Source organism: Triturus cristatus, chromosome 1_2, assembly GCF_964204655.1.
Source record: "Triturus cristatus chromosome 1_2, aTriCri1.1, whole genome shotgun sequence".
NCBI lineage: Eukaryota > Metazoa > Chordata > Amphibia > Caudata > Salamandridae > Triturus > Triturus cristatus.
In genome coordinates, this window is record NC_140580.1 from 891,113,254 (window position 1) to 891,185,342 (window position 72,089).

Consider the following 72,089-nt stretch of genomic DNA (forward strand, 5'->3'; position numbering starts at 1 on the left):
GACTCTGTGGTTTTGAATTAGGCTTACAAAGCCTCTGTGGCTCTTTTCCCTGTGGGAAATGCAGGGCATGTGCCACTAGTAAAAGGGTTACCACGTACAAGATAAGCTATACTGGGAAGGAGAGACAAATAACGAAATTCATGACGTGTAGTACCACGTATTTGGTATATTGTTTGATCTGCCCATGCGATTGACGCTACGTGGGCAGCACCATAAATCCCACTAAGATGAGGATTTTGGAACATCAGAGAGCCATATCAAGTGTAGATACTAATTATCCAGTTGCACGCCACTTTGCGAGTCACTTTTACAGTACTGTTGTCTAGACCATTTTCCAAAGAACATAAGAGGGGGCAATAGAGAAAGGTGCTTGAGGAGACTTGAATCGCATTTTATTATTGACCTGCAAACAATGTCCCCAGGAGGTCTTAATAGTGAGGAAGATTTAGCAGTCCATTTATGATACCGTGTTGAAACAACTTTATCGCAATAAAATCCGAAGGAGGATTTAACCTAACGTGAATGCTGGTCCTAATTTACCGTGTGTCACACAAGTAAGGAGCTGTATATATATATATATATATATATGTCAATCATACTTGTATCCCATGCTTTCCCTTCACAGTCACCTCCACCATATGGAAGGGCACAGGAAGGCAGCACCACACCGTAAGAAAGCAATCCAGGGTTTGTCGATTCTTTTTGTGATTTTTATTAGTTTTTCATCGCATTTCCTGAATCAGTAAAATACACAAGCATTTGGGAAAATAGACCTATGCATTTGGGCCAGAGGCCTTCCTCCGGGTCATAGAGTACAACGTTCAGAGTGTTACTTAAAAAGGGAGCTAGACCAGTCAATATATATATATGGGCCTCACCTTGTTTGTTTTGCCAGGAAGGTGATGGTGGGCTAACCTGTGCCCATGTTTGTGAGGCCACCCTGAAGAGCCAGAAGCTCCGGTAACAGGGGAACGCATCTGATGCTTCTTTTTGGAATATATATATATATATATATATATATATATATATATATATATATATATATATATATATATATATATATATATATATATATATATATATATATATATATATATATATATATATATATATATATATCTCAATGCTCCAAGGTTCCCACCTGTGAAGTCGCACTCTGACATCCACTGCAGCAACCTTCTTGAGGTAAAAGCCGGATCGGTGGGCGGATCCAGTTTACAGCATGCCTGTCGATTCACGCCTGATGCGTTTCGTGCTCATTGCACTCTTCAGAGGCGCGACAGTCATTTTGGCATAGAGGCCACACCTCCCACTTAAAAATATGAGCCCTCCAATGGGCAACTCGAATGAGTCTGCGTTGGTTTGTGGGTCTAGTGCTGTGTGCCTCAGTTATGTGCCGCTGTCAGTGACATTTCAATCCCACCAATGGGCCTCCACTCGCACATCCGGCTTGTCAATCCTCTATGGATGACTCCACATTGAGACTCCGTGATTCGGAGCTCCGTGGCCCCAAATTTCCGGGTGGTGCATCTCTCGCGGCTGGAAGGCCGCGTAAAAATCAAAGCTCCAAGGTTCCCACCTGTGGATACGCACTCTGACATCCACTGCAGCAACCTTCATGAGGTAAAAGCCGGATCGGCTGGCGGATCCAGTTTACAGCGTGCCTGTCGATTCACGCCTGAAGCGTTTATATATATATATAACTGGTGGACATCAGTTCTTATTCAATGTTTGGAGTTCCGTTTAAATATGCTAACGAACCCATCCAAAGAAATTGTGCATATGATTAAGCCTCGAGGGAGGTGAAACACGTTATGCTGCTTCTGTCTCCAATAAAGATCTGAAGAAATGCAACAGCACGTTGGAGTGGCCTGTCTCATGTTGCGAAGAGTAGCATGTGTTTTGCAAAGGACTTCCACCTGTGAGCAAGGCGTCTGAGTGCCGAAACGCGTAAGGGAGAAGGAAGCAAGCCATGCTGCTGTGTCCTTAATAAAGCCATGTCCCCGGAACTGGGCCTCTGAGTCGTGTTTATGGAGGTAATGTAATGGGCTTCTCCGTGCCCATTGTTTTCAGAGGCCGCCCTGTAGGGTTGGGGGCTCCTGTGCGCGGAGGATTGTTTTGTGGGAATATATATATATTTAATTCCATGGCATCTACTGGGCTTTCTTTCCCCCGTGGGGGGGAGGGGGCAATCGGGAGTAATTACACCCATCTGCCCCCTGGGTGGGCATAAAGACTTTCCCATACTTACTTGTGGTGAGGGCATAGCCATGTCCATGCTGGACAGCACCCACACCTACATTTTAAAAACAAATCCCTGGCTTCTAGTGGGCTGTCTGCCATGGGGGGCAGATTAGGGTATTTGCCACTGTTGCATGTATGGGCTGGGGCATGTCCATGCCCTGGTGTTCAGCCCTCACCCCTATATTTTTAAATATAAAATAAAATCCCTGTTGTCTAGTGGGCTTTGTGTCTCTCTGGGGGAGGCAATTGCCCAATCAGCCCCCCATGCAGAAAGACTGTTCCATGTCTTTAGGGGTGAGGGCATGGCCATGCCCTAATGGGCAGTCCCCACACCTATATTTTTATAAGAGAAACAAATCCCTGGTGCCTAGTGGGCTTTTTGACCCCTGAGTAGCAGATCCGGGGCAATTGCCCCCATCTGCCCCCAGGGGGGAGGAAAGACTGCTATAAACAAATGCACTGGGGGAGCACAAACCCTTGCCTAAGGGGCTGCCTCCCCATCCTTGGCATCTAGTGGGCTGACCCCTGTTTGGGGATCTCTCTCCTGTGGTGATCCCCATGCAGAGATCCACTGGTCAGAGGTACCATTATGAAGGGGTGAATCTCCCCTCCCATAAGAATCAGTGCTCGGGGACTGAGGTAACCACCCAAGCACTGATTCAGTGAAAGTGAAACGGGCCCTTCGGCTTATTTATGTAATGATGTTAGCACGCTCTGTGCGCCGATCTTCTTTACATACAAAAAAAAAAAAGCTCAGGCTGCTTGGGAAGCTCTTTCTAAGCAGCCTGAGCCTCGCTAGAAAAAAAGGAAACCATTGGGTGCAAAGTACCAGAGGGCCCTTTCTAACCCTCCCCGGTGTCAGCCAATGGCTGAGACCCGCACTGGGGAGGGTCTGCGGGTGTCGGCCTTTGGGAGAAGCCTGTACAGAACAGGTTAATGGTCCATGTAGCCTTCTCACAATTTGCAACAGTTTCAATGACATTAATATGTTATTTTGCTCATGCAGGTACTAAGGTATGTGCCCCAATTGAGCCGAGCATATCACCACCACATTTTTTTCCCATTTTAACATGTGGGTCATATTACATTGCAAGATAAATTCAGTTTACCATCAACTTTCTTTGGCATCACCTGCCAGCCGTGGAGCAGTCAATCATGCTCTACTGTAACTTCACAGTTTGGGGTGTTGTACTACCACATTCCTGTGACACATCTCTGAAAAGCATCTGCTTTGAAGAACTTTGTTAGTTCTTTATCGCTCGTATCCCAACAGAACTGTTTTAATTGGCATTCTCATAATCCTTCCAAATACCTTGGACTACATTTAGTTACTATTTCTCCCAAAGCTATGGATTTTGAGATATTGCCAGATGGTAAAGAGATAGGACCCCTTGTGACCACATCCTCTAGGGCTATTTAAGTGGAGACCACACATTGTGAATGAAGGAGCAGTCCAATATGCTAGATTCTATTGAGGGTCTTTAGTTGAGTCAGTATAAAAGCAAGTGGAATACCACCTCCAGGAGGTACATTTGTGCCTCCCCCCAATAAGGATGCCCTAGTGGTCACACATAATTTTCTCATCTTATTCTAAACATAGTCCAAAGAATTGTTCATTAGTGTCCTGTATTTCAATAAAGTCATTCCATTTCAAGTTATCAATAGGTTCCAATAGCTATATTTTCCATTAGGGAGCACTGCAGCACACATGTACTTGCATTGAAGTTCTTCAACGTGGCATAGGGGAGCTGCAATCACCTAATTCAGATGCACCTCTATAATTTTCATTTTGAAAAACGTTGTCTGCTATCATGCTGATTGTCCCCAAATATACTTCTCATAGTCCGATTAGGTCCTCTCGAATTAAGTGTATTGAGCTATTGCCAAACATGAAACAAAAATATAAAAATGTAATATATATGTAAACCCTCAATTAATTTATGTTGAGTATCAGTGAACAGCTATTAGTATAGCACACGAACATTGAAGTTTAGTTGAAAGTGGTGCTAAAATGTTAGATTAGAAATAACATAGAATACATTTTCTTGATAATTAAAAACAATGTCAATTAAGGAAAACAAGATTTGGTTAGTGACAGCAACTTTTCAAGTTAAAATAAAATGTATGTAAAATTGCTTACTTTGTTGAAAACTGTGACCTATTTTCCATAATCAGACTTGAGTGATAGTATGTTAGAATAGGGACTAGAGAAATATCATGCTACAAGAATGTAGTAACAAAAAAGTCATGGTGGTAAGGGTACACTAGTAACTATAGATTTACCATTATTAACATCTTATCTACGTTTCTTGAAGGTATATATTGTCAAGGTACTTATATGTAGAGGTAAATATAACAAATCTATACTTACCTATAAGTACTTACTTTGTTGAAATCTTGGTCTTCAATATGTTTTACTATGATATTCTTGCAGCAGGATATTTAAAGGTCAATGTTCTCTACCATACCTCTGGACAATAAAAATGTAGAACACATTAAAAGAATGAAGAAGAGAAAGAAAGGGCAAAAAACTGAAAAAGTGAGATAAAGAGACAGGAATTGATGGGCGGTAGAAAAAAGAGGTGTGAGTTGGAACTGGGGTCCAGCTGCATTGATATTTTTGGGAACCCTATCATTTAGCTACTATGGCTGTGACTCCAAAGGAAAACTTTCCATTCCGGTAATATTTTTCATTTACCCTATTTATATTTATTTATTTTTTACAAATTAAGCCCTACATTGCTGGTTTTGCAAGAGAAAATTGCCATTTAAACCAAGTCCCTGGATCAGCTCTACAATGTTTGGTTTAACAATCGCAGGTGGCACAGGTGAACTTAGTTCAATGCACCAACGCTTGAATGTGTTAGACAGGTTTTTGTAGCCCACAGAACCCCACCCAATGCATAGTTGAAGTGGCATCAATGCTTTTGGGTTACTAACAGTCCCTAAACAGGGATCCAGGGACACCGTGGTGATCATATACACACCATTTTTGATTCTTGTCAATACCACAAACACAAGATGCACTGAGAAAAAGATACTTTAACTAAAAAGCGAGTTCATTTCAACAGGTGGGCCTGTTTCTCAACACATTTAAAATAACCACACAGAATACAATTAAAACAGCACAAATGCACGTTGTGAACAATAAAAATAAAATGTCATATATAAACATCCTAAAACCTACTTCTGTGCAGGAGAAGAATAACTTGCAGCTAGATTTTCTTAGGGAGAATGAGCGCACTGTAGACCTGTTTACAGCAAAGCTATATCATTGTCAGGAGTTCAAGGAGACTGTGTTCTCTGTGAAAGGCAAACATGGGTAGCAGCAGCAACAGCTCATCCGGCACTCGGTATCAACTGTCAGTAGAAAGGGCAATATGGCAGCATCTCCTGCAGGCAAGATCTTCTGGAAGTATCTTGATCACAATAATCTAGGGCGAAGGACCTCTCCAAACAATACGTCAGGTGGCAGTCCGTGTATATGAGATCTCATCTAAGGATCACCTTAAAAATCTTTGCTATATCCAATGAGCATCAAGATGCTAGTCTCAGGCGCATCCTTAAACAAACGAGGTAAAAATACGGCAATTAAGACAGAAATGTTTTGGATATTGTTCTTGCTTGACCTTGAAATTATGATAACCGGGCACCTTTTCCTGACTGGTGCCGCATCTGGTGTCTTGTATGATGTCTATATCCAAATGACTTGACACTTTCGCAGTTCTTGGGAAGATAAGGACAGACAACATCTGTGCCAAGGTCAACATATTGATGATTCTACAAAAATACAGAAAATGGACCCTTTGCCTACTGAAAATGGAGTTGGACTCTATGTCTTTATATCGCCATCTCTACAACCCTCTCTGTTTTCAAGCGCTGCTTCTGCATAACATAATAAGGCAGTATATTCTCATACTTCTCATTGATGCCCCTGCACATTCTTAATGCCTCCAACATTGCAAACATTTAAAATATGAAAGAAACAATACCCCTTTTGCCATGGGATTCATCTCTCATGTGAAGGGAAGCATGTTTACTTTTTTACTGCCCCTGACTTCCAGGGTTTTTGTGGAGGTGATAGGCAGTAAGAAATGGCTGTATATCCGCCCATAAAAATTAGGTGGGTGTACATATTGCTATTTCTTAGACAGCCCTTACTTACTCCATCAGGGAAGTTTAGCCACTGTGGAAACAGAGTAGTCTCTGCCATCACCAAACTATGGTCTGTTAACTTTTAATTTTGGCAGGTCGACCATTATGATGTCAGGAAGGGTCCTCTGTTGCCATTCCAATGGTACTCTGTTGCAACAGAGTTCCTTTTCTGCCAGCATATAAATTGGCACCTAAATCTCATTGATTAATGATCACATATAACTTGAGACCTACAACACATTCTACATGTTGCCACATGGTAGTAGCTGTTGGTGAATTTCCCTTCAAACACCTTACTAATATATTGAGACTGTAAAATGTAATTTAATGATGTGCTTGGCCATAAACTCTGTGAGGCATTGCACAATCGCAGATTCTGATTGTGTGCTCATTGCGAGTGACACCAGTCAATCAACACCTGCAGGGCTCAATGTGCTATGTGTATTTCATGGAAGTGTCAGTTTCCTATTTTTTCTTACTTGTTATAACACTGAGATTATTGAAGAACAGTAGTGGTATTCAACAATCTCACAGGTGCAGCACCAACAACTGAATAGGTGCAGCGCCACAGTAATACTTTAATTACATGCTGAACCAGCAGCCTGGAGGTGGTTTGTGGTGTGTCTACATACAGGTTGTTTGGAGGCAATCTCTGGCTGTGCTAAGCATCCTAAATGCCTTTCATAACAACAACATCAACAATAACAATATTAGTAGCAATTATGATAATTATCACTAGTGACTCAACCTGTACCCCAGGTATGACTGGATAGCATCACGGCCTCTGCTTTATTTCTGTTTTGAAAGAGGTTTTCATCATTTTTATCAATAGAGTAATTTCACAGAATTCTCAGTCAGGTTTTGCTGCCAGAGAATAAATGTGTTAATTTCCAGAGGAAGCAATGTTGCCGCCAATTATGATCATATTACCAAACTGAGATGCAAATATTGTTGAAATAGCTTCCAAAAATTATATTACTTTCTCAGACTTTTCTTCTGTGTTTATTGACTTCATACCCAATTCCATAGTTAGCTTTGACGGTCCCCAGTAGAATTTAATTCCAAGAAGCGGCTTACACAAATTTACAACAGAATACAGCAACAGAGCATAACTCACAATCACCAGCTGGCCACATACCTAGCAACAGCATGCTCAGACTATGGACATCTTCCAACCAGAACACGTCTATCAATTTACAACATGGGTAAGAATTGGTAAAACATTCTAGCTTCATTTCTGACATGAAATCAAACACCCTCAACTCTGTAAATATGACGATTATCAAACAGAGGTATGAAGAGCACAGTACACATGACACATCATTACAAGCTTAAGCAGTCTATGATCGGTGATGGAGACTTCAGAGCTGTTTGGAACTTCTAAAAGCACTCCCATGCTAATGGCTGACTATAGTAATGCCATTAAGATAACATATTAGGATGTACGCTGCGGTGCAACAGATGCAGCACTTTCTTCAGACCTCTCATGGGATCTTTTTATTTTGGTTGACACCATAAACCCTTCAATGAAAGCTACTAGGTAATGCCCTGGCTACCCACCAGCACCACTGGAACCAAGCTGCACCTCGCTCAGAAGGTCTAACTAGGCTGAAACCAGTCTTGTGTTGCTTGTGTTCTGGTTCAGAGAGGACCTGGCTTGGCAGGTCGGGCTGAAATGTTCCAGACCAAATCTGATGTGCACATTGGTGGGTCTAATCCTAAGTGGTGTCGTGGACAAAAACAAATTGGTTGGAATGCTACCCGAGCGGTTGCCAGTGGTTAGACTATTTGCAAGTATTCCTTCCATGTCTTTTTGTGTGTTTTGTAGCCACCAGTGGCCCCAATTGATTTGGTGCAGCATATATTGCACTTGAGGCAACTGCAGAGCCTTCAGTGTCTCCGGTGTTATTGTTACGTCTTGTGAGATGTCATCAGTAATGTATTCTCCTTCAAGCCCCAAAAAGACCTGATAAGGCATGGAAAGGTGTTTCTCTAGTCATTACAAAATGTTTGGCTGGAATTGCCTTCTGGACACCTTCTGAGTGGAGCTCATGCAGCACTGTCACCCACAAACTGCACATTCTCTCATGACTCAATGTCCAGCCAGGTCTGATGGCTTGGATCACTGATCCACCCTCTGCACGGATCTGTGTTTCACCCAATTTACCCAGATTCAAACACTGGTGACGTTTCATCCTCCCTGAGTCTATAAAATGAGTTCCAGTACATTTGGCAACAATAGTCATCTCCTATACAGCGCCAAGATTCCTGAAAGAATGTGTGTTTTAACAGTACACGTTAGATAATATACGCCTAGGTTAATTTTGACAGGGATCAATATATTTGTCGCTGAAAACGTCAGCAAAAGTGGCATACCATTGCCAAGCAGCAAATTTAGTGCCTGGTGCAACAGACCATAATTCCAGGTTGGGTTGGGGAGGTTTTAAGTCTCCATTACTTCAGATCATTTGAGTGAAAACTCCTTGCCTCTGTGCAACAGAAATACATGTCAAAGTGTGTCAGCACTCTCCTATATTCTGGTCCGTATTGCCACCTCGATGTCACTGTTTCTCCACTGCATCCTGAAAGGTGCTGGTTGGCATACTAGAAGCACACGATTGAATAAACGAGCTGAACCCATCTTTTGTTTTTTTCTCATCGAGATGTGTACGTAAGTCCCATAGCTCACTGTGTCCAGGAGTAAAGCTGCTCACCACTGATGAAGCCCAATAAGGCTGAAACCGGAGTTGAAGGTTGCCACTGTTCCGGCTCAGGGGGAGGCGTGTACTGGGAGTTCAGGCGTCACTGTTCCTAGTACAGTATCAAAGCTGTTTTGCATGTGGATGGTGGTCCTTTTACGCAGTGGCATGATGAGCAAAAAAAATCTATGAACTGCAATGGCGCCCCGCCCCAAGTATTTACCAGAACTGGTATTTATGTGTGACTCGAGCTTCAGAACGGCTGTAAAAGACTTTTAACTCTTGCATCTGGATGGTGGTAATAAGCGTACTCTATGGTCTCCCAGACTCCACATTGGCACCCTTTCGGGGCATCCAGCATGGCTCATCCAGGGCTTAGAGTTAAATGATCACATCATTCCCCACCCTGATGGAACTCCCTTGGCTCCCCTTTTCTGTCCACGCCATCTTCAAAAGTATCTGCATCATTTATAAAGGCAGCACAACAGCCCCCCCCCCCTCCCCTCCCCCACTTATCTTACAGGCAAGCTCATCATCTCTGGTGGCTCTATACACCCACACAGGTCAACAGCAAACTGCTGACTAGGAAGTGTAAAAAGGAAAAACAAGACAACATTCCTTTTCCATCTAGGCACCCTGGGTGTAGAACAACATTCCTCAAATTGAAACAACATCTGGACCTCAGCATTGCTGCTACTACAAAGGAAAGTGATGAAGACTCACCTGTTTAAAGAACACCACATCACAAACCATTAACCATCCACAGACCTCCTTGCTCTCCTTTTACTCGTTGACTTTAAGTTTGCCTTTTACCAATGACGGTGCTAAGCTACCTTTTTTCTAGGTGTGCGCTATAGAAATACCGTGTACATCCATACACCAATGGCTAAAATAATTCCAGCATTCTACACGTTTTTGTTTTTCCGAATGAGCTTTGCAGCACAATGCTGCCGCATTCATTCTCAAGGCTCAGTGGCTGGGCCTGCTGCCAGTGAGATAATCAGTTAATTAAAATGCCATGACATCGTCCGGCCAAGGCCAGCGGGCCTCCAGGGTATGAACGGTGCGTCTCTGCCCTCACTCCTCCTCCATACCCGTCAGTCCTCAGCAGCATTCCCCAGCAGAAGGGCCTATTGTGAGCAAACGGATGACAAACCCCTCCAGCTATGTCTGCTGAATAGGATGCTGTCATCTGAAGGACCATTGTAAACAGGCGAAGCACTCGGTCTGGAGAGAAAGGAGCAGAGCTGCTTCCTGGAAGTTTCAACCCGCACCCACGCTTTCCCCAGGCTATCGCTGTCAAGCACCCCGAGTGTCTCCTCAATACGGTCCTTAAATGTTGGTTCTCAGCTGAATTAACCTTTGGCCTGCGCGTGAAGCCTCACTTGTCATCTGATGTCTGCCAATGAGCTCTTAGTGCGTAACTGCAGCGCGCGCAGAGCGTGAAATGAGGGGAATTGGTACTGGGTGTTCTCGTGCGCCAGCCAGCTCCATGCAGTCCTTCATAAGACAGTGAAAATGTCCGCCCCTACACACAGCAAGAGCGAGCACATAAATGCCTCCTCAAACGGTTATCACAAGCATAGCAGCTTGGACTCCTAAACTCACGCTTTGTCTGATGTATCTGCTGTGCTTCCCAAAAAAAGGCATATTCTGCATGTGCCCGGATTTCGTGGGATGATGTTAAATTTTAGTCCCGCAGAAATCTTTGTTTGTGCGGGGGCTGGAATTCAGTCCCTCTTGGCATTTTCTGTGTGCAGCATCGGATGCATAAATAATAAACCCCCACAATTTTCCCCGTTCACTTTCTGGAGCTCAAACCTACCAACATTTACACCTCTGGGAAATGTGCGGTAAATAACGAGGCATGGAGAATTCACAGCAGTAGGCAAAAAAACTAAATTCCGCAATGCCCCATTTCTGAGCTAAATCTGAGAAAAGGAAGTGTTTGTTAGACCATGCTAAAACCAGACCTATTGGGTTTTTCAAACCTTATGTTCTTTTAATCGTATTCAAAAAAATGTAGTGTGGCAACAAGTTTAAAAAAGCCAAAAAGGCTGAAGATGGCGGCGGTGGAGGATGCCTAACTCGGAGCTCCTACCTGTCTCCCGCCGGAAAAGCATTACCGAGCCTCCTCGGGGGGCAGCATTCTCCCTGGTGACGGCGGCTTCCACTAGCGAGGGGCCGTTGAAGTGGGCCCTGAAACCCCGTGACTGCTGCTGGTGGTGCAGTTCAGATTACTAAATCTCCCCCTGCTTCCACGGACGGAATGATTTCTCAGTCACACGCACATACACACATCACACGCTGGTGGGGCCCATATCACCAACATTCATTCTCTCAAACTATCCGTGCCTACAGAGGGATATCAAATCCCAAACTACAGCTGTTCGCTTTGATAGAGGAAACCACTTCTACTGAATCACCCTAACAATTCCTCCATCAGGAGGTCAATCGGATCATTTAGTTGTTATTTAGTTTAATGATGCTTTTAACTCTCAAATTAATCAATAAACATTTCAAAGAAATAATCACCCGACACAGTAATTCAAATAATGATTTTCTTTATCTAATTCAAATGCAGGTTAAATCCTAATAATGCAATATTATCTTTGTCATATTTACCTATTCTGGCTAAATGTCGTACTCTAAGTCAGAACTGGTCCTCAGTAAATTCATCAGAGTTCTAAAGTCTCCGTCCTCTTCCGTCAGCATAAGGATCTCTGATCATCGATTCTCCGTCAATAGCTCGGCACAAAGTGACGTCTAGCGAAGTGCAGCAGCCCCTTCCCTCTCTAGTCTACTAATATTTATACTAAAATTTACATATAACAGTTACATTTTCTCATTTCCCAAGCCAACGATTGACTGAATTCAAATACATCTCAATACATTAGGAAACATTTTCAAATTTTCCCATGTGGAAGAAGTTTCACAGTAAATGTATGGGAAAGACTAAATCATAATCCCAAATGTATCAGTTCGTTGGTAACCAGTTGAGTTCGATAGTTCATTTTCCCATTAGCAACATTTGCTTCACGTTCAGGGACATTGGCACCTCGCCCAGGGTAGTCTTCATGGGCATGGTCTGACAGGTCACACAGGGGACACGAACGAAGTCAGTGCAGGCGCCTTTCTCCATTGTTCGAATGATGAAGTAATGTACTCTAGTTAGGTTTCAGTCGGCGGCCATCTTTTGGTAGGCCAGAATAGTCAACTTTAAGCAAAGAAACACAAAATCGTAATTAATACATAGAAATGATCAAAATAGTGTTAAACCCTTACTAATACCCTTATGTGTATGCATTTATCTAGCCATATGCAACATCCAAAGCCGTTAATGCTGGTTTATTTAAGCGCAAATCACAATGACACTACTCAAGCAACATTTACCGTTTTAATATGCTTACAACTTAGTTCACTTATTAATTTTAGCCATGCATATGCATTCCCACGTGTATTCTTTCTGTTAATAAGGTTGATTCAGTACCTTCACATCAAGCTATTAATTATTATAATTAATTATTAATCATTTTAATATAAACCTATATAAATGGATTGGGTATATAAAAGAAAACATTTTACCCGCTCCATCAATCCCCCCTTTGGTGATTTTATCACCACAAACAAAACCCACAAAAAATCTATTTATTTCCCCTTTTACGGAAATTGTAAATGTTTTCTTGCTCAATTAAAATTCTGTTTCCTTTTCATCTTCTCTTTTGGTTTTGTCATACATACTCTCCTTCCATTCTTCCACTTCTATTTAATTAAAATCTCTTTCTTGTTTCTTTTCCTTCTTTTTATAAATTTCTCGTTTAACCTTCTTTTTATTTCTTCTATGTCTACAACACATACATCCTAATCTAAGTATTTATACTATGAAAATCACACACGATAATGGAAATAATATTTTCCCTAATATAGTACTACCTAATTTACCCAAGAAGGCTTTAATAGCAGCCATCTTATTACTAATTCTAGTCCAGACACTTTCAACCTCCAGTGGCTTTATTTCATCATGCAATTCTGTAATATTCTTAATATATACTTTTTGATCTTTGCTTTCATTAGGAATGTAAGTGCAACAATGTTGAACTTTCAGCATTCCACAGACTCCACCCTCTTTTGCCAATAAGATATCAAGGGCAAGTCGATTTTGCATAATCATAGCACGCATGGCAACCATTTCAGTATTTACCAAAAGAAATCCTCCAGCGGTGCTTGTTGACAAGCGCTCCACTATGGTTGACAATTTCCGAATATTATTTGCATTCAAAGATATTCCCACTGCTGGTATCAAGGCTCCAAAAATATCACCTACAATTTCTAACCAGGTTTCTCTTCTGCTACGCATTAGTAGGTTATGTGGTCCACTATTCTCTACTCTATCCATGTGAAAAATCTTTGGAAAGACCAGGCCAACATAACATGTGCCATACCAATGGTCGGGCAACCTGTAATAAGCCTTGTTCCCACAAATATAATACAGTCCAGGAAAAACTGGATCTTCTCCGCCTCTGAATCCCCATCCAGATGCAATAAAATATGTATCATGACACTCACTTGTCCCTATATAATAATAATCATATTGGGATCTTTCTCTCATAATGCATAATTTGCCTTTCTGTGGTGAATCTATAGCTATTGTCGGTCTAGCATCACCCTTTGTCTCCTTTTCCCCATCCTTTTCCCAAATGTTTTCCCCTTCCTTATGTCCTTCTGCATTCTTGTGTATTTTCAATCTCCTCTCTTCGACCATATCCAAAAATGTTTTCTCTTCTGTCTTCAAACTGCAAGTTAAATTGTTCTTAAAAATATATTCTAAAGTTAGTTCTTTAGTTTCTATAAAAATCTCACCTAATACGTTAGCAGCTTTAGCTGGATTCAATTCATTATTCATGGGCAATTGTCCAAGAATATTATCTATATTAGACAAATTATATTCTAATTTCCCTACTTGGGTGCCAATTCCGATCCTGGTAAAAAATTCCCCGTCCGACTCGTATCCGGTTTTTTTTCCGTCCGAATCGTCAAAGTAGCGTACAAACTGCCAAGTACGATTCGAACGGAAAAAAGTCCATACGAATCGCATTGGGAAGATTTCCCCACACGTCCTCGGGTCAGGAAAAGTCACCGACACGTCCCCGGTCGAAAAACCCACCGTGCGTAAAAATAAAGTCCGACTGTGCAAGTACGATCCCTCCCGTCCTCCCCATTTCACAACCGTACGCAAAAAACACCGTCCGAACCGAACTCCCATAGCAACCATGGAGACATGTGCCCGCATACGCGCCGAACACCCCACCACCCCCCGCCCGCGTATGTACGCACCGAACCCCCACCCCAGCAGTGCATGTACGCCCGAACCCCCACCCGTGTATGTACGCCCCGAACCCCCACCCGTGTATGTACGCACCGAACCACCACCCGGCTATGTACAGACCGTACCCACACCCGTGGAAGTACGGCCCGTACCCCCACCCCAGCAGTGTATGTACGCCCCGAACCCCCACCCATGTATGTACGCCCGAACCCCCACCCGTGTATGTACGCACCCAACCCCCACCCCAGCAGTGTATGTATGCCCCGAACCCCCACCCATGTATGTACGCCCTGAACCCCCACCCGTGTATGTACGCACCAAACCACCACCCATGTATGTACGGACCGTACCCACACCCGTGGAAGTACGTCCCGTACCCCCACCCCAGCAGTGTAGGTACGCCCCGAACCCCCATCCGTGTATGTATGCACCGAACCACCACCCGTGTATGTACGGACCGTACCCACACCCGTGGAAGTACGGCCCGTACCCCCACCCCAGTAGTGTATGTACGCCCCGAACCCCCACCCGTGTATGTACGCCCCGAACCCCCACCCGTGTATGTACGCACCCAACCCCCACCCCAGCAGTGTATGTATGCCCCGAACCCCCACCCGTGTATGTACGCCCCGAACCCCCACCCGTGTATGTACGCACCGAACCACCACCCGTGTATGTACGGACCGTACCCACACCCGTGGAAGTACGGCCCGTACCCCCACCCCAGCAGTGTAGGTACGCCCCGAACCCCCACCCGTGTATGTACGCACCGAACCACCACCCGTGTATGTACGGACCGTACCCACACCCGTGGAAGTACGGCCCGTACCCCCACCCCAGCAGTGTATGTACGCCCCGAACCCCCACCCGTGTATGTACGCCCCGAACCCCCACCCGTGTATGTACGCACTGAACCCCCAACCGTGTATGTACGCACCCAACCCCCACCCCAGCAGTGTATGTACGCCCCGAACCCCCACCCGTGTATGTACGCCCCGAACCCCCACCCGTGTATGTACGCACCGAACCACCACCCGTGTATGTACGGACCGTACCCACACCCGTGGAAGTACGGCCCGTACCCCCACCCCAGCAGTGTAGGTACGCCCCGAACCCCCACCCGTGTATGTACGCCCCGAACCCCCACCCGTGTATGTACGCACCGAACCCCCACCCGTGTATGTACGCACCCAACACCCACCCCAGCAGTGTATGTACGCCCCGAACCCCCACCCGTGTATGTACGCCCCGAACCCCCACCTGTGTATGTATGCACCGAACCCCCACCCCAGCATTGTATGTACGCCCCGAACCCCCACCCGTGTATGTACGCACCCAACCACCACCCGTGTATGTACGCCCTGAACCCCCACCCGTGTATGTACGCACCAAACCCCCACCCCAGCAATGTATGTACGCCCCGAACCCCCACCCGTGTATGTACGCACCGAACCCCCACCCCAGCATTGTATGTACGCCCCGAACCCCCAACCGTGTATGTACGCCCCGAACCCCCACCCGTGTATGTACGAACCGAACCCCCACCCCAGCATTGTATGTACGCCCCGAACCCCCACCCGTGTATGTACGCACCCAACCACCACCCGTGTATGTACGCCCCGAACCCCCACCCGTGTATGTACGCACCGAACCCCCACCCCAGCATTGTATGTACGCCCCGAACCCCCACCCGTGTATGTACGCACCGAACCCCCACCCCAGCATTGTATGTACGCCCCGAACCCCCACCCGTGTATGTACGCCCCGAACCCCCACCCGTGTATGTACGCACCCAACCCCCACCCCAGCAGTGTATGTACGCCCCGAACCCCCACCCGTGTATGTACGCCCGAACCCCCACCCGTGTATGTATGCACCGAACCACCACCCGTGTATGTACGGACCGTACCCACACCTGTGGAAATACGGGCCGTACCCACACCCCACCAGGGAATGTACGGACCATACCACCACCAGTGCATGTACGGACCGTACTGACGCCAAAAACACACGTACTGAACACGGACAAACCACATTTACACAAGGAGAGTCAATTAGAGTTTCCCCACACCACCAAACATGCCCAACAACCCCACAAACATCACCTACACTGACCTGCAACTGCCAAACTGCCAAACAGAGGCCCAAAACACGACCACTCCTCATAACACACCCACACAAAATTCAAACACAGCCACAGCCACACCCACAAATGGACCAATAAAAATGGACCACACACACAAACCATGAGCCTTTGCAACAGACCCACTGCTGCCAGAGCCCACAGACGACCCACACCACCATACTTGAACCTCACACTTGCATACCTTCACACAACCACCTACACAAACACCCCCTCATCACATTCACACACACACCTCCACTACCACACTCACACACCCACAACCATCCACACCCACACCCCCACAACCATCCACACCCACACCCCACGCCATGTCCACAATCCAGTCGAGGGCTTGTACGGTCCGTACTACTGAGGCGTACGCATACGCCAGCGCCCATGTTGTGATCCGGACCGTACAAGCGCTTGTCCGGTCCGTACTACTGTGGCGTACGCATACGCCAGCGCCCATGTTGTGATCCGGACCGTACAAGCGCTTGTCCGGTCCGTACTACTGTGGCGTACGCATACGCCAGCGCCCATGTTGTGATCCGGACCGTACAAGCGCTTGTCCGGTCCGTACTACTGTGGCGTACGCATACGCCAGCGCCCATGTTGTGATCCGGACCGTACAAGCGCTTGTCCGGACCATATCACTGCTTTTGGGGTGCCCTAGGGCGTGGAACGCACCGTACCTGTGTGTACATGTATGAAAACACGTAGGGGACACATGAGGGACAAGTATAAGGGCCTAAATGCATGATGGTTGCCATGGAGACCGAGTTTGATTTTTGAATTTGAGCACCAGGTGCCCAGCAGAAGTCAGTTTGCAAGAATCTACATTGTTGCAAAGTGGATGTCGACTTGACATCATCATCAACACTGAAACCATGCAAAGCCACACACTGGGGTAGGTTTGAAGGGATTGGATGAAACGTAGGATGCAAATGTGACTGACCAATCAATCTGTACTCCTGTACATGAACAGGCCAGCCAGGCAGATATGAGCCAGCCAGGTTCCATGAGAGAGCACTTGCCTGCACATCCATTCATCCATGACCACTGCTGCTGATAGTGATTCCTCTGGCACCATGTCCAGGACTGTGGAGAGGTCACAGCCATTCACCCAGGAGGAGAACCTTGCCCTGATAGATGTGATCCTCCCACAGTACCAGAGCCTGTATGGTCGACCAGGGGTTCAGGTGAGTGCAGACTCCACTAGCTTAGACTGTGCCCCTTTTGTGTGACAGTGACTTCTGGCATTGTGTCCATATGTGACAGACATGCACTGGTGTTTAGAGTGGGTCCAAGGGTGTGGAAGGCCTCATGTCACCCATGCAGTGCATGCTGTGTTTCCTGTGTGCACTCCTCACTTGCATAGTGCCTACTGTGACAATGATTGCATGGTGCATGCCACATACTGCCGGGCTACTCCTCCTGGGGATGTTGTTTCCACAGTCCTGATGTGATCCTGTGTTCCCCCCAGTGTGACAGGTGACAGTACCCATGGATGTGTGTTTGTTCAGTGTACCTGTGCTGTGAGTGTCCAAAGGCCGTGTTCGTCCCCTGCACATTGGTGTGTGTGTAAGTCCCCTGTCATGTGGGTGATTGCATTTGGGGAGTGTTGCACACAAGCTGCATGAGGGATGGATATAGGCTGCCCATCCGATGTGAGCAGGGAGCAGTGCTGTGTGCATGCCGTGCTGAGCCAGCCCCACACCTGTGACACCCCCCGTCTACTGGCACATGGGCAGAGTGAGGTGTGTACCCGCAGTTGGCAATGCCATGTGATTGTCCTGTGCCTGTGTGTGTCTGTGTACTCTGCTGAGGTAGCATCAGTGTGCTGGGACAGGTGACTGCTTTGAGGTGCTGTACATAATCCAGGTGTAGCCTGTGAGGCACAGTGTGATCCCTGGTCAGTGAGTGTGTGGTACCCCTCATGCCACCCGTGTACTTTCAATGGCACGTAGTGCATTTGGCCTTCCACAGTGGATTATGTCCCTATGACAAAGGTGCAATGAGTTGCATGCATACCATGGCCTGTTCATGAAGTGGATTGTTCTATATGTGTGTCTCTGTGTCTTTGCTCATGTGGATTAATGTATTCTCACTTTTGCATCCTCACAGGTAGGCACCATTGCCAAGGGGGAGATCTGGAGGACAGCCGTCAGTGCCGTGAGGGCTACAGAGGGTCGGATGCGGGGCCTGTCTCAGGTGAGGAAACGCTGGCAGGACATCCGGTGCTGGACGAGGAGGATTGCACGGGTCCTGCTGGGGGACTCACCTGAGAGCCGTAAGAACGGTGGGCGCCGTCGTCTGACCCACATCCAGAAGCGTGTGCTGGCGGTGGTCTTCCCCGATATGGACAGGCGCCTACAGGAGAAGCAGCAGCAGGAAGGGGGTAGGTACATGTGTGTCAGTTGTGTGTCCCCAGCCAATGTAAGTGCGCAGTTGCATGGATACACTGCCAGGGTTTGATTGCGCAGTGCGTCAACTTCTCCCCAAAGTAGCCCAGTGCTGTTCTCACTCCCTCCCTTCCCCTCCTTGCCATGTGTTCCCTGGTGTGTCTGTAGCCACTCTTGCACAAGGTTATTTAGGCAGACAGTTTATGCAGGTGCCCAATGCTAGCAGCATCATGTGTGGGGGTGATGTGTCACAGGTCTGGGGACCTTGCGTGTGCCCTGGCCAATTTCAGTCATTGTGGTGTCCATGTCACTTGGCACTGATTGTGAATCACGACATAGGGGTGTGTCTCCAAAATGTACAGCCTTCCAGCATGCATGTCCAATTGTGTGCCCTCTGACATGATGTGCCTGAGTGGGAGGCCTGCTAAGTGCAGGGACGGTTGCTTAATTTGCAGTCATGTCCATCCAGGACCATGGAGGAGTGTGGGCACTACTGTTATGTTATGTTATGTTAGGCCTCACTTTTTGAGCGCACGGCTACCCCAGAAGGGTGTCCCGGCGCTTTGGCAAAGAGACCCAGAGAAACAAGAAACCAACGGCACCAACCTACTACAGTCACAGCGGGTTACTTAGTGAACAACAGAGTCTTCAACTCCTTCCTGAAGGCCAGGAGGTTGTTCACTTTCCGAAGGGAGAGTGGGAGCTCGTTCCACAAGCAAGCTGTCACGTATTGGAAGGAACGACCTCCCATCCGAACACGTCTGACCACAGGCACCTCCATTTTAGCCCGGTCCGCCGACCTCAGCGGCCTCCGCGGCACATAGAAAACAATACGCTTCCTCAGATAGTTAGGGCCAATCGCATGAAGGGCTTTAAATGCCAGAGTGAGGAGCTTAAATCTAATTCTCCCCGAAATTGGGAGCCAGTGCAGCCTAGCCAAAAGCGCAGAGGCACTAGCTCTCCTGGGCAGCCCATAGATAGCTCTGGCCGCAGAATTCTGAACAATCTGCAGTCTAGATAACAGATACTTAGGTAGGCCTGCCAAAAGTGCATTCGCATAGTCCAGGCGGGAGTTCACAAGCGCCTGGACTACATTCCTACGGTACTGCAATGAAAGTAGAGGAAGGAATTTCCTGAGCATCTTAAGAATGCTGAAACATTTCCCTGCTAATCCCAGGATGTGTGGACGGAAAGATAGATCATCGTCAAACACCACTCCGAGATTTTTTACCTGAGAAGATGGCTTCTCTGGGGGGGACATGTCCTGGGGCCACCATGTCTTCCAGCCCGGATCAGGGGCACAGCCGAAAAAGAGCAGCTCAGATTTGTCTGAGTTGCATTTCAGGCTGTGCCGCTGAAACCACGCAAAGACTGCACTCAGACAGTCCTTGATTCTGCCGCCGCTAAAGGCCTCTCCCTTCCTGCAGGTGAACAAGAGCTGGGTGTCATCAGCGTATGAGATGACCCGGGCCCCAAACGCCTCCGCTACCTCCGCAAGAGGGGCCATATATATGTTGAAGATGGTGGGGCTCAGGATAGAACCCTGAGGCACCCCCACCTCCAGCGGATGCATTTCGGCCGAAAACGGCGGAGCCCAGATCACCTGTCGGCGGTCGGCAAGAAAGGATTGAAACCAATCCAACACCGTCCCACGCAGACCAATCTCCCTAAATCTTGAGAGAAGACCCGCGTGTGGGACGGTGTCGAATGCCGCCGATAGGTCCAACATAACTAGCATAGCCTTTCCCCCATGGTCGAGCGTCTCCCTGATAGCGTCGGTAACCTCTACCAGAGCCGTCTCCGTGCTATAATTCGCACGAAAGCCGGACTGGGAATCATGCAGCAGTTTGTTGTTCTCAATAAAGGTGGTCAAAGTATGCTGAACATGTTTCTCCAACACCTTCGCCAGAGCGGGGAGGAGGGAGATTGGTCTATAGTTAGCGCATTGCAGGGGGTCGAGCAGAGGCTTCTTAATCAGCGGCAGAATGAGTGCGTGTTTCCATTGACGTGGAACCACCCCTGAACTTAATGAGAGATTAAGCAGGGGGTTCAGCAAACTGTTCAACGCCGAGGCCACCTTGCCCAGGCATTTCGCCGGACAGACATCCAGAGGCGAGCCAGATTGCAGCCTGGATAACAGCTCAAGCGATGTCTCACAGGACAACTGGGGAAAAACAGATAATACGGGCCCAGATTCAGCCTGCAAGGGAGCTAAACAGGTCAGCTTGTCCCCTAACACAGCATCAGCCGTTTGGGAATCCACCGTTGGAAAAGTGTCCTGAATCTTTGAGATTTTAGTCACAAAAAACTCGGCGAGCTGTTTGATCCATTCTTCCGTATGAGAATGAACCGGGGTCCCTACTACAGGGTTGACAAACTCCTTCACAATCCTAAAGAGTTCCCGGCTCGGGGCACCTCTTCCTAGGTATCATGTGCGTCATCGAACAATATGGCCATTCAATGTGTCTTCGCCATGGGTTGGGTAGGGTGGCATTGTACCCTGGGCTCAACTGTTAGGACCTACAGGTTGCTACATGTGTCCACTGTACAGTGGGACCCATTTTGCTTGTGCATACTCACAGTGGGCATTACCTGTGTGTGTTGTTAAGACAATCTGATGATGTTTGCCTGTCAATGATGTGTGGACAGGCGCACCAGGGGCAGTGTGTGTACAGTCATGAATTAGTGGAGGCCATGTGTTTTCATCCCAGAGTAAGAGGTGTACATACTTTCTCCTTCTCAATGAGATTGTCTCAGGTGTGGGTGGTTTGTGCGTACAAGGCCTACATGTCAGAAGCTTCATCCTCCTTGCTGGGTGTGGCCTGTGTGTGATGTTTGACTGGACATACGCTCAAGGTGCATTGACCCAGTCATGTTTGGCATGGTTTCATGTATTGCCTTTGCAGCATGTGGCAAGAGCCAATGGATTTGATTCCTGCTCATCCCTTTTTGACGACGCAGTGTGGTGCAGATGCTTTTCACGTTTGTCCCCAGAGGCTGGCTCCTCTGTAAAAATTTAGGTGCAGTGATTTGCTGTTGTGTCATGCTCTCCATTGTGTCCCAGTGGCATGGTGGGTCGACAAACTGTGTGTTCCATGGCCTACATGTGTACATTGTTTTGTAGGTGTTACTCCTGTTGCTTTTCAGGCTATGCAATGTGACCTATGTATATTTGACTCATGTGACATATGTGTACAGGTGTCTGATTATCTCCTGTCTCTTCACCTTGCCCACAGCATCGCCGGGGGACACGGAAGGAGACACTAGCACGGACCGGGAGGAGGGATTGAGCACCAGTGCCAGCAGTGCTGTCCTGTCAGGCACATGGAGTGGCACGGAGGCCGAAGGGAGTGAGGCAGAGGACCTGTCGACTGCCAACACAGACTATGACGCAGACAGGTCCGAGGCTGAGCTCCCAGAGGTGGCGGAGTCTGCCCCCCCAGCTGATGGCAGCCCTCCACATCCCCCCGCCACCTCAGTTTCCATCACCGGCCTCCCACCTGCTCGTGGCCCTTCCCTACGTGCTTGGTCCCCACATGTCTCCTTCCTGCCAGGCACCGCACCCCCTGCCCCTGTCACCACTGCTGCGGTGAGTGCGGAGTCTGTGGACATCCTGAGGCAGTTGCAGGTTGGTCAGACTGCGATGCTAAATGTCCTCCATGCCCACACCCAGGTGCTGACCCAGATGGAGGCATACATGGAGGGCATGTCGGCTGCGCAGTCTGACCAACGGCAGTTGCTGAGGTCCATAGACTCCATACTGACTGCAGCACTGGATCTCCTGCAGCGCTGCCTACCCCCCCCCTACCCCTGCCCCATCCACAATTCCCACTCCCATGCCTGTCCCACGCACATCCAGACGTCAGCGTGCACGCACCCCACCAGACACAGGCACCACACCACCAGGGAAGTCGAAGCGCATACCTCCTGTCACGCACACACAGGGTGAGGAAGGCACACCCACTGGGTCGGGGGGGAAACGTACAACACGCAGCCACAGTGGGAGTCCGCAGTCCACACAACCCACTCCCTCCAAATCCACTCCCCTTAGCTTTCCTGGCCAACAGTCGGTGACAGCATCATCCACTGCAAGTGTGCCCCCCCACCCCAGGAGGACACCACCCCGCAAGCGGTGGAGGCAGGACCCGGCCAGGGGAGTTGAGTCCCCCACCCTGTCCACACCCTCCCCCAGTGGTGCTGCGACCCATCCCTCTCCCCCCCCCTCCTTGGGGCCTGTGGTTCGATTGGGTGCGGGGGAGTCGCTGGGGGACCTTGCCAACATGTGCAGCGCCATTCTGTCCTCCACCTTTGGCGCTGGCACCCCCCCTGTGGCGGAATCATCCCTCCCTGCACCCACAACACCTACCCTTGCCCATCCTGTCCCTGCGGTGCCTGTTTCCACCCTCCCCCCTGATGCCCCCTCTTCTGTGGATGAAATGGACATGTGAACTGTGCAGGCATGCTAGGGGACACACGTCCCAATGTGTACCCCCCCCCGGACTTTGCTGCTGGCCTGGCCCATGGCCCTTGTACATAGTGGACATTTTCTCAGAGATATTTTCCTGCTGAATAAAGCATTTTCTTTTGGTTTTGCACACTGATGCTTTCCTGGACTTGCTGTTGGTGCTGGTGCTCCCTGAGTTGGGGTGGTGATAATGTGTTAGGGGTCTGTGAAATGTTGGAGTGTGCTGCTCATGGGGTGTACCCTGCCATCTGCGTGCCATCACAGAGGTCTCTGCCAATGGTATTTGGTCATGTTTGCTCTCACTGTATGGTGACATTGTCCCAAGGTGTGTTCCATCCTCTGTGGAGCCGGCCATTTTCCCTGCAGGGTGTCTCCCATATGCTGTGCTGTGCTGTGTCTACATTTCCTGGATGTGTGAGGGTTGCCTTTCACTATGGCCATGCTGGCTCAGCGATGGCTCCACCTGCATCTGGGGTATCACCCTTGTTGGTCACTGAACTTGTTGATGGGGTATATTGTCATATGTCTGGGCACTGCTGGGGGACTCTGCACCCACCCCTCCTGTCTCTGGGCACTGCTGGGAGGACTCTGCACCCACCCCTCCTGTCTCTGGGCACTGCTGGGAGTGATAGGCACCCACCCCTCCTCTGTCTGGGCACTGCTGGGAGGACTCTGCACACATCCCTCCTGTGTCTGGGCACTGCTGGGAGGACTCTGCACACACCCCTCCTGTGTCTGGGCACTGCTGGGAGGACTCTGCACACACCCCTCCTGTGTCTGGGCACTGCTGGGAGGACTCTGCACCCACCCCTCCTGTCTCAGGGCACTGCTGGGAGTGATATGCACCCACCCCTCCTGTGTCTGGGCACTGCTGGGAGTGATAGGCACCCACCCCTCCTGTCTCTGGTCACTGCTGGGAGTGTTAGGCACCCACCCCTCCTGTCTCTGGGCACTGCTGGGAGTGTTAGGCACCCACCCCTCCTGTCTCTGGGCACTGCTGGGAGGACTCTGCACCCAACCCTCCTGTCTCAGGGCACTGCTGGGAGTGATATGCACCCACCCCTCCTGTCTCTGGGCACTGCTGGGAGGACTCTGCACCCACCCCTCCTGTCTCAGGGCACTGCTGGGAGTGATAGACACCCACCCCTCCTGTGTCTGGGCACTGCTGGGAGTGATAGGCACACACCCCTCCTGTGTCTGGGCACTGCTGGGAGTGATAGGCACCCACCCCTCCTGTCTCTGGGCACTGCTGGGAGTGTTAGGCACCCACCCCTCCTGTCTCTGGGCACTGCTGGGAGGACTCTGCACCCAACCCTCCTGTCTCAGGGCACTGCTGGGAGTGTTAGGCACCCACCCCTCCTGTGTCTGGGCACTGCTGGGGGACTCTGCACCCACCCCTCATGTGTCTGGGCACTGCTGGGAGGACTCTGCACCCACCCCTCCTGTGACTGGGCACTGCTGGGAGGACTCTGCATCCACCCCTCCTGTGTCTGGGCACTGCTGGGGGACTCTGCACCCACCCCTCCTGTGTCTGGGCACTGCTGGGAGTGATAGGCACCCACCCCTCCTGTCTCTGGGCACTGCTGGGAGTGATAGGCACCCACCCCTCCTGTCTCTGGGCACTGCTGGGAGGACTCTGCACCCACCCCTCCTGTCTCAGGGCACTGCTGGGAGTGATATGCACCCACCCCTCCTGTGTCTGGGCACTGCTGGGGGGACTCTGCACCCACCTCTCCTATTTCACAATATGTACGCTCATGACCTACACGGGTGTGGGTTCGCTCCTTGCATACGCGGGTGGGGGTACGTGTCGTACATACACTGCTGGGGTGGTGGTTGGGTGCGTACATACACGGGTGGGGGTTCGGGGCGTACATACAATGCTGGGGTGGGGGTTCGGTGCGTACATACACGGGTGGGGGTTCGGGGCGTACATACAATGCTGGGGTGGGGGTTCGGGGCGTACATACATGGGTGGGGGTTCGGTGCGTACATACACGGGTGGGGGTTCGGGGCGTACATACAATGCTGGGGTGGGGGTTCGGGGCGTACATACACGGGTGGGGGTTCGGGGCATACATACAATGCTGGGGTGGGGGTTCGGTGAGTACATACACGGGTGGGGGTTCGGGGCGTACATACAATGCTGGGGTGGGGGTTCGGGGCGTACATACACGGGTGGGGGTTCGGTGCGTACATACACGGGTGCGGGTTCGGGGCATACATACAATGCTGGGGTGGGGGTTCGGGGCGTACATACACGGGTGGGGGTTCGGGGCGTACATACACGGGTGGTGGTTGGGTGCGTACATACACGGGTGGGGGTTCGGGGCATACATACAATGCTGGGGTGGGGGTTCGGGGCATACATACACGGGTGGGGGTTCGGGGCGTACATACAATGCTGGGGTGGGGGTTTGGGGCGTACATACACGGGTGGGGGTTCGGGGCGTACATACACGGGTGGTGGTTGGGTTCGTACATACACGGGTGGGGGTTCGGGGCGTACATACAATGCTGGGGTGGGGGTTCGAGGCGTACATACACGGGTGGGGGTTCGGGGCGTACATACACGGGTGGGGGTTCGGGGCGTACATACATGGGTGTGGGTTCGGTGCGTACATACACGGGTGGGGGTTCGGGGCGTACATACAATGCTGGGGTGGGGGTTCGGTGCGTACATACACGGGTGGGGGTTCGGGGCGTACATACACGGGTGGTGGTTTGGGGCGTACATACAATGCTGGGGTGGGGGTTCGGGGCGTACATACACGGGTGGGGGTTCGGGGTGTACATACAATGCTGGGGTGGGGGTTCGGGGCGTACATACACGGGTGGGGGTTCGGGGCGTACATACACTGCTGGGGTGGGGGTACGGTCCGTACATACCCGTACCCACGCTCTGCATGCCTGGGTACGGCCCGTACCCATGCCTTTGGTGGGTGGGTATGGTGCGTCCCCCCATTGTTGCGGTGCCGTGGGGTCCGCACCGTACACAGTCCTTGGGGGCGTGGCTACGGGTCGTACCACGCGTACCCCTACATGACCCCAGCAATGCTGGTACGAGCCGTACCCAGGCATTTCTGACGTGGGTACGGGCCGTACCGCCATTGTTGTAGTGACGTTGGGGGACGCGTGGTACGTTCCGTACCCACGCTCTTGCGGCCTGGGTAGGGTACATACCGGTTCGCGTGCCATCCACTTCCGCTGTGGCGGACGCATGCGTTGCTGGCCACGCCCCCACCCCCTGGAGGTGACCAGGCCCTGATGGTCAGGTATGTCCAGCCCATGTATGATTTGGTACCATGTGTTGGTGTTGTGTGTCCTGCCCCTGCCCCCCCCCTTTGCCCTTGGTTGTTGTGCTGACCTTCTGCGGCGTCTGCGTCGGTTCCTGTACACCAGGTGGACTGCTAGGAGGGCAGGGATGGCACGTAGGTTCGGGTCCATGTCTGTTCGTCGCGTCCAGCTGCTCCTTGCGTGTGTCGTCCTGATTTCCCGGCAGTTTTTGGCAGCCGGTAAATATATTCCGTGCGGGTTGACGTCGGTTCGAATCGTACTTCCTGGTTCGTGAAACGTAGGCTGGATGCGTACCGACGTCAGGTCGGCGCTTCTCCGGATCGGAATTGTGTTTCGAATCTGTTCGGTGGGTGTTTTGTCCGATTCGAACGGAAATGGTGTTTCCGTCCGAATCGTACTTGCTTTTTCGGATGGATTTCGCACCGGGTACGAGTCGGACGGAGAAAAGGCTCCGTCCGACGGTTCGTAGCCGCTTTTTACCGGATCGGAATTGGCACCTTGATAGTTAAAACGCTACATGTTATTCCATAAGTTGCTGTGAGGTGATGATAAGTCACCCCTTCTGAAACAGAGGCAGGTAATTGCATACATACGTAGCAATCCCTTACGTCCATTGTTTTTACATATTCATACAATAATTTTGAAAAAACATTGCTAGAAAAATCAGTTATAGACCTATCCTTGTGCATGTGCTCAGTGCTTGTTTTAAATGGAACTACCTTTTGTGAACTTTTCACTATGTTAGTCATATTCTCTGTATGTCCCTCTAGTGTATCTAAAGTTACTTTGAAAGAGATCAAAAGAGCGAGTACGCTCCAAAGAAGCATCAATAGTCCTGTACAACAACAACATGTCTTGCACCATCTTCTCATAAAGGTACATCTACTCTTGTTATCATCTATGTTAGCCATCTTGTTAAAATTAACCGTGTCTTTTGACTTAGCCTCTTCTACTCTGCCTCTTGTAGCTTTCCTACAAGCGCTAAGCCCTTATCAGGTGATCCAAATACTTCAATTTCTTATTCAATCCTTTATATTTCTACAAGGACCTGTTTGATATTACTCAGCTTGGCCTCTCGTCGTTTTTCACTTCCTTCTCGTCATCCACATACAGAATTTCCTGATCTTCCACTTCTTCTCCGATATCGGATTGGATAACTCTCAGGATTTCCGCTGTTTCTTCTTCCTTCACCACTCTCAGTAAAGTCTCCTCTGGATTTCCTTGACTATCTACCTCTTCTCCTTGTTCATGCAGTGCCACGTACGTCCATTCAGGTGACTTATACTTCTGGTTTGGTTTTCTCGATCGTTTGTTTGCTTCAGACACTTCTGTCTCTCCCTCTTTTTCTCTGTGCTGACTGGTTACTTCATTCACTTGTTCAGCTTCTGAGGGTTTGACTCGTGTCAATCGATATCTCAGTCTCTTAATTTTGTTTGGCCAAAGATCTCCTTTAGCATTCCTTCTTGTTTTTCCGTCTTTAATGTTTCTTTCCTCAATCCAAGTTCTCTTTCTTAGAACTCGACCCTCTGGTATTTCAGTTTCAATGTCTTCAGATTCTGTCTCGTTTGGTTTTTCCTTTTCAACAGTCTCTTTTTCCACCTCTTGTGATGGCCCTACTTCTGTCCCTCCTCGGGTCTCCGGCACGCAATTTCCCTGCTGACTACTTGTCCCTTCACCTAGCTGAGTGTTGCAGTTCCTTACACTTCCTCGGGGGTCTTCCGCAATCTGTCCCTCTCTCTCTGTGACTGTCCCTTCTTCTCCTTCCAATGTTTTCTCAGGTGGAACTTCTTCTACTCTCTCATCTGGTGTATATATTTCTTCTGAGTGGACATTCTTTTCTTTTCTTTTCTTCTTTCGGTGCTCACCACTGGTGTTTTGTTCGTCTCCAGAATCTGAACCATCTGAAATCTGCAATCTCTTCCTCACAATTTCTTCTCTTGGAGTCTGAACTAGTCTTGGCTCCTTTTCCCCCTTTTCAGGATTTTCTTTTGACTTTGCATTCTCATCGCCTGAATCATCACTTGATCCCGAATCATCGAAATATTCTTTCCCAATGCTATCTGCTGGATTTGGAACTCTCAAAGTGTGACTTGCATGTATCCAATTTTTCAATCCAGCACACTTCACGGCAGTTGTTGTGGTCAAGATGACTTGCCTTGGCCTTCCCCACCTTGGAACCAAGCAATTCCTTCTTCTGTGGACTTTTATTCTCACCCAGTCCCCTGGGCTCAAATCATTGGCTGGTTTCTTTTCAAGTGTGGTGGCATCCGCTCCAACCTGGTGAAACACAGAATGGACTGTGTCAGCCAGGCCTTTACAGTAATCCAAAATCATGTCATCAGTTATAGTCATCAGCTTGTTGACTGGTACAAACACGTGTCTCATAGCTCGTTCCATAATGATTTCGTGGGGACTCAAACCTGTAGTTCTGTCTGGAGTAGATCTGATTGTCATCAAAACTAGAGGCAAGACATCAGGCCATTTCATTCCTGTGGCTAAACACATTTTCCCTATTCTGTTTTTGATGGTACCATTCATTTGTTCGACCACACCAGAAGCCTCTGGTCGGTAGGCACAATGCAGTTTTTGTTGCACATTCAATGCTTCACAGATCAATTTCATAATTTCATTATAAAAGTGCCCTCCTCTGTCTGATTCAATGGTCACTGGGAACCCGCACCTTGGGATGAATTCCCTCAACAATAGCTTGGCCACTGTGATTCCATCATTTCTTCTGGTTGGGTATGCTTCCACCCACCTAGAGAACAGACAAACTATCACCAAAACATACCTCAGCTTGTTATAAGGGGGCATTTCAATGAAATCTATTTGCATTCTGGTGAAAGGTCCTCCCTCCCGGCCTATGGTGCCTAGACTCACCACGGTTTTCCTTCGGGGATTGTACTGCTGACATATCAGGCATCTTTGACAGAGACTCTCTGCTATCAACCTGAATTTTGCATTGTACCAGGTCTGCTTAAAAGCCCTTATCATGGCATCCTTTCCCAGATGTCCTTGGCCATGATACATCCGTGCCATGGTTGACATCATGCTATCAGGCATTACTGGTCTTCCATCCCGATAGACCCACACATGATCTTTCTCCCTTGGTGCACAACCTGCTTTTACCCACTGCTTCATTTCTTCATCTCCTGCTTCATCCTGCAACTGCCTCACTTCATCCCATGTTCCCACAATGTTAGTAAACATTAAGGAGCAAGAAGACATTTCCCTTTCCTTTGACCGATTAATAGAATACTGGTTTCGTGCACAATACTGAGCCATGTCATTTGCAAAGCGATTCCCTGTAGTGATGTAATCACTTCCTTGACCATGAGCAGCACATTTTACCACAGCCAGTTCTTTGGGCATTTGTATTGCCTCAAGCAATTTTCCAACCACTTCTGCATTCTTTATGGGAGTTCCACTTGAGGTCAGGAAACCTCTTTGTAGCCATAATTGGCCAAAGTCGTGGACAACTCCGAAGCCATACTGGCTATCAGTCATCACAGTCACTCTCACATTCCTCCCAATTTTGCATGCTTTTGTCAATGCCACTATTTCTGCTACTTGAGCGGATTTAACTCCTTTCAAGAGTGATGCTTCTATAACTGCTGAAACTGTGCATACTGCATATGCTGCACTCAACACTCCTTCATCTGTTCTCAGACAAGATCCATCCACAAAAGACACATAATCACTTTCTGGCAATGGCAGATCTCTTAAGTCAGGTCGAGGTTTCGTGCAATAGTCAAGCACATCCAGACAATCATGATCAACATCATCTCTTACCTCCACTCTCTCTGCATCAGGCAAAAGTGTAGCTGGATTCACATTCACACATCTTTCCAGACTCACATTGGTTGCACCTAGAATGACCTTCTCATACTTAGTCAGCCGACTATGTGACATGAACTGTGTTCGACTCCTTGTTAAAAGGATCGCCACACTGTGAGGTACAAACACTCTTACTGGATACCCCATCACGATTCCTTCACTCTGCTCTAGGCTTCGGCATGTAGCAGCTACTGCTTTCAGACATCCTGGCAAACCCACCGCTACTGGATCTAGCATCGATGAGAAATATGCAACTGGTCTCCTCAGTCTTCCATGTTTCTGTATTAACACTGAGAGTGCACATCCGTTTCTCTCACTACAGTACAATTCAAACTCTTTCTCATAGTCTGGCATACCCAGAGCTGGGGCTTCACAAAGACTGTTCTTTAGCTGTCTGAATGCTGCCAATTCTTCTTTGTTCAGTTCAAGGGGGTCTTTAACCTCACTTTTCGTCAATTTTACCAATGGTTTGGCAATCAGGGAAAAGTTACTTATCCACTGACAATAGTAACCAACCATCCCTAGGAACATTCTCAACTCTCTTTGAGTCATTGGAGCTCTCATTCCTTTGATGATTCTGATTCTGTCTATGGTTACTTTTCTCAGCCCTTTTTCGATGGTATGACCCAAATACTGTACTTCTTTTTTACAGTATTGCAATTTTGTCGGAGATACTTTTAGTCCTCCATCTGCCAAATGGTTCAGTAAAGCTATTGTGTCCATTTCACAAGCTTCACGTGTCTTTGACGCCACCAATAGGTCGTCAATATACTGAACCAAAACCGAATTTTCAGGCATGGTAAGACTTTCCAGAGATTTCTTTAGCAACTGATTGAAAACAGAGGGGCTCTCTGTGTACCCCTGTGGGATTCGGCACCATGCCAAAATACGCTCCCCAAACCGAAATGCAAAAATCGGCTGGCTGTCATGATGCAACGGAATGGAAAAGAAAGCATGACACAAATCAATTACTGTGTACCATTCTGCATCATGGGGAATCTGATACAAAATCACTGATGGATTTGGAACAATGGGACAACATGACACAACAATCTTGTTAATCTTTCTCAAATCTTGCACAATCCTGAACTTCCCATTAGGCTTTTTCAGTCCCATTATAGGTGAGTTACATGGACTGCTCAATATTTCTCTTAACACTCCTTGCTGGATCATTTTCTCAATTAAAAGTGTTACTCCTGCAATTATTTCGGGTGTCAGTCTGTATTGTGGAATGTTTGGGAAAACTGCTCCTTCCTTTACAGAGATTTTCACTGGGTCTACATTTCTCATCAGGCCTATATCTTCTCCAGTGGAATCCCAGACTGCTGCCTTCACTGTCTGTTTCAATTCGGGGGGCAATTCATCTGGATTGAATATGGCATAGGTTCCAGCAACCTCATTTTCTCTGTTAGCTATGGTCATTTTATACAGAACATCCTCATCTGGTGTTTCAAAAGCTATTCCGTCTGGTGTACAGAATATGGTGCAATTCATTTTGCACAACAAATCCCTACCTAGCAATTTCACAGGGCTGGTGTCACACACCACAAATCGGTGCATGTCTGAAAATTTCCCTATTCTGACCTTTACCGGTTCAGTAAGGTACATTCTAATCTGGGTGTTTGATACACCAACTACTTGGATTGTTTCATCCGAAAGAGGAAGATATTTCACGTCTGCTGATCTGACAGTAGATAGCGTAGCTCCAGTGTCTACTAGAAAAGTAATGCTTTCATCATTAACTTTCCCATCCACAAATGGTCCTGTCTGATCTATTTCTAGAGTTGCGCCAAGTACGCACCCTTCTTCCTCCTTTCGGCACGTCAATAAATCTCCTCTGACTCACTCTCGTCATTTTGCAGCCAATATTGTGACACAGCGCTCGCGTGTTGTGGTTTGTTTACCTGTTCTTCATTGTAGAATCCCGCTTCCTTGCTATATCTTTGGGTGTTCCTGCTTTGCGATAGTGGCGGTTTTGGCACCTGATTCTGTGGATTAACAGCCTTCTGCTGTTGTGGCGGTGGGCCACTCCCCTCACACTGCACCTGTGGATTCAATGATGGATTTTCATTATTAGTACTTGGTGGATATTTACACTCAGATTTCCAGTGCCCTAACTTTCCGCAATTGTGGCATGGAAATTTCTTTTTAGCTTCTTCTATATTACCTTTCCCCTTTCCTGGGCCAAATCTCGGTTTAATGCCTGGGTTATTGGCTTGTTCAACCAGCTGAGCTTCCTGTCTCTCTGCGACTTTCACTTGAGCCCACATTGCCTTTTCTTTTAGTTTTTGCTGCTTTGCCTCAATCTCATCACTAAAGTATTTAGCATGCTTTAAGATCTCATCTATCTTCTTGCTCTGCCAGTCCACGGTATGCTGCTTTATCATTTCCACAATTTCGGGACGCAGACCATACACAAATCTGTACACAAAATGACTCAGGTCCTTTTCTCCCAGATTGTCATCCCCACTGAACTGTTTGAAAGCTAATATTAGCCTTTCATAGTAAGCGTGAACTGACTCTTTCGCTTCTTGATGTGTTCGATCTATTTTAACCCAGTCTGTTTCTTTGGGAGGCACTTTGTTTTTCAAAAACACCATGACCTGTTCGTATTTCTTCATTATCTCTGGGTCTGGTGCTCCTGTTTTGGGATCTCTTGGGTATTCTTTAGTTGGCCAATCTATGACTATCTTGCATTCTGCCCACAAGTTTGCTGGCACTATTATATCAAACAGACTATTCAGATCAATCCACAGCACTTTTGACAATTTAACAAATCTGTCTACCTGTCTGTACCACTCGACCGGCTTTTCTCGTAATCGAGGGAAGTCATTTGTAAATGACAAAATGTCCTGTCTTGTCCATGGGACATGCACATATCCCCCTCCTGGAATCTCTCTCATGGGGAACTCTGTCACTACCTTTTCCTTTTCTCTCACAGGAAATGCAGGAAAAGTTCTGTCTGAGGTATCATCCCGCTTCCTATACCACCTGCTTTTCCATTTGTCCACATCTCCCCATTTCCTCAATACTGTGATTATGTCCCTAATCTGCCCTATTCGTCCTGCAGTGTTCAGATTCTCAATATCCTTTTCCGTGAAATCCACTCGGTAAGGCTTCTGTAAAGCTTTTACCTTGTCCATGTCAATTCCCATTTCACTTGCTATTTCTGCTAGTCTGTCAAGTAAATTCTTTGCTCTCCAAGTGACACTTTTGCACAAAAACAATAGTTCCTCATCTTGGTAATTTTTCAGCTTTTCTGTGGGGATGGTCCCTACTATCAATTCTTCTAACACCATCCGTAATTTTGCCACATCAATGGTATGGGATTCTTTCTCTTTACCTTGCAAGCCCTTCAGCCATTCGCTCAATTCGTCTGTAGTTATACCCACTGATTTTTCTACATTCCCTGGTTCCGTCAGTTTCTGTGGTTCTAATATTGGTCCTCCTACCATTCTGCTTCTCTCTACAGTATCAGGACAATAAAATGGGTTATTTGACACATGTAATTCACCTTCACTCATAGTGTGTCTCCAGGAATTCTCTTTTGCTCTCATCAGGGGCTGTTCTGTCTGTCGTCTATTGTTCACATACAGGACTGTTAGACCGTGCTCACTTTCTTTCTGCTTCTCAAAAATAGGCATAACAGGCCCTATGGTCACAGGGACCTTAACTGCTTCTAGATTTTTCATCAATTCTCTTATTTTCTCTGTCAATTCTAATGTGGTTTTTGCTAGTTCCCTGGAATTTTCACTCTCCACCTTATTTCCCATCTCCCGTTCCCTAAGAGAATTCCTTCTCTTTATTCAGGAGTATCTACTGCCATTTCTCTGTTTTTCTCACTCATGCATCTCGTCTTCCCACTCTGTCAATGCCTCAAACTGCGTAGGCCTAGGTCGCGGATCTAAGCTCATCATCCTCTCCCGTAAGTTCCTTAAAATTGCCAAATTAAAGGAACCATTTTCTGGAAACGCTAAGACTCTGTCTTCCTTCGTATATTTTGCCCAATTGTCTAACCAGATGCAGGTATGGTACCCATATTTCGCAACCATGAAGGATGCGGGGGTTTTCACTGGAGGAAGTAACTGTCCTTCCCTAGTCACAATCTCTTTGTCTTTCACGAACCAATTTCTTATTTTACTAAACAAAGATTTTTTCTTTTTCTCGGGTGAATGATAATACATCTTCCTTTCTTTCGTGAACCCTTTTGTCTTTTCTGCAACTGTACGATCTTTAGTCCAATAGCAACGCGACTCTTACTCACGCACAAATCCTGGCGCGTCTACGTCACCGTCCCAACCTCCAATTCCTGCGCGACTCACACTAACGCACCAATCCTGGAGCGTCTACGTCACTATCACAATCTCCAATCCCTGCGCGACTCACACTAACGCACCAATCCTGGAGCGTCTACCCCTCTAACTAGCCGTCCAATCCCAGCGCGGTCTTCCTGACGTCAGCAGTCGCTGCAGCAGCTCCTGCTCCTAACTCCTGTCTCCAGTCTACCCCTCCTTTACAAAACTACTCGATAGACTTTGTTTCAATTTTACAATACTTGTTAGTTACAACACACAAACATCTCCATTGTCTGCTTCGCTAACCACAGAATAGTAAAAGAACTTCCCCACGAGAAACCTGTTTTCCCGAGAGCAGCGCTTACCTCTGCCCTACTACAGAATCATTACGTCCGTTGACAAAGTAGCACATCCCTCTACTTCACCCTTCTACCAAGCATCAATTAACTGTTTTCTCCAGAATTAAGACACATAGTTGGAAACGCAATGCTCCTGAGAAATAATTCCAGAGTTCCGCAATTAACCCGAATGCTATTTCATTCACGCACTTTCACACGGAAAAATTTAATATACTCACACAGAATCCTGTCTTTTCCGAGAACAGCGAACAGTCTGTCCTACTACAGAATTATAACATACGTTAACAAAGCAGCGCTTACCTCTACTTTGTCCTTCTAACAAGCTCAGAGAACACCTGATACCTTTTCTCGCTCATGCATCTCGTCTTCCCACTCTGTCAACGCCTCAAACTGCGTAGGCCTAGGTCGCGGATCTAAGCTCATCATCCTCTCCCGTAAGTTCCTTAAAATTGCCAAATTAAAGGAACCATTTTCTGGAAACGCTAAGACTCCGTCTTCCTCCGTATATTTTGCCCAATTGTCTAACCAGATGCAGGTATGGTACCCATATTTCGCAACCATGAAGGATGCGGGGGTTTTCACTGGAGGAAGTAACTGTCCTTCCCTAGTCACAATCTCTTTGTCTTTCACGAACCAATTTCTTATTTTACTAAACAAAGATTTTTTCTTATTCTCGGGTGAATGATCATACATCTTCCTTTCTTTCGTGAACCCTTTTGTCTTTTCTGCAACTGTACGATCTTTAGTCCAATAGCAACGCGACTCTTACTCACGCACAAATCCTGGCGCGTCTACGTCACCGTCCCAACCTCCAATTCCTGCGCGACTCACACTAACGCACCAATCCTGGAGCGTCTACGTCACTGTCACAATCTCCAATCCCTGCGCGACTCACACTAACGCACCAATCCTGGAGCGTCTACCCCTCTAACTAGCCGTCCAATCCCAGCGCGGTCTTCCTGACGTCAGCAGTCGCTGCAGCAGCTCCTGCTCCTAACTCCTGTCTCCAGTCTACCCCTCCTTTACAAAACTACTCGATAGACTTTGTTTCAATTTTACAATACTTGTTAGTTACAACACACAAACATCTCCATTGTCTGCATCGCTAACCACAGAATAGTAAAAGAACTTCCCCACGAGAATCCTGTTTTCCCGAGAGCAGCGCTTACCTCTGCCCTACTACAGAATCATTACGTCTGTTGACAAAGTAGCACATCCCTCTACTTCACCCTTCTACCAAGCATCAATTAACTGTTTTCTCCAGAATTAAGACACATAGTTGGAAACGCAATGCTCCTGAGAAATAATTCCAGAGTTCCGCAATTAACCCGAATGCTATTTCATTCACGCACTTTCACACGGAAAAATGTAATATACTCACACAGAATCCTGTCTTTTCCGAGAACAGCGAACAGTCTGTCCTACTACAGAATTATAACATACGTTAACAAAGCAGCGCTTACCTCTACTTTGTCCTTCTAACAAGCTCAGAGAACACCTGCTACCTTTTCAGTGATAAGCGTTATCGGTATGCCAATTGGTTTCCTGGTACCTAAGACCAAAATTTCACAGGTAACCCTTTTCTATCATTCACACTTCTCTCACACAGAGAATTTCACTAATGGCAACACACGGCGATGTCACCAAATCGAACCCAGACAATGAGCCGTGCAACTTCAATTGTCACACGTTTCTCCTGTGTACCTACGGGCAACTACAATCCCGTCTTTCCTGAGAGCAGCCTTTACCTCTGCTCTACTACGGAACTGTCATCAATTCCCGACTTCCTACCTCCCAGAAGCCGTACAGACAACATAAAACTCAATACGACTTCAACATATAGTGTTAGTACATTTATCAATACCAATCAATAATCGATAAGCTATATACATGCCAAAATCATCAAACCAAAACAATAAAAACCATCTCTAGCTACCAGAAATACTGGTGCAGTTCGGATTACTAAATTTCCCCCTGCTTCCACGGACGGAATGATTTCTCAGTCACACGCACATACACACATCACACGCTGGTGGGGCCCATATCACCAACATTCATTCTCTCAAACTATCCGTGCCTACAGAGGGATATCAAAACCCAAACTACAACTGTTCGCTTTGATAGAGGAAACCACTTCTACTGAATCACCCTAACAATTCCTCCATCAGGAGGTCAATCAGATCATTTAGTTGTTATTTAGTTTAATGATGCTTTTAACTCTCAAATTAATCAATAAACATTTCAAAGAAATAATCACCCGACACAGTAATTCAAATAATGATTTTCTTTATCTAATTCAAATGCAGGTTAAATCCTAATAATGCAATATTATCTTTGTCATATTTACCTATTCTGGCTAAATGTATTTCTCGAAGTCAGAACTGGTCCTCAGTAAATTCATCAGAGATCTAAAGTCTCCGTCCTCTTCCGTCAGCATAAGGATCTCTGATCATCGATTCTCCGTCAATAGCTCGGAACAAAGTGACGTCTAGCGAAGTGCAGCAGCCCCTTCCCTCTCTAGTCTACTAATATTTATACTAAAATTTACATATAACAGTTACATTTTCTCATTTCCCAAGCCAACGATTGGCTGAATTCAAATACATCTCAATACATTAGGAAACATTTTCAAATTTTCCCATGTGGAAGAAGTTTCACAGTAAATGTATGGGAAAGACTAAATCATAATCCCAAATGTATCAGTTCGTTGGTAACCAGTTTAGTTCGATAGTTCATTTTCCCATTAGCAACATTTGCTTCACGTTCAGGGACATTGGCACCTCGCCCAGGGTAGTCTTCATGAGCATGGTCTGACAGGTCACACAAGGGACACGAACGAAGTCAGTGCATGCGCCTTTCTCAATTGTTCGAATGATGAAGTAATGTACTCTAGTTAGGTTTCAGTCGGCGGCCATCTTTTGGTAGGCCAGAATAGTCAACTTTAAGCAAAGAAACACAAAATCGTAATCAATACATAGAAATGATCAAAACAGTGTTGAACCCTTACTAATACCCTTATGTGTATGCATTTATCTAGCCATATGCAACATCCAAAGCCGTTAATGCTGGTTTATTTAAGCGCAAATCACAATAACACTACTCAAGCAACATTTACCGTTTTAATATGCATACAACTTAGTTCACTTATTAATTTTAGCCATGCATATGCATTCCCACGTGTATTCTTTCTGTTAATAAGGTTGATTTAGTACCTTCACATCAAGCTATTAATTATTATAATTAATTATTCATCACTTTAATATAAACCTATATAAATGGATTGGGTATATAAAAGAAAACATTTTACCCGCTCCATCACTGGCAGCCGCGATATCGGAGCTGCCGTGTGGGTGGCCTGGCGACCCTGTCTCTCGGCACTGCAGCGGGCGGCCTTTCCTTGCGGTGATCCGGTGTTCCGGATCATCGGGGCCAGCCTCCTTTTGCCTGGCCGCCGCGGAGGCAGACCGGGAGACACACGAGCTTACCGAGGCGCTGCTTGCCCGCCAACGGAGGCAGGGGCCTCTGGAGAGCATCAGATCAGCCGCTGGGCCTGCAGAGGGAGCGAGAGTCGATGGGCCCGGCTGTGTATAACGGCGAACGCTCCCGCGATCTGGCGGCAGTGGAGCGACAGAGCGGGGACCGATAGCGGCTGCTGGATCGTGGCCTCCGGAGGCGCGGTGACTCTGGCCCTTCTCAGTGCGGGGGAGACACCCGAGAGCGGCTAGTGCAGAGCTACCGGAGTTGGACCCGACACCTGCAGAGAGGCCTGGGCCTCACCTGAGCCGCCTGGGGGGAGATCATTGCCTCTGGACCCCACTCATCTTCCCTGCGTGCACCGGCGGAGCCCACTCAGACGGCGGAGGACAGCACGCGGCCTGGGGAGTTGAGGCCGCTGTCGGTGCCACCCCTGCTTCATAGAGACGACCTGCAGACCGGTGAGTGGAGGCCCCTGGGGGTGGCCAGATATTTGCCCTGAGACTCTCTCGTCAGTCCTGGCGATACGCACTGCATCAAAGCTGCTGGGGTCCTGGGGCTGTCCCTTGATTGCTAGTAGAGACTTGGGCCTTTAAAAGCTGCGCCAGCTACCCAGGCTATTGCTTCTGCGGGGCTCGGGCCCGGACTTCACTAGTAGGCCTGCTGTGGCCCCCCGGGACCTATTGACCACGACTTGCTCAGAGAGGAGATAGGAAGACCTGGGGGTCGCGGGTCACTTTGAGAGCTCTGTGCCAGAGGGACACACGACCTGAACCTCTGACTGTTGTGCTGACCCTGGGACGTCCTGTGGAGTGGTGGTCTTGACCGCAGCGGGGGCTACATCTACTGTTGGGGAGGAGAGTAACTGGGGCGCAACTTTGGAGATCTACGGTGCCCCGTCCTGGTCAGTGGAGACCTCGCTGGCTAGTAGCTAGTGTCTGGGGGGGGACCCTCCCTGTGCGCGCCCCTCTTTTGTTGTAACGCGGGAAACACAAGGGCATGTCCCCGTCCAGGACACGTAAGGGGAAGCCTTTGACTGATATCTTTGGCCGCTCCCTATCCAATCCTAACATGGCAGCGGCAGCACATGGTAGCGGGACCCCCAAACCTCCTCCGTCCCCAGAGGATGAACCAATCACGAAGGCGTTTTTGGAGTCGCTGTTTCGCACTCTCCGTGAGTACATTCAGTCAGTAAAGGCCGAGTTCGCCGCAGAGGTCAAGGAGATGAGGATGCATGTGGATGCTATCGGGGAGTGGGTTGCTGCTCTGGAGGAGAACAGCGACGCTGGTGTCACAGAGACAGAAGCTCTTCAGCAGGAAGTCCTCAGAATGCAAGATCAACATATGGACATCCAATCACACCTGGAGGACTTGGAAAACAGGTCTCGTAGACATAACATATGGATCCGGGGGGTGAAACCAGCGGAAGATACCAAGGACTTGTTTGCTTTTACCAATCGTCTCTTCCGGCACATCCTCGGTGACTCCCATACCTCTGACGTTGCCCTGGACAAAGCTCACAGGGTCGGGCCGCCAAGGGCACCCAATGCACCGCCAGCAGACATATTGGTCTGCGTGCAGGACTTTAGAATCAAGGAAGCCATCCTCACTAAAGCCCGGTCACTGCATCCCATTTCTTTTGAAGGTCATTCCCCGGTGCTCTACCAGGACTTAGCCTTGATCACCCTGCAGCGCCGACGACAGTTCCGCCCTGTAACTGAGCACCTCCGGCAACTGGGGATCGCGTACTCATGGGGTCACCCCTTCCGTCTCATCTTCCGCTATAATGGAAAACTTCATCAACTCCGCTCCTTGATGGACACGTGTTGGCTACTGGACATTGCCCTGCCGACTGACGACGACGCTCAAAGCGCGGGGTCGGGACCGGAGGCCTCTCCATCGGGATGGCAAAGGCAGAACAAGCGAAGACGCCCTCGGAGACCGCAACAGTCTGAGATCGTCAGGAGCCAGTAGGCGGTCATCTCGGCCGTCTCGGAGGCCCTCGCGGGCGAGGGGCCCAGCACTAAATGACTACCAGGCAGATATATGTCTGCTATTCCTGTTTCCCGACGCGCTCCCCTAGGGAGCATAGGCGGGCGGCGGGAGGAGGGGTGCTTTTCTATGGGCTGTGCCACGGAACCCTCTCTTTTCTCTGACCAGTCATCTCAGGATGGCGGACAATGTCCACTGACTTTCTGCAATCGAACTGTCCCCAACTGGTTGTTGTATAGGGGCCGAGGCCCAGGGAGTCTCTGGGGCCTTTTTCTTTTTTTTCCCTTTACTCACTCTTTTTGGGGGGGCCCCCGTCCACTCTCTTCCTTTGCGCTCTGCATTCCCACTCACTAGAGGGGTGGATTATCTTTTTCTATGTCCACTGTTCCGGGTATCTGCCATTGCCCGTGCTGTACTAGAGCCTCTGCGTCCTGCTACACCTCATGTCCCATAAACTAGTCTGTCTTTTGACATTCAATGTGCGTGGCCTGAACAATCCTATTAAACGCAGGGCAATCCTCCATTACCTAGAACACTCCAACGCCGACATATGTCTCCTCCAAGAGACGCACCTTCTCCCAAAGGACCACCACAGAATGAAGTCCCGGGCATTCCCCACGCAAATGTTTTCTTCTAATTCAACTAAATCGGCTGGGGTCGCCAGACAGGTGTCTCGCTCCTTTCAGGGCAGAGTGGTGCAGAAAGTGGCGGAGCTTAAAGGTCGGTTGCTCGTATATCATTTTCAAGTGGCGGGGGCTGCTTTCCACGTGGGTTCCCTCTATGCTCCCAATGAGGGGCAAGAAACATTCTTACACAATGCTCTTACTGAGGCGACAGCCAACTCAGAGAGGTGTCTATTGCTGGGGGGGGGATTTGAATATGGTATTCGATAATATTCGTGACCGCTCTTGTCAGGTTGGCGCTCTCTCATCGGCGAACGCCACACGCCACACGCCACACGCCTCTAGGATTTAGGTATAGTTGACATCTGGCGCCATTTTCACCCTCACAGTCTAGCATACACCTTTTACTCGGGTGCCCACAAGACATCCGCCAGACTAGATTATCTACTTGGCTCCACTCAGATGCACACTCTTGCATGCGACTCCGAGATCCTGACGGCAGCTTTCTCAGACCACTCCCCGGTAATCGCCTCTTTCCGGTTTCCCCCTGCGCGCCCACTGGTGAGACACTGGCGGCTGCGCGACACCGGCCTTCCATCGTGGACCAAATTAAAGTCGCCATCACGAACTACCTGGCCTTCAATAGCACTCCAGCCACCTCCTTGGCAACGCTATGGGTAGCTCTCAAGGCGGTATTGAGAGGAGAATTTATAGCTATCGCCACTGCTGAAAACCTCGAACGCAGTCGTAAGCGAGCAGAGCTTACTAAACGGGTGGCATAGCTAGAACAAATGCACCAGCGCACGGGAGCGGCCAGGGCTTGGAGCCAACTTTGTGTGGAGCGGAAACAGCTCGCTGCACTCGATCAGGACCGAGCCGAGTATGCAGCTCTCCGCCTCCGTCACTCTTATTATGTCGGCGGCGACAGATGTGGTCGCCTCCTCGCCCACAAGCTACGAGAAACTAGGCAGCGACAGGGAGTGCAAGCTATCACTACCCCTGGGGGGGAGCTCACCACCGATGACACTATCATAGCGGAAGCCTTTAGAGACTTTTATGCAACACTGTACTCGGGCGATACTTTAGATAAACAGCACTGCAGCGATTACTTGCAGTCGGCAGCGATACCGGCTCTCAACAAAGCGCAGGCTGCCTACCTCGATAGAGACATAGGCACAGAGGAGGTTATTGCAGCAATCTCCCGGCTTAAGCCCGGCAAGTCACCGGGGCCGGACGGCTATACGATTGCCTTCTATAAAACCTTTTGCGCACAGGTGGCACCTATATTACGGGACTTGTTTAACACTTTCACAACTGATGGGGCTATTCCAGAGGAGATGATAGAGGCATCGATAGTTGTTATTCCGAAGCCTGGGAAGGATAGGAAGCAATGCAGTGCGTACAGAACAATTTCCCTATTAAATGTCGACATCAAGTTGTACACCAGTATCCTTGCCACTCGGTTGGCGCCATATATGCCCCAACTGGTAGACCCAGATCAGGCTGGTTTTATCCCGCAACGGCAAACGAGTGATAACGCTAAAAGGATTCTCCATCTGATAGAGAGGGCGTCTCGCACTGCGGGGGAGTACATGCTTTTAGCTATTGATGCCGAAAAGGCCTTCGACAGTGTCCATTGGCCCTACCTAGAACAGGTCTTGATTCGCTTTGGCTTTGGGGATAAACTGCACACTCGGATCCTGAACTGTTATCATCTGCCTCAGGCAACTGTTCGGGTAAACGGTCAGACCTCCTCGCGTTTCTCCATAGGCAGAGGCACTAGGCAGGGGTGCCCCCTTTCACCCCTTCTATTTGCACTCTACATGGAACCCCTGGCATTGCAGATTCGCAGTAACACCCTTATTACAGGCATACGTTTTGGAGGTGACACTCATACCATCAGCCTCTACGCTGATGATGTTTTGCTCTCTCTTTCTAACCCAATTCCGGCAATGCGCACTCTTTTCATAGAACTGTACAGCTTCGCGCAGGCGTCCGGCTGTAAGGTCAACAGTGATAAATCACTCGCACTGGATATTTCTCTTTCTGCCGGCACCTTGGCCCATTTACAGGAGGAACATACTCTCCAGTGGTCAACCTACATGATCCAGTATCTGGGAATTCAGCTGGCGTCCACTATCCCGGCCACCATAGCTGTTAACTATGCTAGCCTTCGCTCACTCCTCTGTTCGGAATTGGGAAGATGGAAGCATCACACTTTATCATGGTTAGGCAGAATAGCGGCCATTAAGATGACCATTCTCCCCCAAATTCTGTACCTCTTCCAGACTCGGCCCCCCTTGGGTTGGATTCAACAGACACAGGCTGAACTTGCGAATTTCATCTGGCAGGGCCGGAAGCCTCGGTTCAAGCATGCGATCGCGGTTCTCCCGCCGGATCGGGGGGGTGTCGGGATTCCGGACTTACAGCTTTATTTTAACGCTACACAGCTCCACTACCTGGTGGAATGGTACCGTCTCGAGTCGGAGAAACACTGGCTGTTTCAGGATCACGCGGTGGCAGCTATGCCCCTACAGGGTATCCCATTTCTTCGAAAGAAAGATAGACCGCCCAATTTATATGCTTCATATATCACGGGGACGATCACGGAGGCCTGGGACCGCACTAGCATCGCTTATGAACTGACTTCCTTCCCCTCCCCGCTTACGCCCCTTTTTAATAATCCGGAATTCCACCCTGGCAGTGATCCCAAGGCATTCGCTGCATGGCGCTCTTCTGATTGTCGCTCTCTTGGTCACCTCTTTGATCTAGATGGAATTCTCTCATTCCCGCTACTTAAGACACCCTATGGCATCCCTGAATCGGAACGTCTGCGGTATCTACAACTTAGGCACTGAGCGCTTCATCTGCTAATTAAACCCGGTGCCCATCGCTTACTGACCCCCTATGAAAAATGGCTTATTACCCGCACCTCCGACAAAAAGCTTATTTCTGACCTATATAGGCAGCTGCTACTGAGCACCACTCATACTTACAGCGCAGGTCGACTGCGCTGGGAGCGGGAACTGGGACGGTCCCTCAGCCACAAAGAATGGGAAATTATCTACCACAGAGGACGGCACTCGGCATACCATGTAGGCCTCACAGAGACACTGACTAAAGTAGCCACCTACTGGTATTACACGCCAGAACGCTTACACCATTTTGACGCACGACAAAGTGCCCTGTGTTGGAGGGGTTGCGGGGAGGTGGGCACACTCACACACCTACTATGGAGCTGTGACCGCATCCAGCCTTACTGGTCTCACATTCTAGATGAGGTGGACAACCACTTTGAAACACAAATCCCACGATTCCCTGGATATGTCCTCTTGGGCTTACCCAACCCTATCACATATCCTCTACAATCTAGACAGGCCGGTTGATAGCGATCACACTGGGGGCAGCAACGCAGAATGTTCTCACGCACTGGCGTTCCCCTCATCCACCAACACATTCCGGATGGCTGCAGAGGCTTTGGTGGGTACTGGGCATGGAAAAGCTCTCCCTCACTCTTGCGGGCAGAGGGTCTGAGTTTCCTGAGCTGTGGCGCCCTTTCTTGACACTACTCACGGCTGAATTCAGGGAATTGACATGCCCTCGTTATCTCAGACTTCTCCGTCTTGTTGACACACAAGTCCCGCAAGCAAGACCCTCCTGCATCCTTAGGTGAGAGCGCTGACCCCGGGGGCATTCTTCTTCTTCCCCCCCCTTCTTTTCCTTCTTCTCTTTTCTTTCTACTTGTTTGTGGATGGGGGTGGGGGGTGGTAGAGTGGGGGTTTTGGGATTGGTTTATGTCCTTTATCCCCACCCTTAGTTTCTTTTGTTGACCCGCGCCAAGCATCTTACTTTTGTAATGTCCTTACTTGCGACACTTGATGTCCTTATTGCACTGTTTACAGGAAGCTGGGGGTCGCTTTGTTGTTTCTTTAAAACTAATAAAAGATTTAAACCATAAAAAAGCCCAAAAAGCAAGTGCGTCTTCCTCAGGTCTAGAAACCCTGGTCCTGCTCCCGCCCACCACTATTCCGCTACTCTCTGGTGTGCTCTGAACCCCGGATGCAGTACCACTCTCTCTTGGCTCCTCACACCGCACAACACGGAGGGAGCTTTCACCTGCTCCTAATTCCGCTTCACCTGCATCGCCTCTCCCGCAACTCCAACATCCACCAAGAACATACCCACAACACCTAACACCACACCCACTCGAACATTTATCAATAAACACACTCACACCCCGACACACCTAAATTATGCGTGCTTCTTAACACTCACTTGCCCAGCAAAGAAGGCCACAGAGATTTGGGACCTACTAGATGAGGACGCACCAGACTTCCTCTTTCTCAGGGAAACATGGCTGACCCAACATTAACACAGACATCACCGCTGCAATCCCCGCCGGACACAAGATCACCAGGCAAGACCACCCAGACAGACCCACAGGAGGAATCATCATCGTTTATAAGGACACTGTCAACTGCATCGCTTCCACAGAAGTTGGAACAAACTACATGGAACACTTCAACTTTAAAATACAAATCACAGCAAATTACACCTTGGGCAGAATCCTGGCCTACCACCCACCAGGCCCCTAAGCCCATCTTCTCTAGCAACATTAGTTATATGTCATCTTCGCTAGCAGCATTAGTTAATTTGCCATCTTCGCTAGCAACATTAGTTAATTTGTTGCCCTCCTAGCCTTCAACTCCAGCACATTCATCCTCCTAGGAGACCTCAATTCCCATCTAGAAGACCAGACCAACCACAATTCAGGCACACTCCTTGACAGCCTCGGAAACCAATGCTCACCCAACAAATCACAGATAACACCCATCCCGCCAGACACACCCTAAAGTCTGTCTTCACATTCTTCAGCTACATCACGTCCAACACAACAAGGCCCATCACCTGGTCCGACCACCCCGTCATCAGTTTGACAATCAACATCCACCAACAAAGAAGAACCCCCACATCGGTCCCAGGGTGCCAACAGTGTAACAAACTAGCAGAAGCAGATTGGACGCCTGCCCTCCATAAGAACAAACTGGAACTCACAGGCATCCCAGCATGCTAAATTGAAAACTTCAACAAGTGGACCACAAACAGCACCAACAACAGCACCGACAACCTGTATATACTCAATAGTAGAACCTAGAAAAATTAACCTAAAAAAACCCTCACCTTCCACAGAGCATCCTTCTGAGAAAGCTGTCTCGCTCCATTTGTAAATGGAAAAAATAGCCCCGACCTCTGGCCATCTCTGATGCTATGCATAGATCTTGCTCTTTTCTACCTTTCCTGGGATATAACTATGAAGACCAAGGGGTCCAGACCATCAGGTCTCTGGGTCAGAATGCGACAGTACTGGTTTCCTCCCTGCCACCGCTTCCCTTGACTCACCTGAAAGGACATCGTGACAGAACTTGAAGTGGTCAGGATCTACGGGGCCGGCATGCCCATGCTTTTTTTAATTTTACAAAAACCGTTCCCATACTTTTTTGTTAAAAAACAACCATCCCTCAATTTTTTATGTGGACCTTGAGATGCCACTGGGTGAAAGTGAACGGAGGGAGGGTGTTAGAGGGTTTAGGGCCCCTGTGCTGTGAAGCGGAAAAAGGGACAGAGAGCCAAGGAAGAAACAGGCCATATCACCACGGAGTCTGCTACCTGAATGAAATGTATATGTATGCACTTGGTTAATTACAAAATGGAAAGGCTGCATGGGAGACAGTCTAGGCTTTAATCAATGGAGCCACTGAAGTTTTATGGTGACAAAGGTTTGTTCTTGAGAATTAATGTAAGGGTATTATCAGCTAAGTTCTAAAAAGACAATTTTTTCCCCTATGTACAGCTTGCCTTTGTCTAAAATATACAATTTGAAATCACTTGTTTTATCTTAAACATTAAATAATTTTACAGCACCCTATCTTAAAGTGTGTGCAATTTAATTTTAAAATAATTAATTACAAATTCATGGTGTTTTTTGTTACATGTTGGGACCTCGCAGCACTATACAGACCAAGTCACTATTTCCCGCCGTGTTAACCAAAATTAATTTATTAAACATCATGATCACACATACAGACACCTGCAGTGATCAAATTAACTAACTGAGGTTTCATGATGTGAAAGACTGCATTTCCCACTGATAAATGTAACTTGCATTTTCCTTGTATTTAAGGTTTGTGTAGTTTTACATGCAGAGGACCTGGCATGGCAGTTTGGGCTGGACTGTTCCCACTGGAGCACTGTCAAGACTGATTTGCGTACGGCTGGGTCAAAACTGAGGATGCATGGTGGGTAAAATAACAGTGAACTGGAAAGTGGCCTGAGAAATTACCAGTGGCTGAGATTAATTCAAGCATTCCATCCATCACTTTTTGTATACTTTAGTGGTAAATGTAAAATAAATGTAAATGTATGTGTCTTGTAAAGCGCACTGCTGCCCTGAGGCGTCCTGGCGCTGTAGACCGCTGGGGAACCCGTCCTGGCTATCCCTGTGAGATGGTCCCTCCAGGGTATCTCCAAGGTGAAACCAGGCATCCCCGGCGAATGTGGGGGGCCGTTGTGGAGATGAGGCAAGCTAATGCCCAGAGTCACCGAGTGTGATCCCTGCTTAGAGTAGGCACCGAAGCGAGAATTATCGAGTCCGCTGGCCCTGGTCCATGACCCTGCCGCGTCAGGGATTGAACCCTGGTCCCGGGCCGTCCTCTGCTTCTGGGTCTGCTTCCTCTAACCAGTGAGCCACACCTCTCCACATATGAGTATACCCAGACCTGGGCCCCATGCACACAGTGTCAATGGAACCAAGCTGTTCCTGGTTGATGAGCCCTAACTTGAGCAAAACTGGTCCTGGGTTGCTTGTGTTTTGGAACAGATAGGACCTGACTTGGGAGTTCGGGGGGAACTGTTCCCATTGGAGCAGGGCAGCACTGATTTGCATATGGCTAGGTTCAATGCAAAATAATGATGGACTGGAATGCGATCCAGAGAAAGATCCAGCTTTTTTTGTATACTTTAGTCAGGGCCCCTGGAATTATGCAATTATTCACATACTTATGGATTTTCTGTGTTTGCCACACACTCCATCATCTGCTGCATAATCTGCAGGTTTTACCCAAAACATTCAAACATCTAGCACATCTAGCACAAACAGACCAAACAGATTACTAAAAATGCAGTGACGTTTGTTGGCACGCAGTGGCACGGCCTTTCCAAAAGTTGACCGGTCACTTTTGTCTTGTTAATTACTATATTTGGGAGTTCAACCAGTATTAATCAGGTGAATTCTATGCCCAGACAGTTCTAACAAGTGTAAAAATCTGAAAACAATGAAGTAATACTATCACAAAATATGCTGAAACAGTGACTCTGAGTTTAGTGTGCCACCCTAAGTGGGACAGGTATACCCAAACATGGGTCTCATGCGCACTGAGTAACTGGAACCAAGCTACACCTTGCTGATGAACCCTAACTATGGTGAAACCATTTCAGTAGCACGCAGCTGCTAGATAATTTCCTCCCGATGACTCTTGAAGCAGTAGAAGCAGCTTTGGGATCGGCTAAATCAGGATCCCCCCGGACATCATTCCAGCTAAAACTGCTGCTTCATTATCCACTCATTTGGCTCCATATATCACACTGCTTCTTAGTCTCTCTTTGAAAGAGGATTGACTCCCACCTGACTGGAAGGCGGCTCAGATTATTCCGATTCGAAAAAATAATAAGGCCCCCATGGAAGATCTCTCGAATCTTCGCCCCATCTCTCTCCTCCCACTCCTGAGCAAGGTCGTGGAGAAACATATTAATAAGCAGCTGTCCGACTACGTGGAATCCATGGGTGGCCTGGATCCTTCACAATCTGGGTTTAGACCTAATTACAGCATGGAGGCCGCCCTTCCAGCGGTCACGGATAACATCAGAATGACCCTAGATAGCGGCCCTCCACGATTCTGGTGCTGTTGGACCTCTCCGCCGCATTTGATACGGTCTCGCAACGGATCTTGCTGGCGAGACTGAAGGATATAGGACTGAGAGGTGCAGCATTGCAGTGGATGTCCTCTAGATCTCAGACCATCAATCTTGGTCCTTTCTGTTCACGGGCTAGGGAGATAAAGAGGGGAGTCCCCCAGGGCTCATGTTTAAGTCCTACATTATTTAACATCTATGTGTCTCCCCTGGCTAATGTCCTGAGGACATCGGGCTTTGTCCCCATATCCTATGCGGGTGACACGCAACTGCTGTTCTCTTTTAAGAAATTCACCCCCTCAGTTCAAGACACCTTTGCTTCAGGGATGAACGCAATCTCCATCTGGATGAAGGACAACTTCCTCCATTTCAATGCCTGTAAGACGGAGCTTATGCTCTTTGGTGATGCCCCGCTGTGGTGGACACCCGAGTGGTGGCCAGAAGATCTTGGGGCTCCCCCCCCACATAAGACTTGTGTAAAACATTTAGGCATCCGTCTTGATCAGGCTCTGACCTTAAAGGAGCATGTGACTGCTACAGTCGGCTCTTGCTTCCATGTATTGGGATTACTACGGAAAGTCTTTCCACTGCTACCGGATTCGTCATGTAGAACTCTTATGCAGGCGATGGTTCTGAGTCGCCTCGATTATTGTAATGCTCTATTGATCTCGGCGAATGAGTTGTCTCTGCAGCGCTTGCAGGTGGTTCAAAATACCGCTGCATGCCTTGTTTTGAACGCCCCCCCCCTAGGACTCCATCCCTTCCACTTCTCTGTTGACTCCACTGGCTTCCAGTTCACCAGCGGGTGTGGTTCAAGATCTGTTGCACTCTTTATAATAAAGGACCCTCTTACCTTGCCTGAAAAACTCACCAGACACTCCCCTATTAGAACCCTCTGCTCTGGCACCAAATCCCTCCTCAAGGTACCCCGGATTAGGAGAACAAGGTTAGGAGGGAAAGCCTTTTCTCACCTTGCCCCGTCTTATTGGAATAAGATTCCCATACAACTTCGACAATGCCCCGATTACCTTTGCTTTAGAAAGCGTCTTAAAACCTTTCTTTTCTAGCCATTGGTCTTTCAGCTTAGCCTGCCGTGTCCTTTGCGCTGAGATACCCCTCTGGGGGTGATTCAAGCGCATTATAAAAACCTATAAATAAATAAATAAATAAATTCCTAGGCTGCTTGTGTTTCAATTTCGAGAGGACCTGGCCTAGCAGTTCGGGCTGGACATTTCCCATTGGAAAATGGTCATGAAGGATTTGCATATGGCTGGGTCGAAACTGAAGTGTAATGGTGTGCAAAATCACAATGGACTGGGATTTGGCCCAAGCAAATACCAGTTGCTGAGAATAATTCAAGCATTTCATCCATCACTTTTTTGTACACTTTTGTGTACTCCAGAAGACCCAGAATTCTGATGTTAATCCTTCTGAAGTACACCTCTAGGTCCTCATTATTAGTTTTGATCATCTCAATTACTTGTTTGCATCCTTTTTTAAATAAATATTTTTATTAAGATTTACACATTGTTACAGTCGGCATACACAACATTGTTGAACATTGCACTGCCATCTCTTGCCTCTTCCCACACATGTTTGTATCCCTCAACTAATGTGCCCAGATCCCTCCCTTCGCAGTTGGTATTTATTTGTACATAGATTGTTCCTGCAGGTATTCCAACATATCCAGCTTTTCTCCCATTTTTGGGGCAACCCCTGCTTTCACAGACCACCCAATCTGCCATCATACACCAGTCCATTTCACAATTCGATGGCACCATATCTGGTGGCTGAGCAGTTCCCCAATCTTTTGAAATTTTACTCTTTGTACTACCAGACCCACCATCATCCATATACTGCATGCCCTAGTGGCATCAGTCTCGTCCAAAATGTTCAAAATACATTGCCTTTCTGATACACTGATGCCTTCAACCCCCCACCACCCTCAGGCAATTGATCACCACCGCCCAGGACTTCTGTATAAGCAGGCAGTGCCAAAGGATGTGTAAGAAGGTGCCTGTCTGTCTGTATCTGGGAAGACTTTGTTCATCTCTTGTCCAGCCCATCAGCACCATTATTGGTCTAGCATGATAGCGGTGCAAGATTCGGATCTGGATTAATCGAAATCCGAAGTGTCTGTCTATCTCTTTGGGGGCTGCCTGGGCCTCTTCCCATTCACCATCATTGAAACCTCCTAAATCTCACTCCCATTTCCTCCTTTAACTCTTGTAAAACATCTGAAGAGTGACTAAGAAGCTTTTTATATGTCAGAGAGGTGGTCTTCTGAGGCATAGATTCATCTAGTAGTCTGTCCTCTAAGGGTGAGGATTCTGGTATGTCTGTCCCGTGTGGAAGAATTGCATAGAGTTTGTGTCTAACTTGCAAATAGCGGTAAACTTCGAACGGCACCAATTGGTACTCGTGCAGTAGCTGAGTCCATGGGATGACAACATCTCCACATTTCCAAAGATCACGACCTTGGAGATCCCTATTGGGCCCCACTTACCAAATCTCGGTTGGCCCCACTGAGACTTAACGATATCTGCTTCTCGTAGCGGAGTTGCCTGCGTTACCTTGCCCTTCCACCCTAGAAATGCTGTGGCCTTATTCCAGAGCTGCACTACTGTCCATGTGGGATCTGGCCAGTCTCTCTTGCCACCAAATAAGGCCCATGGATAACCCTGCTGTCCCAGTACCGCCATTTCCATGCAGAACGCAGGTGCCAACAGTGGGAGAAAGGCCCAGTAATTGATCGTGCTGAATTGTACTGCCCAGTTGTATTTCTGGATGTCGGACACTGCAATGCCCCCATCATACCAACCCCTTGTAACCTTGGACAGGGCTTAATGTGTTGTGCCTCCACTCCAGAGCAGTATTCACACCTTGCCTTGAAGTAGGAGCTGGGCACTTTATAGGGAGGGTTTTGCAGGGCATAGAGGAAGCGAGGTAGCGTCATCATTTTGAACAGTGCAGCTCTGCCCAATAACAAGCGCGACAATGACTTTCAGTTCTTCATGTCATGTCTATATAAAACTGGGGTCAGATGTTTCTGTAGGAAAAGAGAGGCGTCCGAGGTGACATGGATCCCCAATTACCAGAAGCCTGTAGGATCTACTGTCGCCTCGCAGTCTGGGGGCAGAAGCGGTATTGGCCCCTTCAGGAGGTATAATATGGATTTGTGCCAATCAATAGTATAGCCTGAGTGTTTTTCTAAATGTCATGACTAGAGTAATATTCGGGTCAGTCACATACAGTAGCACATCGTCTGCATATAATTTTCCGCTCCCATTGTCCTTCCCATTGTATGGCCCTCACCAACAAGTCTTGCCGTATCCAAGCTCCTAACAGCTTAAGGGCCAGGTGAAGATTAATGGGAATAGGGGGCAACCTTGTTGGGTGCCCATCAAAAATTTGAATTTTCTAGAGTGACTGCCATTCACTTTAACCTGTGCCATTGGGCCAGTGTATAGAAGTTGAACCCAGTGCATAACTTTAGGGCCGAATCCCAGTTTGGCCAGCACTGCAAATATGTAGCGCCATTCCACTATACTTAATGCCATCTTGGCATCCAGTGACAACACCAACGCTGGCTCTCTCAGTTTAGCCGAATGCTCTAGCACCCCATAAAGGTGACAGAGGTTGAGGGTAGTTTTACGGCGGGGCATAAATCCCGATTGATATGGGTGGACCAGTAATTGAATCACTTTGACCAGGTGATGTGTTAACAGCTTCACCAATATTTTAATCTTTGCATTGAGGAGAAATATTGGACTATACGAGGCACAGTCCCCATGTGGTTTCCACGCCTTATGGATGAGCACAATGGTGGCCAGTCTTTGATCATGTGGCAGCTCCCCTCCTCTCCTAATTTCTTGGTACATAGCTGAGAGATGAGGGACAGCTTAGAGCTCATCATATTGTAAAACTTTACTGGTATCCCGTGGGCCCTATGGCATTGACTGATTGAAGCTCCCTCATATCAACCTGGCTTTCCTCCTCTGCAATGTCTTTCTCTAAGAGCGCTCTGTCTGTCACTGACAGACAGGGCAGGCGTATGTTGTGGAGGAAGGCCCAAGCATCCTCAGCTGTTGTAGTACCCGCTGGTGAGTAGATGTGGTCATAGTAGTCCACAAAAGTGTTGGCTATACTGCTGCTGTTTCTCACCAGCCAACCCCCTTTGTCTTGATCTGAAAGCACCCAGAGTCTGATCTGTTCCCTCTTATTCAGCCATGCCAAAAGCTTACTGCCTTTGTTTCCCACCCCATCAAGGCGATATTGTGTGCCGTGCTACAGGGCCTTGGTAGCCTCTGTTGCCTCGGACACCCCCGCGCCGCACGGCCACCAGCTGCTGCGTGTGCCCCAGTGCCTGCCTTCTGCCTCAGCGCCGGCCTCGCTGCCGCCTTGAGCGCTCCCCTTTGGTTTTCGACGGTTTTTGACCGAAATTTGTGCTTGTTTTCTTTGTATGCCGTATGATCGTTTGTTAACTGTTTTGCCTCCATTTTGACCTGCATTATTGCCTGTATTTTTTGTACCGTTTCTTCTTCGTGTTTTGCCCTCCATTTGTGCATTTGTGCTTGTCTCCTTCCTGTTTGCCCGCCTACCTCGCCGCCCTCCGCTCTCCCTCCCCGCTCCCGCTTCCCGCCACCGCCATTAGCCCCGCCCCTTTTCTCTTCTGTTCCCTCCCCGCTCCCGCCTCCCAGCTGCTCCGCCCACCCGCGCACTTGGCCTTTAAATGGCGACCGTGCGACGCAGGTGAGTGTGACCCACTTGTGGGACACCCCCGCGCCGCACGGCCACCAGCTGTTGCGTGTGCCCCAGTGCCTGCCTTCTGCCTCAGCGCCGGCCTCGCTGCCGCCTTGAGCGCTCCCCTTTGGTTTTCGCCGGTTTTTGACCGAAATTTGTGCTTGTTTTCTTTGTATGCCGTATGATCGTTTGTTAACTGTTTTGCCTCCGTTTTGACCTGCATTGTTGCCTGTATTTTTTGTACCGTTTCTTCTTCGTGTTTTGCCCTCCATTTGTGCATTTGTGCTTGTCTCCTTCCTGTTTGCCCGCCTACCTCGCCGCCCTCCGCTCTCCCTCCCCGCTCCCGCTTCCCACCACCGCCATTAGCCCTGCCCCTTTTCTCTTCTGTTCCCTCCCCGCTCCCGCCTCCCAGCTGCTCCGCCCACCCGCGCACTTCGCCTTTAAATGGCGACCGTGCGAACGCGCAGCGGTCACGCGCAGCGGGCGCGCCGATTGTGCGCCGAAGGCGCGCCAAAGGTAAGCCCGTCTGCGCCCGTCCGCGACCGGATCGCGTCCAGCGCCAGGACCCCTGGCCCCCGAAGACCCCGACCGACCCGCCTGACGTACTCCGCCGCCACCCTCACCGCACTCAACACCGGCCGACTCCCAGAATGCCATCAAGCCACTCCACGACGTACCCACGGACCTTTCAGCTGCCACGCCTGCAAGTTCTCCTGCATCCGGACGAGCCTCGCACCAGCACCCGCCAAGTCAAACACCAGCAGCACCCACCTCAAGTGCATCCTGCTCAACACCCGCTCCGTCCACAGACACGCCATCGAACTCTGGAACCTTCTAGACGCCACAGCCCCTGACGTTGCCTTCCTCACGGAGACCTGGATGAACGCCTCTTCAGCTCCCGACATCGCCATCGCTATCCCAGAGGGCTACAAGATCGTCCGGAGGGACCGAAACGCCAACCAGATGGGAGGAGGCATCGCCATCATCCACAGGAACACCATCCGTCTCACGACCAGCACCGACAACACCCTGACCAGCGCCGAACACCTGCATTTCCAGATCCACACCAACCCGAACACCACCCTCAGAGGCACCCTGATCTACCGACCCCCTGGACCACGCACACAATTCAGCGAGGACATCGCTGACTTCGTCAGCCCGCATGCCCTCCCCTCCGCTGACTACATCCTCCTGGGAGACCTCAACTTCCATCTAGAGAACAACAACGACCGCAACACCAGCACCCTGCTCGACAACCTCGCCAACCTGGGACTCAAGCAACTGGTGTCCACCCCCACCCACCTCGCCGGACACACACTCGACGCAGTCTTCTCTTCCAGCACAGACATCGACTTCAGCCACGCCACAGAGCTTCAATGGACGGACCACAGCTGCGTCCACTTCACCTTCAAGAGAACGACGACCCACCAACACCAGCAACAGGCCGCCCACAGAAGCTGGAACAAGATCACAGCAGACCAGCTCGCCACCTCCCTGAGCCAGCACCCTCCTGCCAGCTCAGCGAACCCCAGCCAGGCCGCCGACAACCTCACGAAGTGGATCAGCAACTGCGCGGACGAACTCGCCCCACTGAGGACCCCGCCTAGCAGACCCGGCAGCAAGAAGGCTCCATGGTTCACCGACGAACTCAAGAGCTCCAAGAAGAACTGCCGAGCCCTCGAGAAAGTCTGGAGAAAGGAACCGACACCGGACAACAGGACCTCCTTCAAACTTGCCACCCGGAAACACCACCAGCTGATCCGCGCCGCCAAGAAAACAGCATTCAAGGACCGGTTGGACAACAACGCACACAACTGCAAGGAACTCTTCAACATCGTGAAAGAGCTTTCCAACCCCAGCGCAGGAAACAACGACATCACCCCATCGCAAGACCTCTGCAACTCCCTCGCTTCATACTTCCACAACAAGATCGCGGACATACACAACAGCTTCTACAACCAACCAACGCACACCATGACCGAACAACCACCCCCCACCACCACCCTCCACGCCTGGACCCCGATCAGCACCGAAGACACCATCCGCACGATGAACTCCATCCACTCCGGATTACCGACCGACCCCTGCCCTCACCACGTCTTCAACAAGGCCGACGCTGTCATCGCACCCCACCTGCGAGACATCATCAACACATCCTTCGACACCACCATCTTCCCTGAGAGCTGGAAACACGCCGAACTCAGCGCTCTACTCAAGAAACCAACAGCGGACCCCACCGACCTCAAGAACTACCGCCCCATCTCGCTCCTCCCGTTTCCAGCCAAAGTCATCGAGAAGACCGTCAACAAGCAGATGGCCGCCTTCCTCGAGACGAACGGATCCCTCGACCCCTCACAGTCCGGCTTCCGAGCCAATCACAGCAACGAGACCGCCCTCATCGCCGCCACCGATGACATCCGAGCCCTGATGGACAATGGAGAAACAGCGGCCCTCATCCTCCTAGACCTCTCCGCGGCATTCGACGCGGTCTGCCACCGCACCCTAGTACGGCGCCTCAGCAACATCGGAATCCAGGACAAGGCGCTGGAATGGATCATCTCCTTCCTCGACGGAAGAACACAGAGAGTCCGCCTACCACCGTACAAGTCAGAGGCCTCCGAAGTCATCTGCGGCGTCCCTCAAGGATCATCTCTGAGCCCCACCCTCTTCAACGTCTACATGAGCCCCCTCGCGGCCATCGTACGCAAACACAACCTCAGCATAATCTCCTACGCCGACGACACCCAGCTGATCCTCTCCCTGACCAACGACCCCACCGCCGCCAGAGCCAACCTGCACGAAGGGATGAAAGAGGTAGCCGAGTGGATGACGACCAGCCGCCTGAAACTGAACTCGGACAAGACGGAGGTCCTCATCCTGGGCCCCTCACCCTCCGCCTGGGACGACTCCTGGTGGCCTCCCGCCCTGGGCACCGCACCCAAACCGACAGACCATGCACGCAACCTGGGCTTCATCCTGGACTCCTCCCTCTCCATGACCAGGCAAGTCAACAACGTCTCCTCGGCGTGCTTCAACATCCTACGCATGCTACGGAAGATCTTCTGGTGGATCCCCACCGAGACCAGGAAAACCGTCACCCAGGCCCTCGTCACCAGCCGACTGGACTACGGCAACGCCCTCTACGCCGGTACCACCGCCAAGCTCCAGAAGAGACTCCAGCGGATCCAGAACGCCTCAGCCAGACTCATCCTCGACATCCCTCGAACCAGCCACATCTCCGGACATCTGAGAGACCTTCACTGGCTCCCCGTCAACAAAAGAATCACCTTCCGCCTCCTCACCCACGCACACAAAGCCCTACACGACCAAGGCCCGAGCTACCTCAACAGCCGAGTCAACTTCTACGCTCCCAAACGCCACCTCCGATCAGCCAACCACGCCCTCGCCGCCATCCCCCGCATCCGAAGAGCGACTACAGGAGGAAGGTCCTTCTCCTACCTGGCCGCCAAGACCTGGAACTCCCTCCCGATCGACCTGCGCCTGACCCAAGACCACCTCTCCTTCAGGAAGAAGCTGAAGACCTGGCTGTTCGAGCAGTAGCGGCACCCCCCCCCCCCAGCGCCTTGAGACCCTACGGGTATGTAGCGCGCTTTATAAGTGTCATTGATTGATTGATTGTGATATTCTCTGTGTTTCAGTACCAGTGTGTGTCTAGATTCTGGGGTATTTATTTCCAGGCGGAGGCTTTCTGGGTCATCACTTTCTGTTTAAGTTCCTCTAATTTTCTTTGTTTGTCTTTTTAATATGACGCATATGAGAGATTGCCTGCCCTCTGTGTTTCTGCAGACTTGACCAAGAGCAGGTTTTCGGTAAAGAAATGTTGTGTGCTAGTTAGCAGCCCCTCTCATATGGTGCATTGCTAAAGATACCAGGGATTGATCAGTGCAACTCCCCCCTCGTCTTCCATTCCAGAACATACCTGGCCTATATCGGTGAATGGTCAATTATCCCCCTATCTAGGTGCTGGACCTCAGAGTAAAACTGTGCATATAGATGCTGTGTGAAGAGGTAGTCTACCCGAGATAGGCTCCCATGTGCTCCTGAGTGGAAGATTATTGCTGCTCAGTGGGATTGCATATGCGCCAGAGATCCTCCAGCCCCAGAGCATCCAAAAATTCCCAAGGGGGGCTATGGGCCCCCTCTTCCAGTCTGGGAGGCCATCAGTCTCTCTCGTCATAAAGTGTTAGGCTAAAGTCACTTCCCATGAGCATCATGCCCTCTGGCATGTTTGGTAATGTGTGCTTAGGTCAGAGAAGGTGGTGTGGTGTAAGTGTGGCAGCACATAAATTGAAGAAACTTTGAGTGTCCAACCCTCCCATGTACCACATAGGGCCACATATGTGCCGTGCGGGTCCTCTCACATGCTTTGGATAATGAGTGGGAGTGATCGCTTCAATAAAATACCAACCCCCCTCGAGTCTGATATGTAGCCTGCATGTGCCACCATTTTAAACCCCATCTATCCAGTGCCCGGTAGTTGCTACTAGTCGCGGCTCGCAATTCTCGTGGGTGAAGGGCCGGGAGGGGTGGTCACACAGTGGTTATCGTGTGGGGGTAACCGCGGGGGGGAGGGATGGGGGGACTAAAATAAAAATAAAACTTATCTGACCGGTCCCGCACCGCCTCTGCTCCTGGGCCGGGTCCTGCGTTTTCCTGCTCCTGAACAGGAACAGGCATGCTCCCTCCCCTCCTGTAAGTCAATCACAACGCTGCAATGGCAGCGTTGTTATTGGTGCGGAGTCCCGGACAGCGCCCAGCCTGGCACCTGTAGGGAGGCCATTTTCTCATAGAGAAAATGTAGAGTGCGCATGACTGCTTTGGTCGATCAAACAGTCAGGGTACTCAGAGTAGTGCAAGCCACTCCTCCCAGACCCACCCACCTGCCTGCCCCTAACCAGGCATATCCTCCTGCCCGTCCCCAACCAGGCATAACCCTGCCTTCTGTTTTTTCACAGCGCGAGAAGCAGAAAATAAAATGATATATAAAATATCATTTTATTTTCTGCTTCTCACACTGCGTGAAAGCAGTAGGGCGGCGCTCCTCCGCCCTAATGGAGGAGCCGCCCTGGTTGCTACCCAACATGTGGGTTTCCTGTAGGAGCACCACATCAGGCGCATGCCATTTGAGATATTGGAGCACCACCTCTCTTGTGATCTTGTCCAGGAGCCTGTTCACATTTCATGACAAGATATTTATATCAATATTTCCTGTCATCTCACCCATGGCATATATCTTATCAGAGACCCCAGGGGGCTGATCTGATTTCTTGCGGGTCGTGGGGTCCAGCTACATGGGTGCGGAAGGTCTCGATCGTGAGTTCACTTCGACAGTGTCAGCAGACAAACCCACACACTAACAAAACCACAATAAAAAAGTAACATTCCCACTATAATTTTCCTCTCACTGCATCTCTGCTTGGCAGATTTAGAACTGCCCACCCCCCAGCATTACAGCATGCCTGCCTTAGTGGTCACAGCATCTCTGTCGCCCCTTACTCCAAAATCCCTTAAATGTCTCACTGTACATCATTACCAGAGCAGGGTTTCTTAGGCCAGCGAGTCCTCTGCCAGCAGTCAGCGGACAGTAATATTGTTGCTTACGCTCATTAAGGACTGGTTGTGGTCCCAGGCACAGGTAAATGTCAACTTTCTGTTGGAGTTAACCTGGGATGTTGAACCAGCCTCCCTCAGTCATGCCCTCAGCCCCATCCGGTGAACCTCCTTGGCGTGGAGAGTGATGATGTCCCTCATCTCCATCTTCAGTAGTCCATCGATCCAGGTCCTTCCTCTCCGATCGTTGCCGGGGATGATTGTGCATCTCTGTTTCCTTTGCAGGTCTCCCTTTAGCCAGTTCCAGGTCTCGTCCGTTGAACCAAACTACAATGTTTTCCACTCTGCTCATCTTGGCTGGGAACATCATGGAGTACTTCGGATCACGTTTATGCAGTGTTTTCTTCACTTTGCTGGGCCCTAAGTGTGAAATGCGGGAAGAAGCTAATGGCTGTGTCTTCATATCTCAAAGGTGGGCTGTTCAGTGCGGCTTGCAGGATGGCGTTGTGGTCTCTATGATTAAATATGCGGGCAATGATTGTCCGTGGCACTGCACCCAGCCTCGGGGGAGGGCCCCGGCACCCTGTGTGCCCCTTCAACCGAAAGAAAGTTTGACAGCCCTCAGGTGTTGAATCAGATCCTCTACAAAAAGGTTGGCACTGGGACCCTCGGTTCTTTCTGGTACCCCGACCCACTCTTATACTGTTCCTTCTAACTCATCCGTCATAATCTTCCAGTCTCGCCTCTGTTTCTGCCACTTTGGCCCATTGCTCTTCAACTTAGGTTCTTGGTGTTCACCTTGAGAGCCACAATGGAACCCTCCGCTTCTTTCACTTTGTCTCCCATTTTGCAGATTTAGCCCGGATCAGCGTGATTTCCATGCAGACTGAGTCAATTTTCGACTCTAAGAATCCACAAACTCCCTGAATGGCCTCCATTATGTCACTTAGAGTGGGGGACTCCCCCTGGAACCCCCTCTCTCATGGTGTGTCCTCTTCTGCGTCCCTGGTCTCCTCCTTTGCCTGGCCCAGCATTGTGTCTTTTGAGAGGATATATTTGTCCACTTACTTTATTTAATATGTTTTACTTGTACAGCGACCAGCAATGAAGACTGCTGCTTCAGATTGCTTTTAGGTCAGCAAAGAGAGGGATTATGCTAATGGGAAGTTGATTGTCCACGAACCATATTTCCTGGATGGAAAGACCAGCCAGATTATTGAGGCAGTTCCACTGTGGTGCAGAGCATAGGCCTATTGGAACATGTAGATCCATATGTTTTTGTTGAATTTCCCATAGTCTTTTCATGCAAAAGGGATTGGGGTGAAAATATGAGAGGGACTATCCTCGAAAAGGTAGTTGCTTATCAAAAACAATTAAGCCACACTGTGTAAATCTGAGCGTCTCTTTTGGGTATCTGATCCTACGGTCTGGTTAGCTGTTAGAGCACCATTACCTTGGTCAGGTGGTGGAGTGTCCAGAGAGTTAAGGTTTAGTATCCTAGTAAAGAGTCTTGCATTGAAATGATTGCTGGATTGGAAAGTAATGGAGGGTTATCTTAACAGCTCAGTAGATATATGATCTGGGCACTTTTGTCCTAGGATAAGTTGAAATCCCGGCTTTTGTTGTATCTTGGCAATGAAGCTCAGCAGGGAAACCCCCATTGATTCTATTACAATAATCCAGAGACAAGACAAGGATGAGTGAGTTTGAGGTAGGAGCAGCAGGAACAAGATTCCAAATTTGAGGCTGAGTTGCTGGAAGGGTTTCTGGGTGTCTTTGCGAGACTATAGGACAATAGACAAGTCTTCATCTAGAATGGCTTTGAGTTAAAAGACTTTTTCAAAGAAGCAGATGAGTGGTGTGGAGGATGGAGCACTGAAGGGCAAACTGGGGATGTAAGTCCTCACAATGCTGGGCAAGGTTTGCACCATGCCCAGTTTGCTTTGCTGGTCTACTCTTCACCATTGAACTTGCACACTAGAAAAGCCTCATGATATTTTGGCTTCTTGAGCAGATCACAGGGCTCTGCTAGATGGTTAACTCCCAAATTGCGCCCTCACAGATGTTGCATTGATTACTTTTCTTGACCAGCAGCTTGCTGGTGATAGTGAATATCGGTGGTGGCTTGTCAAAAGATTAAAACTATCGGCCAGTCCCCGCCTAACCCTGTGAGTGCACGTTATGGGTTGCAGAAAATGGTCTGCTGTCCTGGATGTCTGTTTGCGGTCTGAACGGTGCCCTTTGTGAGGACACCGTGAAGGGAGCCTAAGATGGGTGATCCCCTTCAGATTGTCATTGCCCATATGGAATTTTATTTGAGAAAGTTGTTTCTACAAAAACAGTTCCAAGCAGAACTGCGGACAGTGGGCTGTTCTAAACATCACCCCGGGTAAAATGGTTGCACCGTGTTTTTTTTCAAAAATGTATTTTCAATTGTCTTATTTCGAATTATATGCTGCCATGCTTTACTTCTTTTAATATTGACTTTGGTTTGCATTTACTTTATTTCCTCTTTTTACTCCTCCTCTAGCTCTTTTTTTTTCCTTGATAGGTTCTTTATTCCTCATTCTTTCTTACCTTTTCACTTTTTCCAATTTGTATTTTACCAAATTTTTGACCTTTTGATTTTCAGGAAGTAATAGTCTGGGAAGTAAAAGTTCAGAATTTTTGAAGCATTACCAGATAAAATGTGAAAATGGCTCCTATCTTTCCACCAGGAGCCATCAGAGGAGCCATCAGAAGAGAATTAGATTTACCTCTCCTGAGCCTATTAGCAGGGGTGTAATGCAGCCCCTGCAGACCCTGTAGTTCCGGGGGAACCACAACTATTCAGACATCCAACCTTTCAGAGGGGGCCACATTCAACCCAAGCCTAATGAATATCTGTGAGATATGGGAGACTCATTGGAACCACTTTGCATTCTGCAGAGGAGGGCCTTGATTTTGCATTACGCCACTGCATATTAGCCAATAAATCTATTATGAATGTTATTGGACCCGTTATTTGAAGGATCATTATTCTTTAGCATTTGCAGGGGCGTAGCTTGGTCTATAAGATTAGCTGATTGAGCGTCAGAATTCCCAACAATCACGATGGAATATCTTGTTAAAACACACATGGTCCGTGACTGGCTACCCTCCCCTCCCAGCTTTCCACACCACCTTGAAGAATTGACATAAGCAAATTATCTTTGGAAGGCGGGGGGTCAGGGACCCCCCGGCCGTATTTATTATATAAAACAATAAAAGGATGAATATCAACATTACATCAGTTATGCAAGAATAAGCAAAATTCATGACATTAGATTTACAGTATCGTAGACAAATATCAAAGGCTAACCTTAACAAACGTCTAATACAGCGTGTTTCCTATCCGAATTTAACATCCTGCCTGAATTTTGCATTCTAACATATCTGGCCGGACGGCAAGGTCGCTAACCGGTGTCAAGTCCTACTAACCACGCCCTTACCTAGAGGTGCTCATGCGCGACTGGGGACCGCCTACCCCATCGGCATCGTGAACTCCATTTAACCAACAAGGAGGGCCCTTACACTTTGCGTCGTATGCTGACGTCATGGTGTATGTGCGGGGTGGCTACCAGCCTAAGGAAAGCGTGACTCCCTCCCCGGCATTTTTAGCAGCTAGCGGATATTCCTGCCCCTGAAGTTCTAGGAGGGACCAGTGGCCCCTCCCCCTGGGCCGCCCCCTCCGTGGATGGTGACGCCCCCCTTAGGACCTTAAATTGCTGCTCACCGATCATGACCTTACCGCCTGACCAACCCTAATAAATACGACGATGAACCTAGAAAAAAGAACTCGCTAAAGGACACCTACACTCACTAAAACCAACAATATCGATACAAAGCATGCTGTGCTAATGGGAAAAAATGGCCTGAGTACACACAATATTACCTTTTTAATGACAACATAATCACAGCTATATAACGGGAAAAAGGCCTAGGTACCCACAACCTTGTTTAATAACATAATCACACCTGTATAACGGGAAAAAGGCCTAAGTGCAGATAACCTTCCTAACTAACCACAACCAATCCTACCTTTCAAGGGGAAAAAGGCCTATCTCAAACTTACTAGCACCCCTGACTAGCCTTATTTAGTAGCTTGTTTTTTGGGCTGGTGGGTGGGTAAATAATGAATCCGCCCCGAGCGTGGGGCACACGGAAGACGCGGGGAGCGAGCCAGGAGCAAGAGGGAGCCCCCCCCGCGCCTTATAAATGGGGCTGCCGACGTACTGGGGGCCCGCACCCGGATCGTCCCGCCCCCCTGCCCCGGAAGCCGAATGTCTGCTTCCGGGTCACGGGAGAGGCATCAACCTATCGGTGCTGGGGGCGCACCGCACGCCTCATCGCCCCGCGACACACCCCCAACACCGAAGGCCGGGGGAGGGGGGGCGCCGCACTGCCATGTTGGCGTGGGGGCCGAGTGGCCCCCACTTTATACATGGTCCGTGACTGGCTACCCTCCCCTCCCAGCTTTCCACACCACCTTGAAGAATTGACATAAGCAAATTATCTTTGGAAGGCGGGGGGTCAGGGACCCCCCGGCCGTATTTATTATATAAAACAATAAAAGGATGAATATCAACATTACATCAGTTATGCAAGAATAAGCAAAAATCATGACATTAGATTTACAGTATCGTAGACAAATATCAAAGGCTAACCTTAACAAACGTCTAATACAGCGTGTTTCCTATCCGAATCTAACATCCTGCCTGAATTTTGCATTCTAACATATCTGGCCGGACGGCAAGGTCGCTAACCGGTGTCAAGTCCTACTAACCACGCCCTTACCTAGAGGTGCGCATGCGCGACTGGGGACCGCCTACCCCGTCGGCATCGTGAACTCCATTTAACCAACAAGGAGGGCCCTTACACTTTGCGTCGTATGCTGACGTCATGGTGTATGTGCGGGGTGGCTACCAGCCTAAGGAAAGCGTGACTCCCTCCCCCGCATTTTTAGCAGCTAGCGGATATTCCTGCCCCTGAAGTTCTAGGAGGGACCAGTGGCCCCTCCCCCTGGGCCGCCCCCTCCGTGGATGGTAACGCCCCCCTTAGGACCTTAAATTGCTGCTCACCGATCATGACCTTACCGCCTGACCAACCCTAATAAATACGACAATGAACCTAGAAAAAAGAACTCGCTAAAGGACAACTACACTCACTAAAACCAACAATATCGATACGAAGCATGCTGTGCTGATGGGAAAAAATGGCCTGAGTACACACAATATTACCTTTTTAATGACAACATAATCACAGCTATATAACGTGAAAAAGGCCTAGGTACCAACAACCTTGTTTAATAACATAATCACACCTGTATAACGGGAAAAAGGCCTAAGTGCAGATAACGTTCCTAACTAACCACAACCAATTCTACCTTTCAACGGGAAAAAGGCCTATGTCAAACTTACTAGCACCCCTGACTAGCCTTATTTAGTAGCTTGTTTTTTGGGCTGGTGGGTGGGTAAATAATTAATCCGCCCCGAGCGTGGGGCACACGGAAGACGCGGGGAGCGAGCCAGGAGCAAGAGGGCGCCCCCCCCGCTCCCCGCGCCTTATAAATGGGGCTGCCGACGTACTGGGGGCCCGCACCCGGATCGTCCCGCCCCCCTGCCCGGGAAGCCGAATGTCTGCTTCCGGGTCCCGGGAGAGGCATCAACCTATCGGTCCTGGGGGCGCGCCGCGCGCGTCATCGCCCCGCGACACACCCCCAACACCGAAGGCCGGGGAGGGGGGGGCGCCGCACTGCCATGTTGGCGTGGGGGCCGAGTGGCCCCCACTTTATACATGGTCCGTGACTGGCTACCCTCCCCTCCCAGCTTTCCACACCACCTTGAAGAATTGACATAAGCAAATTATCTTTGGAAGGCGGGGGGTCAGGGACCCCCCGGCCGTATTCATTATATAAAACAATAAAAGGATGAATATCAACATTACATCAGTTATGCAAGAATAAGCAAAAATCATGACATTAGATTTACAGTATCGTAGACAAATATCAAAGGCTAACCTTAACAAACGTCTAATACAGCGTGTTTCCTATCCGAATCTAACATCCTGCCTGAATTTTGCATTCTAACATATCTGGCCGGACGGCAAGGTCGCTAACCAGTGTCAAGTCCTACTAACCACGCCCTTACCTAGAGGTGCGCATGCGCGACTGGGGACCGCCTACCCCGTCGGCATCGTGAACTCCATTTAACCAACAAGGAGGGCCCTTACACTTTGCGTCGTATGCTGATGTCATGGTGTATGTGCGGGGTGGCTACCAGCCTAAGGAAAGCGTGACTCCCTCCCCCGCATTTTTAGCAGCTAGCGGATATTCCTGCCCCTGAAGTTCTAGGAGGGACCAGTGGCCCCTCCCCCTGGGCCGCCCCCTCCGTGGATGGTGACGCCCCCCTTAGGACCTTAAATTGCTGCTCACCGATCATGACCTTACCGCCTGACCAACCCTAATAAATACGACGATGAACCTAGAAAAAAGAACTCGCTAAAGGACAACTACACTCACTAAAACCAACAATATCGATACGAAGCATGCTGTGCTAATGGGAAAAAATGGCCTGAGTACACACAATATTACCTTTTTAATGACAACATAATCACAGCTATATAACGGGAAAAAGGCCTAGGTACCCACAACCTTGTTTAATAACATAATCACACCTGTATAACGGGAAAAAGGCCTAAGTGCAGATAACGTTCCTAACTAACCACAACCAATTCTACCTTTCAACGGGAAAAAGGCCTATGTCAAACTTACTAGCACCCCTGACTAGCCTTATTTAGTAGCTTGTTTTTTGGGCTGGTGGGTGGGTAAATAATTAATCCGCCCCGAGCGTGGGGCACACGGAAGATGCGGGGAGCGAGCCAGGAGCAAGAGGGCGCCCCCCCCGCTCCCCGCGCCTTATAAATGGGGCTGCCGACGTACTGGGGGCCCGCACCCGGATCGTCCCGCCCCCCTGCCCGGGAAGCCGAATGTCTGCTTCCGGGTCCCGGGAGAGGCATCAACCTATCGGTGCTGGGGGCGCGCCGCGCACGTCATCGCCCCGCAACACACCCCCAACACCGAAGGCCGGGGGAGGGGGGGCGCCGCACTGCCATGTTGGCATGGGGGCCGAGTGGCCCCCACTTTATACATGGTCCGTGACTGGCTACCCTCCCCTCCCAGCTTTCCACACCACCTTGAAGAATTGACATAAGCAAATTATCTTTGGAAGGCGGGGGGTCAGGGACCCCCCGGCCGTATTCATTATATAAAACAATAAAAGGATGAATATCAACATTACATCAGTTATGCAAGAATAAGCAAAATTCATGACATTAGATTTACAGTATCGTAGACAAATATCAAAGGCTAACCTTAACAAACGTCTAATACAGCGTGTTTCCTATCCGAATCTAACATCCTGCCTGAATTTTGCATTCTAACATATCTGGCCGGACGGCAAGGTCGCTAACCGGTGTCAAGTCCTACTAACCACGCCCTTACCTAGAGGTGCGCATGCGCGACTGGGGACCGCCTACCCCGTCGGCATCGTGAACTCCATTTAACCAACAAGGAGGGCCCTTACACTTTGCGTCGTATGCTGCTGACGTCATGGTGTATGTGCGGGGTGGCTACCAGCCTAAGGAAAGCGTGACTCCCTCCCCCGCATTTTTAGCAGCTAGCGGATATTCCTGCCCCTGAAGTTCTAGGAGGGACCAGTGGCCCCTCCCCCTGGGCCGCCCCCTCCGTGGATGGTGACACCCCCCTTAGGACCTTAAATTGCTGCTCACCGATCATGACCTTACCGCCACAGGCCAGCATTGTTTCCCGACGATCTGGCCCCCCCACAACTCCTGCCTAAAGGTCCTCCTTACCTCAGAGCGCCCTTCAACCAAGCTAGGATATTATCACACCATATTCTATTCCCAGCCTCCGTCAAATGGACCCCATCCTGCAAGTACAAATCCTCCCCCCAAATAGCCCCATGTGGGATGGTCTGTAAGTGGGAGTTTCGGAAAAGTTTTTCTAACTTGGTATTGATCCTCTTTACCGAGTGATTCAATGCCCTGACAGACTCACCCCCACGCCACTGCAGCCGCGGTATCAGCTGAGACCGGACTACCGTGCAGTCAGGGCACACCCTTTTTACCCAACCTGCTGCTGAAATGATCTCTTCCAGGAGGACCCTCCTACCCAGTCTAGCAAGGTCATTCCCCCCCAGATGAAGAATCACCACCGCCGGTGGGGCTGTATGTTGGGCGACCAACTCCGCAAAGAATCCCCTAAACTGACTGAGGCAAAGACCCCCCCCTCCCAAAGAAAGAGATGGACCAACCTTCGTGCTCTAGCTCCCTTCTACCCTTGGCTGCAAAAAAGACAGTTTTAGCACGATTGACATAAGAATGACCAACAATCCAAACCCTGCCTGACCGCGTCCTGTGTTCCTGACTGTTCACTCCTCAATGAGTCGCCGATGAATCCTGATGATGACCCGAAGCAAGCTCTCCGCCTGCGTCACAGAGCGAAGGAACTGCAAAACCAGAAAAGAAAACCTGATGTCAGTAATACCCTAGGTACTTTACAACATGTGTACCCGCACATACCGTTTGTAGCAATTGGAATTGGGTGACCATCTCCCAATTCTTCTAACACTGTTCACATGTAAACCCCTTGCGGTTGCCTCAGTGGCTGCACCTATCCTAAAGGAGTGTGTGCCAAATTGCTTTGGGTCAAGGCCCACCCTGGCAATAGTCAACTCCATGACTCTTCTAAACTGATATTTGGTTAGCGGGGTGCCGTCCGCGTGTACTAGAAGTGGCCCACCCAATAATGCACCTCGCTGCTTGATGAAAGTCTCCATGTGGTGTACCGGACAGCATGGATTGGCCCTAGCCCTGTGCAGTACCACAGTCACCCCCCGGGACTCCTGATCAGTTTTCGATCTCCTAATTGTCACCCACAATGTGTCCCCCTGAATTGTTGTGTTCAGGAATTGGATACCACCCTGCCTATCTGCCTTAGAGGCTGCCACCAACTCGCTCAGCCTCAACGCCCCATAAAAGGCTAATGTAAACGCTGCTTTAAATAATTGTATCTCCCAGCCCGAGCTACAGACGTCATGCAATGCAGGCAGTAATGCCGTCATCCTCTCCAAACCTATTGGTTTCCTTGTGTCAGCTGTGCTGCCCTGTAGACGGCGCCAACCCCTCAGACCCTTCCGCACCGCAAAGTTGTTAGTCGGATCTTTCACCCCCTTCGCCTGTGCGTAAAAGGAGACAGCTGCCCTATGCCTGTTCGCTGTGGCCACTGAGCAACCCTCGTGATGCAAACTACCCAGATAATCCGTAAAGCTATTTTCCAAAGCCCATTTGGATTCCCAGTCGCGCCCCAAGAAAGTGCAATATGAACCAAACGCCCCTTCATAAGCTGTCCGTGTCTTGGGGGCTAAGCTAGCAGCCACGAGGTCCGGTAATTTGGGGCACCAATCCGCCAGAGTGCCGACGGGAAGTGAGTCGGTGTAGGCTCTGCTGTTGGAAGATGTTCCCTGAATACCTGCATTTTTTGGCGAGAGAGTGCATCAGCTGCATTATTAAGGACACCTGGTACATGTTTTGCCCTAAATACAACATTCAATAGCAAGCATCTCAACACAATCTCCTTCAAGAGGCGGAGTATGAACTTACAGCGTGCCGCTTGCTGATTGATGCACTCCACCACCGTCATGTTGTCTGACCAGAATATTACTGATTTGTTACGCAGGAGTTCAGGCCAGACCATTAATGCAACCCAAATGGGGAACAGCTCCAGAAAACCAATGTTGGTTGTCAACTCACTGCACACCCATTCGTCCGGCCACCTGTGGGTGACCCACCTATTTCCAAGGATGGCACCAAACCCAACACTCCCAGCAGCGTCAGTCCATAAACCTAACTCTGCTGAAGTAATGGGGGGGCCGGACCACACAACCCTGCCGTTGAAGTCCTCCAGGAATGCCAACCATATCCGCGTGTCCTGGCGTACCTCAAACGATAGTCTAGTGCGGTGGTGTTTTTCTCGCAGGCCCCTCATAGCCTGCGCAATTGAGCGAGAAAAGGGGCGAGCCATAGGTATCACCCTCAACGCGAAATTCAACTGGCCCACTGTTTCCTGAAGCTGTTGTAATGAGACCTTCTCTTTGGCCAAGCACGCGCGTAATGCCGCCTGGAATTTACATACCTTCTCCTTTGGGAGCCTGAAACAACCCTCCACAGAGTCTATTTCAATGCCCAGAAATTCTAAGCAAGTAGCTGGCCCCACTGTCTTCCCCGGTGCCAGCGGGACCCCAAAAGCCCGCATGAGCACGCAAAATTCATCCAATGCCTGTGCACACTTCTGAGACCCCGCCTCACCCAGGAAGAGAAAGTCATCCAGGTAGTGCATGACCTGCTGATGCCCGGTTGCCTGCCTCATTACCCATTCCAAGAAGGAACTGAACGTCTCAAAATAGGCACATGAGATCGAACAACCCATGGGCATGCATTTGTCCATGTAATACTTCCCATCAAACTTGAACCCCAAAAGGTGGTGATCCCCCTGATGCACGGGGAGAAGACGAAATGCAGACTCTATGTCAGACTTGGCCATCAATGCCCCTGGACCCAGGCCCCTAAGCAACACTACCGCTTGATCAAAAGAGGCATATATTACACTGCAAACATTCTCATCTATGGCATCATTCAAGGATGCCCCCCTTGGGGCTGAGAGATTATGAATGAGTCTATATTCGCCTTTCTCTTTCTTAGGGACCACACCAAGTGGGGAGCAAACAAAGTTGGGCACTGGCACCTCGTCAAACGGTCCAGCTAACCTACCTAGGCGTAATTCTTTTCCAATTTTTGCAGCCACTACCCCTGGGTTATGCTTTACAGACAGTTGGTTCCTGCACTCAGTCCTACCCATGTGTACCCTCCCGCCGGTATCCTGAAACCCCAAGAAAATCCCTCCTGTAGTAATTTAACCGCTGCGTGATCCGGGTATCTGTTCAGCCAGGGAATCATTGTCATGACATCGATGGGAGTGTGCGATACTAAACCCTCCTTTAGACTATTCAGGTTTCCTTTTCCCCCTGGAGCCCTGGTTGCCACCCTTAAATCTGCAGGAGGTCTCTGGGTGTGAGGGGTGCCCGCACGAGGAACAGGCGTGTTTGAACTTACAAGTGCCCGCTGCCCTAGTGCAGGACCGTTTGTTGAAATCCCAACATACGCCCTTTTTATCCCCCCAACCCTTACCCTTTCCTGGTACCTCACTTCCTTGCACATTCCGAAAGGGCTGCTGTGGCTTGGCCGGGTAAATTTTCTGTGAAGTGGTTGCCCCCATCGCAGCTGCCCCCCCAGCTATCTGGTTGTACCATGACAAGGAATCCACCACATCCCACTCTAGAGAAGGATTGAATTCCTTCGCCTTCCTGAATGAAATATCATACTCTTTCCACCCACTTGTGTCTCGCTCCACATGGCAATCCTGCTCTGGTAGCAGGCCATTTCAGCTTGTAAATTGGGCGACCTTTCAGCTGTAATGGCACTAAACACGGAAAAGGCCCGCATCCAGTTGACAAATGTCTCCTCAACCCTGAACTTAGACAACTCTGTTCTCCATTCACTGGGCAACATCAAGTCCTTTTGTGACTTGGCGTATTCCAGTTCCCTATTATCGAGCAGCAAGGAGAAAATGTTGACATATTTGCCCGCCCAGATCATCTCCTTCACAGCCTGAGACACATGTTGCCCCAAATTCTCCTTCCTTGACGGTATAGCACCATCTTTAAGTAATGGCAAAGCCACCTCCTTACCATTGTCAATACCTTGCGACGTCGCCCCATCCTTCCTCGCCGTCTGCCCGCTGGCGGAACCTGTTGGGGGAGTAAGTGTTGCCAATGGTGCCCCTTCCCCCGCCCTGGCCAACTTAATCATCTCAACCAGTTTCAATGCTTCTGCTGAATGATCCTGAGAGGACGGCAATACCCCCCCCCAACTGCAACCAGGGCAAAACAGCAGCTATCTGGGATGCCAATTCCACCGGGACATCATTATTCGGGGGGGTTGGGACCCCACCGGGGGCAATGCTCACAGGGGTGGCAGGGGGAATTACCACGACAGGGGCGACCGGCAAAACTGGTATAAGCGGGGCTGGCCCCGCCGGTGACACTGGGGGCATACCGGGGGCATCCTTAGGCACTCCCCCTGGCAAACCCTCCCCGTCAGCTGTATTCTTGGGCGTTGTGCGCGCAGTTCTCTTAGACTTGCCCCTCTTAGGAGGGGTGACAAATTCCCCTCTAGGCCGTGGTGGGTTGACTATCCTTTTTGGCCTGCCTTGTGGACCCGGCGGCCCGTCCAGCCTCTGATTAATCTCTGCCACATTCCTACCCAACTCATCCACCTTACCCAACCGTCTATCAATCGCCGTCATCCTGCGCATCATAGCCTGCATCATTTGCTCCATGCGGGAACTCCTATTAACTCG